The sequence below is a fragment of the Coptis chinensis genome, chromosome 7 (genome assembly GCF_015680905.1).
Source record: "Coptis chinensis isolate HL-2020 chromosome 7, ASM1568090v1, whole genome shotgun sequence".
NCBI lineage: Eukaryota > Viridiplantae > Streptophyta > Magnoliopsida > Ranunculales > Ranunculaceae > Coptis > Coptis chinensis.
The window spans coordinates 36556793-36627079 of NC_141462.1; the positions used below are offsets into that span (position 1 = coordinate 36556793).

Genomic DNA, 70287 nt, shown 5'->3' on the forward strand with positions numbered 1-70287 from the left:
TCTGAAATGCTATCCTCTACATAAAGACTATTCTATAGAAAAAAAAAAAAAGCACCTAAAACTTCAAAATTAATCGTCAAACATGACATCAGTGATTGGCCTCTTCCTTGAGTAAGCAGTTTGGATGGTCACAAAGGTTACTGAGATCATGCATTGCCATCGAAAAGGTCTAAAATAGTTTTTGCAGTGGTTCTAAAGCAATGAAAACAATGTTGAACATATCATTAGACTAAGAGTTCAACCCAAAAACAATCATTAGAATTAGAAGGCAATAAAGGCACTGAAAATACCCAAATCCTTACCAATTATCAAAAGCTTAGTAGACCATTCGTATGATATTCCAAAATTCTTTTAAGCTATTTATGGCTTGAGAAAATGGTTATGAAGTTGCAATCTAAGAGATTTGTGCATTGTGATACCCAAACAAATCAGTGAGACATGAAAAAAATTCAGCTCAATAGTTCTGTATTTCTGTGATACCCAAATGTTCGTAGGATCCATAAACATTTGTGCAAAAGATAAGTGTCATCTGATAACCATTCGATTTGACACATTGAGGCCACAATAGATTAGTAGGTTGCAGACTTCATATAAGCTGTATTTCCTAGTACCTAAACTCTAAAGCATCTTGCAACTTGCATAAGGAATAAAAAATGTGTCCTTACACATATGCATTGACACTTCAAAAGGAAAATTAAAGAAGAAAGAAAATAAATTCCCATGAGACATATAATGGAAAAGGCGAAAATCCATGTGACTTCCAAAGCTGATATTCTTTTATATATCATTCTCAAATCTCAATCACTTTAATGAGGTGGAAGCTTTAATGGAAAAGGGAATCCATCAAAGTGTCAACACTTTTTAAGAGTATAGATGTAAAGGTGAACCTCCAGGAACATAAGGCCTCATTTTCTTATGAATAAGTTTATTTTTCAAGATAGAATAACATTTCCAATAAATGAGACTAAAAATGAATCAACTTTGAGTTATAAAACAAATTACCATTAGATTCAAGGGCCACGGTATTGGCACCCCCATAAATGGGACTAGCACCCCTTTGACCAATTCAACGGTACTAGCACCCCTCTATTAAATACACAAAAAATACTAACGGAAAGTACCTGCCGCGAGATCGCACAATCCACGGCATCGGGTTGTCGCGAGATCCCATATCCCATGGAAGGTGGTTGCCGTGAGTCTTTTTAATTTTTTTTTTTTTTAATAGCCATCATAAAAAAAAAAGTTAGTTGCCGTGAGATGATTTTGTTGACTAAAATGGAGTCTTTGCTTGTGTTAATTATCAAAACTCTTCTTCATTAATTTGATCACAAAATTTTCTTATAGCATATGAAAATATTTGCCGGCGAGATAGCAAAATTATGGCTCGATTGTATATTTTTTTTGTCATGGTTTTGGTGTTGTTCTTGGAGTGTATAAAGAAACTTTAAAGAAGAAAATGAGGTATTCATATGTCGTGTGTGTTCAATACGCAAAATTTGAAGTGAAAAAAAAAAAAATACAAAAAAAATGCATGCGGCAGCTACCGCCGGGGATATCGCGATCTCGCGACAACCCGATGCAGTAGATTGTCTTGATCTCATTGCGATCGCCCTACCGTGGGATATGAGATCTCGCGGCAACTGCCTGCCGTAGAACTATGGGCATGTGGGGTGTAAAAGGACATATAAGGAATAACCATTATTGTTTTACTTTTTGTCAAAGGGGTGCTAGTCCCATTTATCGGGGTGCCAATACTGCGCCCCTAGATTCAAAGCCAACTTCACCTTCCTTGTTGTAATTCAAGCCTGACTTCCCAGTAATGAACTTCTCACTACACCCACCAATTTCTGCCACAAGAAAAACACATAACTGGGACTGAAATTTCAACTAAAGTTAAGAAACTGTTACTGATAACACTATGGGTATTGCTGAATGTGTTAAAGTAGTACATTCTCACTTTCATCATCAGAATTGGAGTCACTTTCACCTTCATCTGAGTCAGCCAAGAAATTAGAATCCTTAGTGCTAATATTAAGCAACTTCTTCATAACAATTTTTGGCCAGAGGATCTGATAGTTAAAAAATAGAACACATCAACCAAGTGAGAATACCCATTAACACAATAAACAGAGTACACCAATTACATACCTCAGCTTGTTTCCTTGAGTTTGACTTCATTGATGGGAAAAAGTACACTCAAGCAAGGACCAAAATATCGATATCGGTGAATATATCGGTGTACCCAAAAACCGATATATATCGAATATATCGGATATATCCATTTTTTTTGTGACCAGTCCAAACTATTTAAAATATTGGAAATATCGGAAATATATTGGAAATATCGGATTTATATTAAAAAATGCTCAAAAAGTCAAACGATATATATCGTATATATTGATTATATCGGCGATATAAAGTTTTATATCAGAAATTCCGATATATATTGGGAAAAAAAGGATTCAATATTCGGTGGATATATGTCAAAAATATCGATATCGGTGTACCAAAAAAATGATATATATCGGCGATATTTTGGTCCTTGCACTCAAGTAGAACACAACTTATTGCTACTATTGGCTCTTTTTTTTTTTTACTATTCAGTAGACGATCTATAGCCCAGCCCAGAGAAGAAAATTGTAGTTCAAATTTGAGAGCATGTGATTGGCATGTCACTAACCTTCATACTGTATAGCATATATGAACCATCCTTTTTAAAGGAAATTAGGCATGAAACTCCAAAGTCACTGCGGTGGATACTGTATAGCTAAATAAAACAAATCAGTAGTTTTATTGAATCAAAACATAAACCATTTAAAAATTGGGAAAAAATAACAACGGAGGCAAAATAAGAAAGTCTGGTATAAGCTTTACCCAATATGCATGTGTTGGGTTTGAATAATGGTGTGATAGATATCAAAAGTGCAATTGAGCAGAATTGGAGTTGGAATTGAACAGAATTGGAGTGGACATAGAGAAGGAAGATGAAAATAGATGGGAAGTTGGAGAGAGGGCGTTGGAGAAACCGAAACGACGGTATTATTATTATTTTTTTTTTTTGTTAATTGGAGAGAGGACGTATAGAGATAGAAAGTTACTTGGAGAACCGAAGGGTTGATTGGAATAAACGCAGGTTATTGGAACCGAATTGATTGTGCTAATTAATTACTCATTAATTCTTTTCTAATTTTACACGTGTCTTCGGTTTTTACCCTCGATTTATATCCCCTCAAATTGAATCCCAGCCCCGAGTCAGAAAACTCACCTGTTTTGTTAAGTTGACTAGTTAGTGCCCGTGCCTTCGGCACGGATTTTATAAAATTATAATGACATTTTATTATAATTTGCATGAACATATGTGAAATAATTGTTGTAGTTTTTTTTGTTTCTATATATACTTGTAAATATACATTTTTAGTAAAATTAGCATACGTATAGTAATAAGCTATATTGCATGGGTAGTTCATATTTTTGCCATGTCTCGTGTTGCCGTGTTTGACACCATGTCAGCGTGTCCGACGTGGACAAACGATCCAGATATGACACCTACAATTTTACAATAAGAGGTGTAGGATAATGTATCTTTTATAAGGTATGACCCACAACAATATAAAATATTATAATTGAGATTGTGTAACTGTAGAATTTAACTTATATTTTCAATGATTTTATTGCCAAATAGTTTTTCTAATAAAAAAAATAAAAATAAAAATAAATATTAGCTGTGTCCACATATCTACTTTTTAGACCATACTGTGTTCAAATCTCCGTACCAGCTTCCAAATTGGACACTCGTACCCGTACCCATGCAATAGCTTAATGACTTGATATTGGACACAATAAGAATAGGATTATATTTTAGTAAATATTTTTGTCGTTATATTCTAGCACACATCCCCTAATGTTAATATTGAGTAGATGTGTATGTTCGATAGTGTGTAATGTAAAATTACACATGCATTCTTTGTAATGGAATTTTTTTTTGAAATGTAAGCTACTCGAAAAGGGTAATGCACTAAGCAACAATTTATTCAATGATGCAGATTAGTTTACTTTTATAAATTTTGTCACTAATTTATCGAAAGCATTTGGAAGTAGGTAAACAACGTATAACATTTCGGAATAGAGGAAACATTGGTAATTAGAATCCTAACAATTACAAAATTATTCCTGAAGGTAAGATGGTGGCAAGCAGGAGCGGACCTACATCAGGGCTAACAGGGGTTGTAGCCCCCCTAAGTTTCTGTGAAAAAAAAAACAAAAAAATCTACATATAGTTAGATACAGTGATATACAAAACAAAATTATATGAGACAAACCTATACTATGATCTTAAAGACCACGCCAAAGCTATAACAAACTGAGCACTATGTCAATTTGAGGCATACTCTGCGGTGGCATCAACTGTAAAATTGATTCCATCCATGTCCATGTGAGTCTCCATTTTGTAACTTGAGTTGAAGCTCTTCCCATCTTGCTCTAAACTTCCAAGGCATTGGCCTCTTGCTAGAGGCAAGTACAACTGCATGATAGAGTTACTGACCTCTTGTTAGAATTCGGATGGATTATTGAAGAGTATGCGGTTACATGTGTTGACATAGTGAGTGACTGATGGGGGTTCTAAAGGAGTGCAAACCACACCAATGACTCACACATTTTTTAAAACGGAAGAAAAAATATGGGGATGTTGACCTGCTTTCACCAATCAAACTCATCTTATTCATAAATTGAACAAACACAATCCTATAATATTTGAAGTACATAAGCAAACATATGTCAGTATGTCATGAACACAAACAGACCTTTAAAAAATGGCAAATTTCCTTCCACGTTGCAAGAGTATGAGAATAAGTTACCATAAGTTAGATTTATAGCTTATGCTTCAAATGCATTACACACATTTCGTATCAAATTCTGGGTACATAATTAATCTTCAAAAGGAGCAAACAAGAGGGAACTACCCACCAACTTGCACATAATTTTTTTTCATTTAAGTTAACAGTTGTGCCTCCCTCATCTGGTGGTGTAAAAAAAAATTCATTCCAAAAAAAATCATTACTGTCAACACTATACTAATTAAGCAAATATGAGCAAATCACAAAAACGTATAGTACTTCTAAAGACGGTTTGCATTTGAAATGAAATTACATTTTTGCATTATGAAATCAAATTATTGCAAGCGTCAAGCCAAATAAACAATTGTGAAAGAAAATTATATTATACTTGTAGTAGGAATCGGGACACAGAAAAACGCACAAAATAAAAAAGGGGTGTCAATTTCCAGTCCTATTAATAACTTGTGAGTTGAACCTTGTATTCATTTTCACTCCTAGAGTGTAGTAGCATATGCACAAAATGAACTAAGAAGCAACACTGTAGCAAAATCCCATGACCACCGGATGACACAAAATGACCAAAAGTAATACTGGTTCAGGGTTTTTTTTAAGCAAATATTTAGCTCTAGTAGTTGCCCTTATTAGTAGTTAAAGTTTTCCAAAAAGTTTTTTAATATAAAACATATAGATGCTCCTATCATGTTCACCTAACATGCAAATTTCAAATCATTCATGTTCATATGACACTGAGTACAGTAAGAAACACACCCACACATTCCAATGACCAAATTTGGAAGCACGTTGCAATCTCACAATTAAAAAAAAATAAAAAAGAAATACAACAAATAGAAGGATTAAACAGGTAAGCTTCACGTAGGGTAGGCAAGTCTTATTACCTTAATATGGATTATTCCTTAATTGTGTTACATATGTATATTGCAAGATGCCTTCCCCATCCTTGGTCATGAGCACGCGACTACTTGGCTGTTTAAATTTCCTATGCAGACTCCAACATTAAGCATGGAAATTTTCTGGATATAAAGAGAACAAGTATCTAAAGAAATTTTTATGGCGCAGTCTTCATTTCAGTATGTCCCCAATAATTAGCACTGGACACCAAATTGACAATAGAAGCTTTGTTTACATAGAATTGTAAAATATTTAATTTAAAAGATTTCATTTAGTAGAATCTGAAATGCTAGAAAGAAACAGAGAGCAATATATAGAGCCAATCCCTTCAAATTGAATGGATATCTAATCTATTTCTTTATGAAAACCTACATATAGAAAGCTCAATTTGTAGTGCATTATAATAATTTAAACCGGAATAATTTAGGCTCTAAAACAACAATGAAAACCATAGAAAGATAAAAACCACTATACTTCAATTGTGCAATAATGGAAAATGCACCATGTTTCGTAACTTTACATGCAATGCTATATAAAGAAGATTTCCTTCTAGATATGGATTTTGGAAGAGTTAAATCTTTTTTTTTGGTGGCATCAAGATGCAGAGCAATATACTCACCTAGTTATTGACAGTGGCTCTCACCTTAGTAAGTCAGTAGCGTTCAAATAAAAGATATAGCTAACGGTTGTGTACATGTTGATCTAAACTTAAAGATGGAATTACAGTGAAAATTGTATATAATCGGTAGCCCATCATAAAAAATTGAAAATGAAATAAGAAACAGGGTCCTCAGTCACTTACCCCAGCAGTAGGATGAAATTTTCTCTTCTAGTTTTGTTCTCTGCAAACCAAAAGCATTGTTACCAATTTGCTATTTCATTTTTTGCCGTACATGCAACCAATTTCATAAACCGGAAGAAACAAAATAAGGAAAAATTGAAAAAAATAAATAAATGAAAACATAAGATAAAAATCGTAACACTTAATAAATAAATAAAAAAAAAAAAAAAAAAAAAAAAAAAAAAAAAAAAAAAAAAGAAAAGAAAAGGACAAAAGCAAGGGGGAGAAGGAAAAAGGAACCCAGGATCTTCTCTTTATAAGAATTGCAATAAATAGTTAATGGGTATCAGTGTGAATGGGTGTGAGAAAAGCCAAATCCAAACCCTCCACACCAACTATCTAAGAAATTTTAATGTTAAACCAAAATAAGGAATTGAACATATGCAATCACAATGAAAAGGAAATAAATTGTATCATACCATGGTTCAGTTATGTTTCAATTCCGAGTAATTTTATTTGGGTCACAAACCTCACCAAGAGAATCATATCATAGTAATTAAATAAATGAAAAGACTAACGTGAACCCAATTATTACTTTAATCACAAAAAAAATACAATATGTTGCAGAAAACAAAAATTACAGCAAAATGACAATCATTAGAAAAGTTGTTTGCACTCTTTGAGTTTTGAAAATCATAAGTGATTTATAAAAGGTTAATCACATAGCGTTCATTCCCACTTCCTCACAACTTTCCATGTATATTGAATCTCATAATTGTGGCACAACATGGGTACATACCCATTTCTGATAACCCAGAGAGAGAGAGAGTACATACCGTTTCATTCCTTTGAGAGAAAGCTATGAATGATTTTCGATTCTGAACAAATAACCATCAACAACCACTCTATGGATGATTTTCGAAAACCAAAGTTTCACACATAAGAAAAAAATAGCACACACACACACGTACCAGATAGATCATAAATTTTAACACTAATTCCTTTTTTCTTTGTCATTGAGAATGTGAAGTCCAACACTGGGAGCATTAAGCTAAACTGCAGTCTCCTAACCCCATTTTTGTAACTACATGGCTAAAGTCATTGACACATCCTACATGTACTTTGCGTGTAGTCCACCTCACAATATTGCTCATTTGAGTGTGCAGACAATGTCTAAAACCTAGAGTGTACATACTAACCTAAAACTCAAGAGAAGACAATGAAACATAGAGTGCACAGGGAAGACAATGAAACATTTTTTTTATAAAAAAAAAAAAAAAAAAAAAAACTTATATATATAAATAAATAAAATTTTAAGAACAGAACCTAAGAGATACATGGGGACTTCTTGGATATTGGAGACATTGCAATGCTCAAATTCAACCACTAACATACAAAGCAACCAAATATTCTGAAATGATGTCCTCTACATAAAGGCTATTCTATAGAGAGAAAAAAACACCACCTGAAACTTCAATATTAATCGTCAAACATGACATCAGTGATTGGCCTCTTCCTTTAGTAAGCAGTTTGGATGGTCACAAAGGTTACTGAGATCATGCATTGCCATTGAAAAGGTCTAAAATAGTTTATGCAGTGGTTCTAAAGCAATGAAAACAATGTTGAACATATTAATTTTGGGGCCAAGAGTTCAACCCAAAAACAATCATTAGAATTAGAAGGCAATAAAGGTACTGAAAATACCTAAATCATCCTTACCAATTATCAAAAGCTTTGTAGACCGTTCGTATGATAAGGGGGTAGAGTATGGCTCGCCAACAGTGGTTGTAGGCAAAAAATCCAACCCCATAAGCCTGGCTACAACCCCAGGAGCCTTTACTCCATTTCCTTCATCGTTGGTCACTGAAGAAGAACAACTGTAATCACTGCTTCCTTTTATACTTGATCTCTTCCAATATCATCTTCATCAATCTAAAACAGTAAACAGTAAACAGTAACAAACTTAAGCATAATATGAAAATATTATCAAGTGTAGAAACTCAATGATGCAAAATGTCCACTGATGGAACCCATCACACCGCAAATTAACACCTTTGCTTCTCTTTCCTTGGTTTGATCCTTCTACATGAGAGTAACAAAAATCCATTAAAGTCAAGATATTTTCAATAGTTTCATGGGGTTAAAAATCTTAAAGTAAACGAAGTACCCTGAAATAGTTTTTACACACAGAATATCTCTTTTAATTTAGTCCGAGTTCTAAGACATGCATATTATTTCTTTTGATTCTTGAAGGATCTGAGTGAAGTACTTCATGGAGTTCAGAGAGCAATAATGTAAGGGGTTTTGGAGATCTTTTTCAGACACCCATTATAAAAACATTTAATTCAATACTGTGTTCTATGTTAATAATTGTCAAAATTGTTTGCATGCTGATGAACACATGACAATTACATCACATTAGGTAAACAATGATGATATGAGAAGATATACTATGCATTAACTCGGAACTTCATACAACAAAGTTACCTGGAAAATCAAACTTATTGGAGAGCAACTTCTTCCACAACTTTCTATTCCAATCAAATTACTTAAGGAAACCTCCACTTCCACTTTTTGTACCTTGTTTCTCCATCCAAATTTATCATGCAACGAAAACATATAACTTAACACATAAATACTCTACACATATTCAACCTGCATTCGGGTCAAAAGAAGATTACTTCATATATTCAGACATCAGCCAACACAATATTTATGTACGTTCATCTCTTTCTTCCCAAATCTAACAATGTGTTATATAAACTTTAAATTCAATTAGCTTGAACCACAAAAAAAAAAAAAAACTTGTAAACACTGTCTACATTTTCCCAAATGCTTTTAAGCTATTTATGGCTTGAGAAAAAGCTTATGAAGTTGCAATCTAAGAGATTTGTGAATTGTGATACCCAAACAAATCAATGAGACATGAAAAAATTTCAACTCAACAGTTCTGTATTTCTGTGATACCCAAATGTTAGCTAAACAAAACAAATCAATAGTTTTATTGAATCAAAACATAAACCATTTAAAATTTGGGAAAAAATAACGGAGGCAAAAGAAGAAAGTCTGGTAGAAGCTTTACCCGATATGCATGCATTGGGCTTGAATCATGGTGTGATAGATATCAGAAGTGGAATTGAGCAGAACTGGAGTGGACAGAGAGAAAGAAAATGAAAATAGATGGGAAGTTGGAGAGAGGGTGTTGGAGAAACCCAAATGACGGTATTAATTTTTTTTTTTTTTTTAATTGGAGAAAGGATGTATAGAGATAGAAAGTTACTTGGAGAACCGAAGGGTTTATTGGAATAAAGAAAGGGCAGGTTTATTGGAACCGAATTGATTGTGCTAATAAATTGCTCATTAATTCTTTTCTAATCTGAACTCGATGAAAAGTCTAATTAATGTGTTAAGATTTTGTGAAAGCTAAGTACAGAAGATAAAGTCACTTGACTCGTGCCTTTCTGTTAAGAATGCTCACTTTGTACTAAGCCTTAAACTTTACCCAGATTATCCAGATAGGAAGATGAAGCAGCCCATGTCTATACTGTTACTTTATAAGGTTGTAAAGGTATAAGGTCCAACTACTTCCCCACCATACAACCCATGTCTGTACAGTTAATGTATATGATTTTGTTTTCTAGTATAGTGAACAACTTGCTATGTAAGAGAAAATATTGGAACATTGCAAATCATTAAACTACTGTTGTAATGAAAGTATGAAACTCACTCATACATAAATTTCTATATCTGATTAGAAAAAATCTTATTGCTAAAGTCAGCAGAATTTTGAACCAAAACAAAAAAAAAAAACTTAGAATTACAAAGGAGTACATGGACTTCCTTACAGATTAGTTTCCTACGTTCTTTACTTCCCCACAGTGTATACCTAAAACACCGAATATCGCTAATATAATAGCACACGTTATAAACATGAGATTTCCCTCAATTCATCACATACGATATTTGCAAAACATATCCTCAACAATTAACTGGTCAGACTTTAGAAGTGGATTGGCCTGAAGATTTGGTTGTTAAGGTAAGACCTAAGCAAGTCCAAGTAAAGCCAAATAAAACTTAGTCAGGCAACAACATTGAAACAAAATACGAATCAAGTAAGCCCAAAACGTCACAGAGTAGCTTGCTAACAGCAAAGTGTCACACCATCATTAACGCCATTTTCAAGGTACACATGTGATCAGCTTCAACCTTAACCTAATTCACAACAACCATGTTCTAATAAACCTTAGCCATATCTAGCTTAAGAATCCAATGGCAGTGATAACTCTTTCCATTATGACACTCATTATTGTCTAGGTAGCTTCCCTTCTCCCTTAACATCATTTTCCATTCAATTCAAAGCACTTAACCATGACTCCAAACCTAGCTCCAATACCAAATTTTAAAAATCAACCAACAACAGAAATAGGTACAACCTTCAAACCCTCAAGAATTTGCATTCAAACCCATCATCAAGAATATATAAGGAAGCCAAAGATCCAGAGCTCCCATGTTTGAGTTACACATATAAGAAACAAATTAACAAATCAACGCTTGAGGGGATTGTTGCAAACAATCATTTATGTATAGAAATCCAAGTAGTCAAAAGCCAAAAAAATGGGTGTAAAATATAGACTGGAAAAATTAATATATTGTTAAATCTTGGCAAATTTTAGCGCTTTACTAGGAGCAATCACAATATGATATACTGCAACCTTTTCATCAAGGGCAGTTCACTCTTATGTAGTTTGATATAATATTTTACTGTGTAATGTGAGAATAATAAAGTACCATGGTAAGGGAAACACTTCAAATCAAAACCCAAATAGCAAAGACATAACGCACCATAAATTCAGGGGACAGAGAACTTAAAATGCTTTTAACATTTAGCGCGAATTATTAATGTCGGGTTCGCTAATGGGCTAAAGAATTTACATGATCTGATACAACTAATTGAAGAAAACAAAACTTAAAGCGTAAAACTTTAATTGTTTGAAATTCCAGTTTCCAAAAGAAATGCAAATATAAAAATAGAGACGTTGAAAGAAAGTGCAAAGATTTAAAACATGCAATACTGATGGCATGTAGTAAACTATTCCCATGCAAAGAAAGAGCCTAGCACGAAAAGATTGCTTACCTCGTAAACATGATTGTTGGGAGCGAAAGACACGTTGGGGAGAGATGGTGATTGAGGGTACGCAACCTATCGTCACTGACTCATTGTAGTCCCCAACCTCAAACAGAGAGGAAGATCAAAGAGATGCGAGGATTTCAAAATTCTGCACGTGGACAATGAAATTACGCATAAAATCTATTGTAACTCACCTAAATGGGTTACCAAGATGATAAAAACCTTATAGATAGGGGATTGTACCTCAAGTATAAGTGTCCTTGCATAGTTGGATGTACTTGTTTCCTAAAGAGTCTTAGTTAAACTTCGTTTAAACGCACACCTAGACATAATGCAGCTACATAGCAATTTTAGGTGAGAAGAAATTTGGAATTATTTTTAATCGAGTTTAACAAAAAAAAAAGCCCAAACTGATGTATTAGGAGTATTCTCTGTAAATATTAGTCGCTCAAGCGTTCCCTTTGTTGAACCCGTGTTGAAGTATTATAAGTAATGGAACACTTCATGAAGGCTACGTCGCTGCTATAACTCTGTCAAATGGCAACACAATATTACCACATAACGCTTCTTAATAATGGTTTGTCCCAAATTGGACAATGTAATTGAAAAGCACATTATAACATGAAGTTAGGAATAACAATGCCATCTTTTCAAGTAATAGCCTAAATAAAGTTGCTACCATCAACTTACCACAGAATGGGAAGTACCACTTCCAGTGACAGAAGCAAAGCTAACTCCAGTGGCAAAGTCTTCTATACCATAAGTTGATCCAAATAAGTAGGTATAAATGGTTTGATGCCAGATGTGTATACGCAGGTATACGAAATCAGTACCTAGCCTTCTATAACAAAACCTTCCAGTTGCCTTCCCGCTAAAGGATCTACCCAAATGAAAATCAAAATAAAAAATTGCAACTTATTTAAACAAAAATATAGAAAAAAGGGAAAAATATGGAATCGAGTAGATACCTAAAGATACCCAGTTTTTAATATTATTTACCCATAAGATTAAATACACAAACAAAGAAAGAAGAAGATGCAGGAGTTAATACCTGTTGAGAATGTTAAGTCCACTGTTGATGTTAATGTTAAGTCCACAGGTGGGAATTGCTTTTTAATTTGTAGACAGTGACAATGAGCAAATGAGTGATGAAACAAAGGAAAGAGATGAGTGAAATAGAAGGTATAACGAATTAAATAAGAAACTCTAAGGTTGGCCAACGACTCTGGATTAGACAAAAACACAGGCTTTGATGCATTGTTACAACCCAAAATATTCAAAAAAAAAATAATCTCAAATTACACAGTTACACACTTACGTCATTGCAAATCTAAGTGTTCTTGCGACATCGCACTTACACAGTTACGCCCAAATAACAAAAATTGAAACCATTATTCCTATTTCTGGAAAAACAAAAGATTCATACCCGCCTTACTTGATATTCCAGCTTTGCATTTTTCTTGAGCAAATTGTGCAAGAGTTAACCTGTAAAACCGTAATCGTAAAAAGTAACAGCCCAAGTGAGAGGGAGAGTGAGTAGGTGGAGGGGTAGTAAGAGGGAGATGGAGAACGAAGAGTTTAGTCTGAATTGGTGGGAAGTCCGGTGGGATTCACTTGGGTTTATTTTTTGTCAGCGAAATTAAATTCTAACTCATTGTACTCAAGGGAAAACAAACCGTTTTGACGTTTCCGTTTTTTTATTCTCATTTAATTTTAGTTTAAAACGGCTAATTAATTAATTTCTAATAATCTGCATTTAAGACTACTAATTAATTAATTTCTAATAATCTCTCTCATATTGCGGCGCATTGGGGACCCTCGATTTATACCCCTGAAATTGAATCCCAGCCGCGAGTAAGAAAACAGAGTTGTTTTGTTAAGTTTGCAGTTTAGAGCTCTTGAGGGTAAAAGTTGCCACTAATATCCATAGGATTTCAGCCTATAAATAAGTGTGCAAATTGTATTCCCACAAATCGAAGTATCAACACGGCCTATATTATGATACAGAATCATGCACTCATGCTCACTATGTATGATGGTTCTCATCAGTTCTCACTCACCATTGACCACCCCAGGCTTTAAGTGCGGATGGTGGGAAGCTATAAAGACTCCTCATAAGCAATCATGCTACCTACTATTCATGAACAACTAAAAAAATATTGGTGTGATACCGTTGTCATACTCATGGTAGCACTTGTTAGGTGAATTTCGCAGTTCAGCATGCACAGAGCAATAATATACTACATTTTGCTTTGTGCGCCTTGGTACTTGGTAGCAATTGGAGATGTTACGTACTGTGCAACAACCTTGGCTTTCATTCTGAATGTTGTTAATCCAAATATGAACAGTGTGAACCGCACATCTTTTATTTACCTAAGGGGCAGGTCATCTTTGTCCATTTTTTAGCTGCACCTGATACTCAATTATATCTAATATTCGCAAACGTTTATAGACATTGGGCCCAATTGATGCCTTTCCTATATTAGAACTACACCTGCCAATAATGGCTTATGAGTCATGTGGGTGCCTAGTTGATTATTGGCTTGAGCACTTCAAAGACAATTGCCAACTGAGCCTCCCACCTCACCAGGTACAAGATTTTCCCTACAACCAATCATGTTGGTCAAGTGCCTAACCCCCTTAACTCATAAAGTCATGGCCCAACAACAGTCTTTCCATGCATTTCCAAAGCCTATATAATGTGGCCCATCAGCTCCATTGGCAGTATGGAAGTACTATGGACTGTCAAACTCTCGAGTCTTGAGTATGCCTACAACAATTCAGCTCTTATTCATTCTTCATGAGTCCACTGTTCTACCCTACAGTTTAATCAAAGAGTCATTTGAAATAGTATACACTCAGATATTTAGATTTATGGATTACTTTTACAATGATTAAAGCATATATTGTTGGATCGAAAGGGCGTCACAGTGGTAGCATTTTATGTCCACAAACAGATGAAGTTCAAGACTGGGCTCCTTTAGTAAAACTAAACAATTCTAAAATCAAACACTTGAATATAATTTATGTGTAAACTTTAAAGAAGAAAGAGAAAGGAGTAAGTTAAGTGATTACCGTTGGTGATGAAGAATAAGTGAATCTGTAGACCCGGAGATTAACATAGCCAGTAAGTTGCAAATTTCTCTCACCCTTCTTTTTTTTTTCTCGCTCCACAATGGACTGAGTCTCAAATATGTGTATTCTCTCTCACCCTGTGACTCGAAGAGAGAAATGAGGCAGAGGTTGCATGGTTTGGTTTTTTAGTGGAAAAGGTTAAGTTCTAAATATAATCTGGGTATCACATTCTATCTTCTATGAGGTACCTACCACCCTTCGGAGACAAAAGGGATAGCGAAAGATTATAGTTCAAATTATTAACAATATAACCCATACAGGTGCATACATGGTTAACTCTCACCCACTTCAAATTTAAGTGTTGTATCTGTATTTGTCTGGGTTAAGTGGCAGAGAAGAAGATAATTAAACAAGGTAATGAGGTAAGTAGTAGGAGAACAACATCTTAAATATGTAATTAGAAAGAGATAGTTTAAAAGAAAATATGAACATAAAAACAAATATCATAATTAAGACAATAATAGCAAATCAAACGGGAAAAATCTATATATTGGTTATTAGTCCATAGAGAATAGCTAGAAACTCAACCAAGGTGACTAACTTGACCTTTAAAACCGTTCCTAGACTTAAATCAGAAACTACATACAGAGCTATAGTTCCTATATTGATTGGTGTGTTGATAGTACTGCACTTCGGCACGGATTTCATAAAGTTATTATGTCTTTTTATTGTAATTGGCATTAACACTTGCAAAATAGTTGTTGTAACTTTGGCATGGATAGCTCTTATCAAATATCTTCCTCTAACGGAAAAAGTTTGTTGTATAGATAAGCTCTTATCAAATGTTTATTATCAGGGGGAAAAAAAAAGCCTCTTATCAAATGTCTTTATGCATATAATGGCAATGTAAATATAATTCCAAAAAACTAATCATATTTAAAACCTCCAAGAAACTGAATTTTGCTTATGTCAATAATTTTTCTGTTTCTGTTTTGAATACATGAAAAAAGAGCAAAACTTAAACAAAGAAATATGAGGTGGAGGATTGGCATGATCTTTTTCATTGACTAACTGTATATAAAAGCAGAGATCCAAATGATAGATTACGCAGACTTTTTGTCATAAAAGTGACTTTGAAACCCCTAGTCACTCCTGACCTGAAAACAACAAAGCAAGGATGCATGTTTAAGTACCCTAAACAAACTATGAAAATGGAGCATGAGGAAGGTGTGCAAATCCAATATTAACTATCAACTTAAATGCCTTGAGTATGTGTTTACATGAAAATAATTGTCCATCTACATTTTTTATTTCATTCCCTAAAAAAGCACCAAAATATATTTCCATAAATAAATAAAACCATGAGCCATATAGCCATTTTTCTTTATGAGAAATCTTTTGAAGTAAACCCACCAAGTATAGTAGTTATCGATGCCATTTCATATTGAGGCCACCAAATAAATAAGACGGAACACCAATTATAACCTAGGTGCTTGTTTTATGTACTGGTGGTGACATTAAGTTTTTTTATGGTGCCGCCAACGTATTGGCTGGTGTCCACATAATTAGGTTATCACTATTCTATTGTACTTTCTAGGCTTCTAGCTAGTGTAAACACATTGCTACAAATCCACACATACGGAAAATCACTAATCACCAAAAATTCCACATAGATGTAGAGGAGTTTCCGGCCAAAACAGAATATACAACACATGAGAAGCAGTATTAAGGAAATAACGCCAATATTAAAGAAAAAATACGCATATTATCTAATTGGAATATTAGAATGAACATATGGTTGAAGATTCGACCTGTCATATCATCATGTTCGTGTAATCATGTCATCTCATTGCCTTTTCCAATTGAATCCATCTAGGAAAGAAGAACATGTCACAAAAGGGCCAATAAAAACCATTCACAAAGGATGACAAATATGACAGAAGTGTAAATCAAAGTATATCGATTGCGCAAAATGGAAGCTATTGCAATTAGTCCAAGATTCAATTTTGTTCGCATTTAATTTAATAGACGCTATTGCAATAGATAAGTATGAGCCCTCACAATTCAACTAAAGAAAAACCAAACTGTGGTCAAGGCAGAGCACACCATAAAATCAATCTGTTCGCATAATCATGCCATCTCATTGCCTTTTCCAATTGAATCCATCTAGGAAAGAAGAACCTGTCACAAAAGGGCCAATGAAAACCATTCACGAAGGATGACAAATATGAAAGAAGTAAAAATCAAAGTATATCAATTGCGCAAAAACATAAGCTATTGCAATTAGTCCAAGATTCCATTTTTTCGCATTTAATTTAATAGACGCTATTTCAATAGATGAGTATGAGTGCTCACAATTAAACCAAACAAAAACCAAATTGTGGTCAGGGCAGAGCACACAATAAAATCAATTACCTACAATGAATTCAAATATTCAACCCCAAGAACATTGAAATAGAACTGAAATTCAATGAGAAAATACCACAAAGCAGGATACCACAGAGCAGAGCCTCGAAAATCCATACCATTTATTAGAAATTTTGTAGCCCATTTGAAATGGGTAATGCCCATTTGTTGATTCCTTGATAAATCCTTAATTCCGCAGCCCATTTGATATGGATTACACATTACCTAGGAAGTGTTCTCAATGAGATTGTAAACATGAACAAAGGAAGTGTTCTCAATTAACCCATATTTGAAATTTAACATGAGATTGTAAACAGTGAATAGGAAGCATGAACAAACCTTTTTCTTTTTCTTCATAGCAAGAACTTTGCCTACGGTATAAGATTGAAGACTATTTTGCCTCTTTTTTCTCCTGAAAATGTAAAAAAGCAAAACAGACAAATGAAAGTAGGCATCCATACTCTAGTCCATACCAATGACTTTTTATGTTTGATGTTAATGTTTTTAAACTACATTCAATGGATGAGAAAACAGTGTGGACAGAGTGTAACATAATCACTCCTACATTAAATGTTTCCTTCATGTGTGAGCAGGTTACAGATTAATTCTTTATGTGTTTTGCGAAACAGAATGGAGGAAATGGCAACAAAAAACCATATCAAAAACATCAAACAACTTATGAATACTACAACCATACATAGATTATTGCCTAGATCTTACAAACATCCTACGCTTTGACTTGAACAAGCACAACCTTTTTCCGTAAACTATGTACAGATGATTATACATACTTGTTTAAAATGCATCACATGACTATGTGGAGATATACCTATAATTCCTTGTGTTGATGTTGCCGTAGAATCTTGCCCTCAAGATTTAAGTTCCTCTGTTCTGAAATTTCAGGGATAGTGTAGGCTTGTGTACCACTTGTATACGTCGCATCTACTTCAAGCTTGGCCCAGGTGTCCACAGACAACACAACAAAATCTGCCAACTTCCCCAGAGAAAGAGATCCTAATTGTTGGTCTAGGAAGCTTGCATAAGCAGCTGAAATGGTGTGTCTGCAATAGGTATCTCCATATCAATAACAATTGTAACAATGACTTTTGCATGAGAATAGTGAGAGTACCGAGCAATGAGTGTGTTTTGTTCCAACTTCTCCAAGAAATTTCTATTCATCAGCAAAATAGGTAAGAAAAAAGAAGAAGTTGTTGAGTTTCTACAAAAATGTTATTCCACTGAACTCAGAGAGATAATCGGCTTGACCTTAATGAACGTAATTCTAAGCAGTCAAATTTATTTCTCTAATTTTAATCTTTCTTACACTGCATTAGGTAGGCGTGGAGCACATTGTGACTCTTGATTTATCCACCGCAGGAGAAAATCCCAGGCAAATGTGCACAATTTAACATCAGTCAACAATTGTGCTTCAACATCTGAGTAGTTATAAAATAAGAATGAAGTGAAAGTAACCAAAATGTGATCAGAGAACAATAAGAATGAAGGAAGAAACAAACTGAAGCTGGAAATCCTCACCAATTGATCAAAATGGTCATTATTCATACGAACTACCAAGCATCAACACACAAATGTTGGGTACTTTAAAGAGAGATATATGATTTTCGAGAATCAAAGTTTTACCCATAAGAAAAAAAAAACACACACACGTACCAGATAGATCATAAATTTTCACGCTAATTTCTTTCTTTTTCGTCGTTGAGAATGTGAAGTCTAACACTGGGAGAATTAAGCTAAACGGTAGTCTCCTAACCCTATTTTTCGTAGTTTTAATAATAATAATAAAATGCGATTCGAGGAAGAAGAAGAAGTAACATATTGCCTGAGAACTGATCGGTGGGGAGAGAGAACGAAAGGTTTCCTTTTTCACGAATTAATACCCCATCTAATTTCTAATCGAAAGAAAACTGGTGTAAGTTTGGAGAAACGAAGGGTTTTTTAGTTTAATTTCCCAATTAATTATCTAATTAATATCTAATCCAACTCAGCTGTCATCGTGGCACTAGTCCCGACCGTAGATTTATACCCCTTCAAAACAAATCCCAGCCGCGAGTCAGGAAACAGCTCTGTTTTGTTAGATTGACTAGTTAATGCCCGTGCCTTCGGCACGGATTCCATAAAGAATCACAATTGATAATGTGATTTAAAATTCCACATGCATTGACTATTTCCCTAATCGTAAGGGAAACAAAAAATTGATAAGCAAGCCAAGTCGATGAAGAAGTCTAAATAATGCGTGCCAAAAAAAGGAAAATATAATAGAATAATGTAGAGTAGGTAACTCGGATCATTTTTTGTTCCAAATTAATTGAAAGCATTTTGAAGTAGGATAGTAATGTGTATGTAACATTATGAAGAGGGAAATGTACAATACAAAATGATTCGAAAACGTAATAATAACTAAATTATTCATGGAGGAATTGTGGTAAGCGACATAACTCCGTGATGTGCAACAACTTGATCTATATTGGCCATCCAGTTCGAATATAATTCAGTATCCATTTTTTTTAGGGTTTTCTCTAAAGTTGAGTTTTGGTTTAAGGTGTGACTTGTAGATGTAGTCATAAAGATATAGAAAAACTTTATGTTTTGAGGTGCTTTAAGTAGCATAAATTGGGAATCTGTCTTCAAAAGATGTTGTGGTTGTCTTGTTTATATCTCTAGAGGTGTTTGACAGACTATCCATTTTCTCCATAAAGAATAAATAATATATAAAAGAAGTGAATAAAAAAATAAATAAGCAATATTAACTATAGCCAGTGGGAGCAACATAGTAACATAGTGAAATGATGGACATAAAAATTAACGTGATAAAAAAGTTGCATATCACACACATATCAAGCAACACAACAGGCAGCATTAGCATCAAGAGGTAGCATGCATGAGGCAGCAGCAGCAACAAGTACTGATCCACACACACCAATCACTACACCACTAAACCAGCTGCTACCTACACCACTACGTAGTAGACACATCACCACTCACTAGCACCACCTAAACCAAGTAGTAGACACCAGCACCACTACACCACCTACCACAGCACATCACCACCACACACACACACACCAACCAACACACACTGACCACGCTATTACCACCTGCCAGTACCACCACACTACCACCACCCGCCACCTTCACCACACATGCAACACCACAATTACACACCAGCCAGCACAAACCACACAACACCACCAGCACACTCACACACACCTAACAATAAAACATCATCCTCGCGAGGCCTTCAATTTCACTTCAATGGCATTTCAGTATGTCACAAACACAACCCAAATCTATAATTATCAAACCAAAAGTTATCAAATTCGGCTCAAATTAACACTATTTTACTATAAAAGGAAACAAATTAACTTATAGTGAAGATCTCCACCACCTCAAAATCCACTTCAATTCAAGCCATAGTATTCCACCTTTAAAACCCACAGTCCAAAGATCACACAAACAAAAGAAAAGACCAAAAAAACTTAAAACTTCAAGAAGAAGAAAAAGACTTCACTATGCTCATCAAGAAGCAATCGCACCAACTTAAACGCGAAAGAACCACACGAAAAATCAGAAGTTGTCTGTTAATTAGAACATGATTCATGCATACAAAGGAAGGATTTGTCAGGATGAGGGCGAACAACGGAAGAGGGCTAACGTAAAAACACTATTCCAATTACACACACCTCGTTATAAAAAATAGTATATATAAGAAAGACTAAAAGAAGCAAACATAGAATATATCAATATGACAATACAAATAACTAACAAATAACACGCGTGGCATTATTTTTTTTAAAGATGTATAGAGATTCTAGGAAATGATGTTTTATCGGCAGATTATTCGTTGTTCCAATTCAAATATCGGTTTCCATGTCTTCATCAGAACTTATTGATTCATTTAAGATCCCCACTCCTTCATATGCATTTTCGTTGGAAGTTCTATCGCTTCCAGAACATCTTTCAGACCTGGGACTACATTAACATTTGAAGCAATAATATATTATATATAAGCATTGGATGGAACTGACATTTCTTTGACGGATCAAATACTTGATATAGAGAAACACACCTGTAGATTATTCGTAAAGGTGTTGTTTTATGACTATCACCGAGTTGCGGATAACAACTTCCAAGATTCATAACCTTTTCTTTGTATAAAACATCGTTTTCTCGAGTGGAGTCCCCGGTGTAGACGATGACCCAACCAAAAACGTGACTATGGTATACAGTGGCGTTGGCGTCAAATCATGAACAATGATCTTTCCTGTGTCCTTTCGAACAGAGGTTTGCAACAGAGAGTGAGAATCCTCTTCTGCTTTCGATGCTTGATGACCCCTATTCAATATTAGGTAGCATAGTTGGAGTGGAATGTTGGTTCAAATTACATGAAGACTGGCCTCCCTGAGCCTTGGTCGAAGATATGACTCTCTTCAAGCACGACATGAGATGGTGCTAGAGGAACAGTACTCATATTTGCAATAAACAAACCTGGTCGTTACGAATCACACATGCCAAATATCATAAATTTAACATTAAAATTTGTCTTTGTAGGTTCAGTTATAAGGATCTGCTAGTTCTAGCTCCAAGTTTAAGTAAATAAGAAAAATTTAGATTTGAGGTAGCAATTATGAAGTGTTCTTTTTCATTTTGACCAAGTAAAACTATTAAAAATATTATCATCCTTTATTTTATTCTATATACTATTAATTTCTCCTCTTTTGTCATTCATGTTTTCTTGCTGCAAAGGGTGGTTAAGGGACTTGAGGGGATTATGAGCAAGTTAATACAGTGATACCTTTCCCAGTTCCCACTCTCAACTAAAAGGCCAGTGGTGCGTAAAGATGACTACCTCAAGTTGCTTCAGCATGTCAAAGGAGGCTTCCAGATCACCTGTGTTTACAAAGTAGACATTAACAATGGACTGATATGATACCCCAGGATAGTTGCTCAAAAGAATTGCCAGATCCATCTCGGATTCTTCATTCAGGTTCTCGTATATCCACCGCTTGTGGATTGCAGGATGTTTGGTCAAGGAAGGCTTATCATCACCAACAGAGTTTCCAGGATACACATAAGTTGGTCTGTTTTCACTCCCTTTTCCTCGTTTGGAGAGTGGTATATAAGATGATGCATACGAATTCAAAGAAGACTTTTTTGGATCCATTGTTTTAGTTCATTCAAGATATCTGTCCGTTACAACAAAGAAAAAAATTGTGTTTAAATGACATCAGAAATTGCAAGAGAACAAAGATAACACAATAACATCCAAACTATATGACTTTGTATACATAATTACATGAGAAATTTAGAACATGGTGATAAGTTTATGCCAATTTAAAAATGGGGAGAAAAACGGATTTCATAAAAAAATAAAGTGAAGGAAATAACAAAAGCAATAAAGAACCATACTGCAACATCACCATGCTTATCCAATAACTTGCTTTTTCAATGAGTGATTTTTTTTTTTTTTTTCTCTCTTTCCTCTCGATCATGGCTTACTCTCTTGCAATGTTTTTTCAAGAATTTGCATCACCAACACAACCTAAGGATGCAACTACTAAAGAAAGGAACCAGAAACTCCTACTACAACTCCGTAACACATAATTATACCCCTCAATTTTACGTAAGAAAGGTTTGTTCATTATTAAGGGGCAAAAGGTAATATACCATTTACCCCGACCAACATATCGGATGCATGTTCTTAAAAGCGGTGGTCTGGATAATAATGCAACTCGTGTAAAGCCTTTTATGTGTTCCAGTTGTGGCTCTCTTTGGACCTTCTATCATATGTTCTAAGGGACCATTCACACAAACGGGACCACCCACTACCATCAGTGGACATCAGACATTTGTCACCCAAACTGTCTCATGGAAAGGCATTCCATGGTCCACAATAAAAAATTTTATCTCCTAAATCTCGTATGGACGTGTGAAGTGTTTTGCTTACCTAAATCTTTCTCCTGCCCTAATAGGAAAACCATGTTTTAACTTAAAAAAGTAAAATGTCACAACTTAATTGCCTAAATTGATTATTTCACTCTTCTTAATCATGTAGAAGAAAGGGTATTGCAACTCGTAAAGCCTCCTACGACGCGGTTCTAGCTCTCTTCGAAACTTCTATCATATAACCTGTCACGTGAGGGATCCTTCTCACAATCGGGCCAACCTGCTACCAACAATCAGACATAAGACCTTAGTCACCCAAACTGTCTCATGGAACCACATTCTACAGGTCACAATAAAAACTTCAATTTCCTAAATATCATATGGATGTGTAAACTGTTTTTGTACCTACATCTGTCTTCTGCTCTGATTGTTTGTTAAAAGATTCATACAAAATCCATTGTGCAACTTAAAAAAGAAAAACATAAACTTAATAGCTTTAGTCAATTATATCACTCTTGTGAATCGAGTAGACAAAAAGGTAATGCAACTCACCTAGAGCCTTCTAAACATTGTAGTTCTGGCTCTGTTTGGACCTTCGAAAGTCCCATTTCTGCTGTAGTACGTCCGTGCACATCTTTTTAATTTTTCAACATTATGCTCTATAAAATCATTGATGCTCATAGTGCTATTTGCAAAAACTTATCTCCCCTTTTTATCCATATATCTTGGTCCCAAATCAATCCCCAATAGACCTCCACTTCAAAAATGCAGCTTAAATTCTTTGAGCCACACCATCAGATACTAATGAATAACAGGTGCTAGAGGAAGCTGGCACTGATGTTGGACTTGAGTTGTCTGAGTGTTGTTGACTAAAGCCCTCGAAAACTATTTGCAATAATTTAACACAATTAATTATAAGTAGGTGATAGAACACAACCTATTATATCGCCATCATGACTCTACAGCAACAGCAAATTGATCAACTCTCTAACCAAAGCAGAAAAAAGGATGATAAAAAACAAAAAGGCCTACCTGAATTGTCTTGACTGGAGGCTTGTTAATCTTCCTTAGATGGGCTCTTACTCTCTTTAGCTTGGTTGAGACGTTTGATTATTTGCCTTGGTTTCTGAAGTAATGGACCATGAGAAAACAGGACTAATAGCAAAAGAAATAAAAAGAATAAAACAACCAAAATAAATAGGAATGATTGGTAAGATCTTGCAATAGGTAGAAGCCATGCTTGAAGAATTTTTGTTTAAAAAACCAAAAAGTACAGTGAAATAGATAGAGAGAGAGAGAGAGTACCTGAGTGCAATGTGAGAAAGGCAGAGAGTGCGTCAATGACCTGTTTAATAACAATATGCAGTAAAACTTGTAGAAAACAATAGAAAATATACAAACTACTGAAAAAATTCCTAATGGAAAACAATAGAAAATATGGAAACTAACAATAGAAAATATACAAAACACTGAAAAAATTCCTATTGGAAAACATCATTTGCATTGAAACGCTGAATGAAAATATATTAATTTAAACAGTTATACAATCAATAAAAAGAATTTATACAAACAAACATTGTATACAAAATTATTACTCATGAAATTGTCGGATTCCCAAATTCAGAGGAAAGGAATGGGCAATAAAATCACCTTGAGATGTTTATTACCCAAAATCATGAAATGTTTGTTCAATTACTTTAATGATATTTGAAAATCACCTTGAGAGAAATAAAATGAAGATGTCAATAATTTCTAACAACTACTACTACTTGGCAATATGCTAGTTACCTTATTTTCCTCCAGAAGTCCCTTCTTTTTCCCAATAAAAAAAAAAAAAAAAAAAAAAAAAACATGTTAGAATCAAACAAAACGGTGAGGCCATTACCAATAAAAAGAAAACTGTTATACCTATAATAACACCAATTTACAACAGAATGCAATTAGATCCACTAAAACCAATTGAACGCAGCTAATATAATTAAATCAAAACAAAACAAATCAATGCTAATAACCAAATCGGATCAAAATAAAAATGTAAAAGTTGTTAAAAACTTTATTACCTTGATACCTTAATAGAGGTAGTTGGGTAGTTGAATTTGAAGTGACACTAACGTGGTATACATCAAAGTAACTTTGATACTATACAGTTTTTAAGTACCTTGGTGGAGCTCACAATGTTCATGAAGTGAATGGCACTGGATTTCAAAGCTGCATTTTTCCAGTAGGAAGCGAGGCTAGCTCTAAGCCTCTAACTACTGAAAATGACGTAATTACGCTTGCCACTCCTGGAACAAAGTGGTACATTTGTAGTGTAGGCAAGCATTGTGAGATTGGAGGTCAAAAGCTGGCCATCACAGTACTATCTGAGCAATGGGGAGCTCCAGCACCAGCACCGTCACCTTTCAATTCTGCCAAAGTAATTACTACACCTCTGTTTGAAGTGCTAATGACAGCAGCTATCACAATGGGCCGGGATCCTGCTGATTGCCTGATTTTTGTAGTGTATTATATATATGTTCATCGAGTGTATTATATTCTAACGAACACTAAACTTTAAAAGGATGATTAATTAAAAATGGTAATATTAAAGAAAATGGTAATAGATTTAAGAACTTAAAATGGTAATAGACAAAGAAAATGGTAATATCGTGTATTGATTTATTAAAACTGCTCTAGCTTGAGAAGCTTCAGCTAACCTCAACAGTGCTTCAGACATCCCAGATCCAGCAGTGTCTCTACTTGTACTATTAATTGGACTCCGCGAGCGACTTGGTTGTTGGTCTTGCTCATAAACCCTTGGTGCATTATCAGTGGACATCCTTCTCATTTGTGCAGTGTGAGAAGGCCCCGATGAAATATTATTAGAAGTGTCCTCCCTATCCGTAGAAGTGATATCCTCCATATCTTGGTTGCTTACACCTTGGAGATGTTCATCAATAGCCACTGTTTCTCCAAATATCAAACAAACTTTTCGTACTCAAGACAACCTTCATTGTGAAACTTCTTTGCTTTCGGATTTTTTTTATTCATAAATAAAAAACAGTTACATTCTAGGCTAAATATTTATAGGGGGAGTAAGGAATGTAGTAAATGTAGTAGGGTGGAGATCTCTCTCTTGAAGCAGGCAACTCCTCATCTCCTGAACTGATCTAAACTCTCTTCCCATCTGTTCATGCTCTCTCAACTCTCAACCCAAGTGCAAGTGCAGTCTCCCTCTCATCTCTCATGCTCTCTAAACTCTCCAGCAGTCTTTCATCATCAAATCCAAAATCGTGTTTTAGTTTCTAACTGTAAGTGTTGAAAGTTCTTCTCTCTGACATGAATTTATCGATGTCATCTGAAAACAGGCAATTAATGCTTTAGAGTCGGAAAAATTGATCATTGAATTATTGATTCCGATATTTGTTTGTTGTTGTTTATGCTTTCGGGTAAAAGCCTGGATTAGGTACCATTACATTCTATACAACTTTGGGTAAAAGTCTAGATTAAGTACTTAAAAATGACATGTATGACTATATATAGCCAATCAATCACCACGCTGAAATCTATCATGTTTGTAAAAGAACTACCAAGACAACATTTGTGAAAGAGCCATCAAGATAGCTACTGATTGAAATCTCTACCATTACATAACTCCTGTATTCACAATGATGACACCCAGCGGACTAAGCTACGGTAGAAGAGAAGGGTATGTGCTCCTCTTCCCCAACAACATAATTTAAGGTGCTAATGAGTTAGCGCAAGGCACTACAAATCAATAACAATTTCCAATACATTCTAAATGTAAATGGCAGTAACAACAAAACAACGCATACCCAAAAAAAAAGTTACATAGAGCAAAAAAAAAATGCATTAGTACCACAACATAAAAAAAAAAAAACAAATAATCGAAATTAGATTAAAACTTAAAATAATAAAAAAAAAACAATATACCTTGAAGAAATTGGAATCGAATTCTTCGACGATGAGATGAAAATGAGAACTGAAGGTGGGCGTTGAGATTAGGTCGATGCCATAACTGAACATCTTTGAATGTGAAACGAAGTTGAAGAGAAAGAAGAGACACCCAATTCTTTATGAACATTAAGAGAGAAAAAATGATTCTAAGAAAATGATATGATTAATTTCTTCAAAAAAGATGTATAAATTCATTGTACCTTTTTGATGAATGGTGTGGAACCTGAAGCTACGATTGTATCAAGCGCGGCAAGGAGAAAAGAGTTTTTATTTTGTTAGACGAAGTTGTAGAGGGAGAGAGAACGAAGAGAACAAAAGGTTTTCAATGGTTTTCTAATCCCACAAAACACGGTCTCCAAGTCTCCCAATTGTGGTTTAAGTCTGGATACGAAGGGTTTTTTTGTTTAATTTCAGAATTAATGATCTAATTAATTTACACTGCCCATTGTGGCACTCGTCCCGACCTAGATTTATCCACCCTTAGATTGAATCCCAACCGCGAGTGAGGAAAGCGAGCTGTTTTGTTAAGTTGATAAATGGGGTGTTATATGACCAATACCGTGAAAACCGTATGCGACAAGCACGTAATGGAGCCAGAAGATAGAAGACGGCAGTGCTCTGCTGTATTAGCAAGATATATTAGTGTGAACAAAACGAGAAAGAAATACCTAGAAAGAAAAGATATCCGGCCTGCATCTTTCATCCAGCTAACACCATGACAACACTTGGTTTGACAGGAAAACATGTTGGTTTCTTTCTCCCTCTCTATCTTCTTGTCTCAACTAAAACCATTTCTTAGGATATTCCAATACCTTAATCTAAACGACCTCCTAGGCTCCAACAAGGCAATTGCTACCAAGTACAAATATAGCACCATGACCGAATACATGTCTCTTTATCATTCCTCTGGGACTCGAAGACCAGCAATTCCCTCCCTATCCAGCCTAGCTATCTATCCCATGGACTCCGTGGGATATCTTCGACGGCTAACTCTGTTGGCCACAATAATCACATTATTTGTTTCGGAAGCTAGAGGAATTGACATCTTCCTCGAGTGGAATGTATCCAGTGATTCAAATATAAGACCTGTTTACATGGATCAGCCGGTAGGATCGGAGATCAACTTATATGAATGTTTATTTGATTCATGCTATAACCGCATAGCGATGCTATTTTCTGATGAGAACGAGAAACGTTAGTGTTTGCTTACATAAATTTATTCTTTTGACCAGGTTATTACCATCAATGGAATGTTTCCAGGACCTCTTATTAACACAACAACCAATGACTTTGTTCACGTAAACATCTTCAACAATTTGGACGAGCCATTTCTCATGACATGGTAATGGTACTGGCTGATCGATAACTGTTGTGTGATTTGTACATATATGTAGCGGCCAGTGATATTAACTATTAAGTGAGTGTTGTTGGTCATTGGTGCATGCAGGAACGGGATCCAACAGAGGCTGAACTCATGGCAAGATGGAGTGTCTGGGACTAATTGTCCTATTCAACCAGGTACAAATTGGACGTACGTGTTCCAGATCAAGGACCAGATTGGCAGCTTCTTTTACTTCCCAACAATCAACTTCCACAAGGCGGCTGGAGGTTTCGGCCCAATCCGAGTGAACAACCGAAATGTCATTCTTGTTCCTTTCCCCAAACCAGAAGCTGAGTTTGATCTTCTCATTGGTGATTGGTATTCCTACAGTTTCAAGGTATGGAAACCTCAACTTGTTACTGTTTCAAATTGTTAATCTCAAATCATAATATAGCATATACTTCTATGGTGGTTTATTCGGCTGCATTGTGTGGGAGTTACGACTGCAACCTGTGCTGGTTCAGCGTATGTATCAACCTCATACATACAATATACCCTCACCAATACAATGGACCTAGTTGGCTAAGCTAGAAGTCTGAATCCAAGTTTCAGGCCGGCAACACCCCAAACGAACTCCATATTGGGCATTGTATCATTTGTATGCTTTGCCCAAGGCCTAGATATACGGAAATGAAAAATGTTTGCGAGACTTGGGTCACGGCCATTCCAAGATGATGTTGCCTTGTCCTTTTTTATGTTTCTCTATTCTATTTATGGAAAAGGAAGAAGGACGCTAGAAAGAAGATCCACACGTACATACATATCCAACTTCTGCAAATTCACTTAATTGTGAGTGTAACGTACAGGATGTTAGGGACTTGACCGATGGGAGGATCCTATCAAATGGTGCTGCTGTGCCTGATTTCATCCTCATGAATGGGAAGCCCCCATACAACAACCCATTGGGCCCAACCTACGAATCCTTCAATGTTACTAAAGGTAAGAACACAATAGATACTCATGGGTTATTTGAGAATTGAGACTAGGCCTTATAACATTGTTCTTGATTTTTTGTTGGTTGCAGGCAAGACATACAGGCTCAGGATCTCTAATGTAGGCAGTGCATTAAGCTTAAACTTCAGAATCAAGAACCATAAAATGGTGTTAGTGGAAACTGAAGGATCATATACTAGTCAAATCACATTGGATTCATTAGATGTGCATGTGGGTCAGTCTTATTCAGTTCTTGTCACAGCTGATCAGGATGATGCAGATTATTACATGGTAGCTACTCCTACACTAGACAACAGTTCTGCAGTTCCAAGCCTTATGGGGGTGGGACTACTTCATTATGAAAACTCCAATGGTCTTGCTGCTGGATCCTTGCCAAGTGGACCTGACCCATGGGATCGAGATTTTTCAGTCAATCAAGCGAAATCCATCACGTAAGTACAGATTACATGCTCACATGCGTTGTCATCATAACATTTCTACCGTTAGTGTACACTGTATATAGTAAGAAAACCTCTGATATGCAGCACGTACTTCCAATGCTTCTAACTGGTCCAACCGTACAAAAGTCACTCTGCGTGCATAGGCATTAGTTTGCTTTGTTAAACTTGAACTCTGAGGGTGGAAATTGCTAAGGGCCGGGGTGTGTAATTAAGATTTGTTCAGTATGTAGAGGCGTATTGGCATATTGCTGAGTTTATGCTCTTGGGTATATTTTCTATGTAGGTGGAACATGACCGCAGGAGCTGCCAGGCCTAATCCACAGGGTACATTCAATGTAACAAATGTGACAATATCTCAGACATTCGTCCTTCATGCTTCGACAGCAGAGATCAACGGCCAAAAGCGCTATGCCGTAAACAATGTGTCTTACCTTACTCCAGATACCCCATTGAAGCTTGCTGATCAATTCCTTAATGGGACAGGCGTTTACCAACTAGACGCCTTCCCTACCAATTCTATCAATTCAGATGCTGCATATGGAACATCTGTTGTTACTGGTAATCATAAAGGATGGATTGAGATCGTCTTCAAGAACGACCTAAATGTCATGGATGCTTGGCATCTTGATGGGTTCGGTTTCTATGTTGTCGGGTAAATAATCATAACGTCACTGTGATTATGTTTTAAGCCATATACTGGTTTTGCTATAGGCTTACAAAATAGTTGTACTATATATTGTGTTTAGATTTGGCGACGGAGATTGGAGCCCAGATTCACGAACTAGTTACAATCTTTTCGACCCAGTGGTGCGATCAACAGTTCAGGTCAATTTCAATATCGATCTCTCACTAAATTTGAAATTGCATATCTTTTGCTTTTCCAATATGCATTTTGAAGTAGTGTGTCTCTGTACGAAGTGAAATTGATGGTATAAAAACACATGCATGCTAAAACTCCTAATCAGCAGGCGTTCTTTCCTTCATTTCTTCTTTGCGCCTATAAACACGTTAACTAATTCAAACGGTATTTTCATTTGATCAGGTGTACCCTGGGGGATGGAGTGCAGTTTATGCTTTCTTAGATAACCCCGGGATGTGGAACTTGCGATCACAGCGCTTGCCTAACTGGTACATGGGGCAAGAGCTGTACATCAGAGTTTTTGATCCTGATCCCAACCCTGCCAAAGAGCGTGCTCCTCCAAGCAACATTCTCTACTGTGGTTAGTCGCATCCTTCTCTTTTCTTTCAGCCCTACCTCTCTGTTTATTGAATTGTCAGTCTTAATGAGTTCGTTGGTGCTTCAGATCGAGATATCTTAACTATTTGATTCAAATGTTTCGATCACAGGTATAATTCATCCTCTAACCCCCATTGTGATACCTCTAGTCCCCGCTGCTGCACCAGAAGTTGGTCGATGATTTGGACCGCGCACCAAAAACAAACTACTCATGCCGGCTAAACAATTCATACGTCCATGAACTAGAACATCCTAGCTTCGTGGTGTTTTATTTTTAGCAGCCCCCTCTCTTGCTGCACATTGTCCTTTTTCGGTTCAGACCACATACAATTGATCTTATTTTTAATGAAGTCACACTTGTCTTAATCTCACAAGTGAGTTGCAATACGATGGGTTATAGCAATGCTTGTAATACATGTCGAACATAACAAGTTTGTACTTTGAAGTTTGAACCACGATTTTACAAACACATATGGGAAGAGTGAGACAAAAGTATAATCAAGCACATGTAAAACTCCAGCGCAAAAGTTTTGGTGTCAGCCAATCGAAACGTGTTGATTCAACAAGATCTCTCACACCTCAATCAACTTTGCTGTATTTCGCCTCTTTTGATCTCTCCAAAAAAAAAGTACGCAATCCTCTAGCAATCTTAATTAACTTTACAACACCTCCCATCAATGAAGAACTTCTCCTTCCATGTTCCATTCTTAATATATATATATATATTCCATGTTCCATTCTTAATATATATATATATATATTCTCTAAAAAATAGCTACTTAAGTTAACTTAAAATAAGTACGTACGTAAAATTTCACCTACAAAATGAATTCAAATTGAATTTTTTGTGGTTATGAAGCACTCACCATAATGATTATCTTCCCAAAAGTTTAGCTCATTTGGAAACTTCTAACATAAATAAAAATTGTTGTCATCTTTAAAAAGAAATCTAACTGTCTAAAAACTGTTGAATTTTTGTAATTGTTTTTTCCCAATATTAGAGGTTTCCAAATGAACTGAAATTTTGTAGAGATGATTTTAATATTGAGTGTATCATATCCACAAAAAAATAGGTTTAAGTTCATTTTGTAGGTGAAATTTTACTTACATACTTATTTTAAAATTAACTTAAGTATCTACTTTTAAAATATATATATATATATATATTTTCAAACCCCCACATGTTATTATTGCAAAAAGTTAAACCTTACAAACCTCCCTAAGAGATAGATCATTAAAATGAGGTACACAACCACACTATACCGACAGGCTTCAAGACTAACATACATAAGATAACATCTGTTGTGAATATATGAGTGCAGAAACAATGTTACCCACAACAAACGGATCAATCATACACAAAGATCGATCATTCACACTAGACAAGACTTCAACACCCTCCAAATATTATCCCAACGCTTCTCATTAATCTTACAATTTAACAAGCATATAAAGTAAAGATAATAATGTAAAAGAGAACCAACCACAAGACAAGGATATATCGTGGTTCGGCAATTTGCCTACTTCCACACTGACGAGATCCAAGCTTTACTAGATGTCCAGAGTAACAGATTACAAGAGCTCTTAATTCACTCACAAAGAATGAACACTCAACTCACTAAGAATTTCTCTCTTACAATCTCTCCATTTCTCTCTTTTTGGTTAAGTTAGGTTTCTACAGAAAAAACCTATATTTATACTATTTCAGAAAAGCTTCCGAAACAGTGAATTTCGGGCTGAAATTAGTGGAGCGCAGGTCGCGCCCATCGGAGGCGTAGGTGCGCTCAAAACATAAAAGAGAAAAAAAAAATCCCTTTTTCTCTACATTCTCCACCTCGGTGAGGTTTTAACACATAAAACCGAGCCGAACACATCCATCCAGAACTTACTCACGAAAAGCCACCCACAGAGAGTGTCATGCTCACAAAGAGCCACCCACAAAGAGTGTCATGCTCACAAAGAGCCACCCACAAAGAGTCATGCCCACGAAGAGCACGTCATGCCCACAAAGAGCCACCCATAAAGAGTGTCTTGCTGACAAAGAGCTATCTTCACAGAGAGTCATGCTCACAAAGAGCAATCACGCCCACAAAGGGCCATGCCTACAAAAGGCATCAATCAACAATGCATGAGCCTCCACCATTTGTGGAGTACCTCCAACCAATGTTGGAACTCAACTCCATAGAGAACCTTCTACAACCCAAAACCCTTTTGCCCTTAGGCAATGAAACAAATTCCCAAGTACAAAACTTGTCACGAGCCTCCACCATTTTCTGCATATCCACCGACCAATCTCTGTAATGAGCATCTCTAACAGCTTCCTTGAAGCTATCTGGCTCATCATCTTCAATATTCAGTGCGTAGGCAATCGAATCCGGTTGACCATAATGCTTCACTGGCTTATCATGCCCGTACTTCATAACTTGTTTCACACTTCTCTTTGGCTTTGATCTAGCCAAAGCTTGCTGCTCAGGTTGTTGTAACTCTACTTCTTGTTGAATAGTTCTTTCACTAAGAACCTCACTCTCTTTAGCATCCTCAGACGCTTCTATCTCAATCACTTGAGATTGTATAGAATCACCACTATTTCCGCCTTCTCCGCCCAAGCTAAAAGTAGCACCGTCTCATCAAAGGTAACCTCATCTGGCGACCCGGGGAACTTGTGGTTCTCTAGACACCACAACCGTGATCCCTTTCCTCCCTCCTTTGCATAACCCAAGAATATTGCTTTCTTAGCTTTAGAATCAAGTTTACTATCATTCATGTGGTAGTAAGCACTAGATCCAAACACTCGCAAAGTACCATAATCACCGGTTTCCCCGTCCACACCTCATAAGGTGTTTTGCGCCTATCACGAATCGGTGATCTATTATACAAGTAACACGCCATGGCCAATTTGCATTCCGCCTTAACTCTTTGCCAAGATTGGCATTGGAAAGCAAACACCTAGCTTTCTCAAGCAACGTCCGATTCATTCTCTCGCTAACTCATTCTCATTGTGGCGTGGCGTGCCCCGGGCCCGGTCGATTAATGCGGCAATTCCCTGTTGCACACAAAACTCTTGGAAAGGCCTATAAGTATACTCAGTACCATTGTTAGACCGTAGAGTCTTCACCTTCCTATCTGTGCGATTCTCAACCCTTGCCTTCCACTTCTTAAATGTCTCGAAAACTTCATCCTTAGACTTCAAGATATATACCCACACATACGTGTATAATCATCGATGAAAGAGACATAATACCGGGTTACCTCCCTTAGAAGCCACTCTAGAAGGTCCCCAAACATCCGTATGCACATAATCTAGGATGCCTCTCGCCTTGTGCTTGCTTGTACCGAACTTGACTCTGACCGCTTGCTTGCCATAGACACAATGCTTTCATGAGAATTCCATACTTGGTTTATCCAAGTCTTTCAAGATGCTCTCGCTTGCACAAACTCGGACAATCCGCTTTTGGCTCATATGCCCAAGGCGTATGCCACAATTTTGTGCACTCGGAATCATCACTACATGTACCCACTGCTACATCACCTATCACTGTACTACCCAACAAAGTATACAAGTCTCCATGTCTTTGACCCTTCATAATGACTAAAGAGCCACTAAGGATCTTTAGGACTCCACCATTTCCCACAAAATTGTGGCCTTTGGAATCCAAGGTACCAAGAGAAATAAGGTTCTTCTTTAACTCAGGAACATGCCTCACATCGGTTAAAGTCCTCACTACACCATCATGCATCTTGACCCGTATAGTTCCAATCCCAACCGTCTTACAAGCAACGTCATTGCCCATCAAAACGAAACCTCCACTCAAGTTCTCATAGGTAGCAAACCACTTCCTATTTGGACACATGTGGTAGGAACACCCGAATCAAGAATCCACGTGATCGGTCATGTGGTCGCCTTGTGTAGACACCGAAAGACTTACATCATCCCCATTGAAGCCGGAAGCAAGACTTGCTTCACTAACATCCTCATTCTCAAACTTACCACTCATCTTGTTACTCTTTTTCGGGCTAGAGCAATCACATAGATTATGCCCCTTTTCTTTGCAATTGTAGCACCGTACATGTTTTAAAGGCTTCTTCGAACTACCCTTCCACTTGCTTGTGGAAGTCATCTCATTCGACATCACCCTCGCCATCTTTTCTTTTGCTTCTTTATCAAACTTCTCTACTTTAAATCTAGCATTTGACATCTTGGGAGCCCCTTTTTCAAGTCACACACAATAACCCAAAAAAAATCTCACTCAGGAATTTTATCGAACACCTTGTCTACATAAATTTCGAGCACTATGGTTCTTTACCAAAACTCAAAATCCTAGGTCGTATACCTACACTCTGATACCAATTGTTGTGAATATATGAGTGCGGAAATAATGTTACCCACAACAAACGGATCAATCCTACACAAAGATCGATCCTTCACACTAGACAAGACTTCAACACCCTCCAAATATTATCCCAACGCTTCTCATTAATCTTACAATTTAACAAGCATATAAAGTAAAGATAATAATGCAAAAGAGAACCAACCACAAGACAAGGATATATCGTGGTTCGGCAATTTGCCTACTTCCACACTGGCGAGATCCAAGCTTTACTAGATGTCCAGAGTAACAAATTACAAGAGCTCTCAATTCACTCACAAAGAATGAACACTCAACTCACTAAGAATTTCTCTCTTACAATCTCTCTCTTTCTCTCTTTTTGGTTAAGTTAGGTTTCTACAGAAAAAACTTATATTTATACTATTTCAGAAAAGCTTCCAAAACAGTGAATTTCGGGCTGAAATTGGTGGAGCATGTGTCGCCCATCGGCAAGCAGTCCAAAACACACTGGAGGGTCGCGCCCATCGGAGGCGCAGGTGCGCTCAAAACATAAAAGAGAAAAAAAAATCCCTTTTTCTCTACAACATCCTAGTCATCCTACAGTTGAGCCTAAGAAAGTAGAGATAGTAGTTCTACTTCCTAGTTATGATTTCTTTAACAATCTTAGAATGATCTTCCTAAGATGATTCTGTGCTTTCTCATAGTTGCAAAAGAAACTTTCGCAAGCACAACACACATAAGTAAGTCAGTCTCAAATAAAGTATCATCCGATCCCAAAACTCTTTGGTGTAGTCCTCAAATTTTCTCATCTTTTTGTTTTTCGTTAACGACTTTATCTTCTTCATTATTACAAGCGTAGGCTCTATTTCTCTTGAAGAACGCTTTTGTATTCTTTTGTTTCTTTTTGGTTTCACAATAATCTATTAATGTTGATCCTTAGAAGGGGTAACATACATTGATGAGCTCTTATGCAAAACAATAGTTGGGACTACTGTAGTAGCATCCGTAACGAACTCAATCTTATTCTCGGAGAGATCATCATCTTCATCCTCATATCCAACAACTAGCCCTTCATACATGTTTCGTTCTCTACCACTTGGCAGTTGGTGAATCGGAATAACTCTAGGCTGATGACTTTGGATTGGTGTAACCATACTATCTCTGGTTACTTGAAGTTCCTCTTTGCGATTGAGGAGTATCCATAGTTTCACCAATCCTATTTACTATAGGAGTTGTTATCTCAGCAGGCACATAAAGTGCTAGTTGAAGTCCAATGGAAAGATCAGTTCCAGTATTATGTCCACCAGTGTTGAGCTCTTCAACCTCTGTTCCATTCTCCTGATCACGACTACTCTGGCATACTTCTTCCATTCTAACAGTAGAAGGACCCGTACAAACTACTGGTATTGACTCCGCAAGGAGTGTTTGACACCGCATCAACTCTTGTTACTTGTACTATTGGACAATCATTTGGTGTACAATTTGTTACACCTCTCTCAGTTGCAGGCCTTCTCACTGCCCAAACTCGAGCGCCTTGATTCACACATTTAGCAGTGGAGTGGCCAAATTTCTTGCACTTCTCACATGAAGATGGCTCCCATGTATACTCCACTCCTACTACTACTTCCCTTTCCTCAACCTTAAGCTTCACCGTTTTTTCGTATTTATGGTTATAAGGTATTTGAACACATACTCGTGCAAAGGTTAAACGCTTCCTCTGTGCAGTAGCATTGTCCATAAACATTGGTCCTCCCACTAGACTAGCAACATATGATAATCCATCTCGAGTCCACATCTCTTTGGACAAATCAGTTAGTTTTACCCAAATTGGAATAGTGTCTATCTTGTTCCTTTGGGACTCCACCTCCACTGATCAAGGTTTGAGTACAAATACCCTGCCTACTATGAACACAAGCGCAGCTTCCATCACTGTTTTCTTGTCCTCATCATTCATGGACTTGATATATAACAAGTCCTATCTGTGGTAATCTCAAAAGAGGCTTTCAATTTCCATAGTTTAGTTAAAGAATCTCTAACATATGGAAAGGATAATCTTTTATCAAGAAAGTATCCTACCAAATACTCCTCCCACTGACTTTTACCTTGTTCAACAATGTGGTCCGGTACTTGTGCAAACCTTAAGTTACTCTCGATCGCTCTCTTGTTGTCCCATGACTGGGCACAGTCCAATATAAGCAAATTCTCTGTGAGTTTTTCTTAATATATTTTGTTCTCCTAAAAAAAAACTCTCCGTCAATCCTGAAGCTCACTTCCATCTCACACTAGCCAACCCGAAAATTACGGAAACTATTGTTACCTCGGAAATAAACTTATAGAAAATTATCACTTATAATTGATAATTGTTCAAATCAAAGACCAAAATATCGCCGATATATATCTTTTTTTGGTACACCGATATTGATATTTTTGACATATATCCACCGAATATTGAATTCTTTTTTTCGATATATATCAAAATTTTCGATATAAAACTTTATATCGCCGATATAATCGATATTTACAATATTTATGATATATATCATTTGACTTTTTGATTATTTTTTAATATAAATCCGATATTTCTTATATATTTCCGATATTTTAATTAGTTTGGACTAGTCACAAAAAAATAGATATATTCGATTTGTCCGATATATATCGGTTTTTGGGTACATCGATACATTTACCGATATCAATATTTTGGTTCTTGGTTCATATTGATTTCCCACAAACGACGTGGCCCTTGAATCTCGAACACGCTTTTGTCTCCAAGAAATGAGGCTCAGCCCCTTGGTTCTAACTCAGTTGAGTATAAACTCCCTCCCATCGCCCCATATCATATAACCTCCCTATTATTTAGGTCTTGTTAAATAAACTCCCTGCTTTTCAAAAAAGAGATAAAATCTAGTTTGTACATTTACTATGTAAATGTATTTTTACATAGTCATATATATATGTAAAACTATATTTGCATAGTCATTGGAGTTATAAAAACTTAAATTTACATAGTAACTTTTGGGTTTGAAAATTATCTTCACATAATATATATAAATTTAAATTTAAATAGGTTAAGAAGACTCTATAATTTTATATTGTCATATGAAAACTTAAATTTACATATGTAAATTTAAATTTTAATATGTAAAAATACTATGCATGTAAATTTAAATTTTCCTATGAAAAAAAAATTCATATGAAAATTTAAATTTAAATAGATTAAGAAGACTGTGTAATTTTATATTGTCATATGTAAATACAAATTTACATAGGATGATGTCAGCCCGTTTTGTCCTTAAACCGAAATTATAAATAAAGATTGGTAGTGTCAGCCCAGTTTTCACAGGAGTATTTTGGTCTGTTTTGGCTTTGATGTTATATTTTAAATAATAGAGAGGTTTTATGCATTTGTTTGCTCCTGGGGAGGTTTTGTGTAACAATTTTTTGGTGAAGGAGATTAAACCCGAAGTCCACTTTTGTCTCACTCATTAAGAATCGTCAAGAGTCTAAAACAAGAGTCCGAAGTTCTAATAAAATATTATAGCTTTGCACCAACCACAAACTTTGTATTGCAAGAAAATGAAGAAATACCATCCCACATTTTCTGAAGTGCTCTTCAATGAATCCTTGCAATCTCATCAATTAATAATACTACTGCACAGAGCACAACCATAGTTAGTAAATTCGTGGACGGCAAAAGTTCGGTACGTCAATTATTCGCCTAAGATTCGAAATTTTCAACAATAATACTTTTAAATATTCGGTCCAATAAAACACTAACGGTAAAAATATGATATACGTGTTTTAAACGGGTATAATACGAATATATTTCTTTAAAATTCGGCTATATATTTTACATTTAAAATTTTGATATATAAGTATATAACGTTTTTATTTTTATTTTTACAATTTTATTCATGAAAAAATAATACAAATATCATTTTATTCGCCAAACCTTATAATTCGTAAATAATTCGTTATTTGTTTTATTCCTCAAACCTTATAATTCGCGAATAATTCGTGAATAATTCGGCGAATTACTAGCTATGAGCACAACCCTACACTGCTGCTTTCTTGGATGCCAATAACCTTAATTTTTATCAAACATCCCATGTTCACCAGAATTCAATGTTTCTCATATATGTGCAAAACATCTCATCTCATGTCGGCCTGTCCCAAATTTTTTAAAATTGGTCACAGGTCCAACAGCATAAACAGTTGGTATGCTTTTGAACCAACCAAACAGTCTGTCATGGTAAGATGAGAAAGGAACCAGCTCATTTTTTGAATAAATAAATGTAAAGATAAATAGGCAGCTGATGAAACGAAGCATTATAGTTGTACAGCCCAGCTATTTCTGTTCGTTGCATATTTGGGGCAACTTTAAAAGCTATACGGGGTTAAACGGATAAGCTGATAAGCATCCAGTAAAAGACAAGACACAATAAATCACCAAACACACAACGTTAGAAAATCTTATAGTGAGCTGCATAACTTGTATCCCCACACCTAAAAGTATACCAAGGACTCACTCTACATATTTGAGGATAAATTACAACATCAAAGGTTTAACAAACGCAAATAGAGCAAAAGGAGCCACCTGAAACATATTGGCATCCACAGATGACTTTCTCAAGAGTTAGATTATAGTATGCACTCTCAAATTTCCAGAACAATCATTATTGACTGAACAATTTTAGGAACCGCAGCAAGCTGATCTCTCAATAGCTGTACTCGAACCTTTGCCGGGATCAGGTTTACTAATCTTAATGGTCTGGGGCTGCAAAAACAGAAATAAATGAGTCAGAACACACCGTTCAAGGTATTAATCCCCATTCCACGAATTGGTTCAAAGAGTAGAGTGTACCTCAGCTTTAGAATCACTTTCTGCAAGTCTTTGTTTTATGTCCCTTGCAATAGAAAAGAAAACCTGCTCGACATTCAGGTTGGTTTTGGCACTCTGCAGAAAACAGGTTTCATGTGGGTCAATATGTTGACAATGGGTTAGTGGGATGAAATGTGATACTGGTATGAACTTACCGTCTCGAAGAACTTGATGCCATATTCATCGGCAAGCGCTTGACCCCTAGAAGTTGGCACAGCCTATCAACAAAAAAACACAAACAAAAATCAATCAAGCCCAATTCAGAAAACTCTATAGAGGAATATGATATTTTGATCCAAGTTTGGTGTTACCCTCTTGCTCTCATCCATGTCAGCCTTGTTTCCGACTAATATTTTGTTCACATTATCAGATGCGTGTTGCTCAATGTTCCGGATCCAATTCCTAATGTCTACAAATTCACAAATATGGGATAGTCATGCTTTTTATATTTGAGACAGCTCGTAGGGATTAAGGACAGGTAAAAGGAAGCTAAGTGATTGATATATGAAAATAGAAATTTGATTTTGCATACTGTTAAAAGAAGATTCATCTGTGACGTCGTACACCAGCAAAATACCCATAGCTCCCCTGTAATAAGCTACAAGATAATAGACAATGAGAATGTGTCACATTGAGGAACCATGAAATGCATTTGACCAACCCCAAGCTTTTTTCTATATAAAAAATAGCTAATATTGAAGCGTACCAGACATCAGTATATACGATATAAGAAGGCTGCATTAGCTATTGTGGAAAAAAATTCGCTGCTTTTTCATAGAGTTTACTTCAAAAGTATGAATTGCAGTGGTAATAATGTAGAAGCTTAAATTAGTCTACAATTTAAGTAAAAGCAAGTATAATATCGGCAGAGTTAAAATGAAGTAATTGTAACAGAAATGAAGCAATGAAGCAAACCTGTGGTGATTGTTCTAAAACGTTCCTGACCAGCCGTATCCCAAATTTGTAATTTGATACGCTTTCCATCAAGTTCAATGGTTCGAATTTTAAAATCAATCCTGCAATAGGCATAATTAAAAATATTAAAATAAATCCTGGTTCGAAATAAATGATTAATGATTACTGACCCTATTGTGGTGATGAAACTAGTGGTGAATGAGTCATCAGAGAAACGAAGCAACAAACAACTCTTTCCAACCCCTGTCAATTGATCAATACAAAAAAAGTCAACAGATCGATTTGAAACCCTAATAAGAAATCAAGATGAAAAAAACTTGCCGCTATCACCAATGAGAAGAAGTTTGATCAAATAATCGTAATCAGCACGTGCACGTGCTGCCATTTCTTTTACTAACAAGATCAACACAAGCAGCAGACTCCAATTTTCTCACTTAATTGCCCTTTGCCTCCTCCGCGTTATTTTTTAACTTAACTCGGGTTTTATATATATATAGAACTAACTATAGTTAATATAGAGTTCTCAGTCCTGTCTTCTATTGACACGTGGATTGCTCTTCTGTCTTTCGACCGACCATGTGCGGCTGGTTATACTGTCAAATTTACTAGTTGTCCAGCCTTGGGTCTTTTAAGCAGCGTTGACGTGTGCTTTACTTTTGCCCTCATCACTCATTTACATTGATGGCCCTGGTGTATGCTACCCCTTATCTAAATACTGAATCCCCTCGCAGTACACGGGGTCACATACCAACGGCAATTCCAGTTTGACCCTCAAAATGAAATTGCACGTAGGATCAGGGTACTCCTTAATGCAGAGCAAGACTTTTCATATAAAACATTGATAGATTCGATTTCCCAAAATAAAGGGAAGTTATTTTTTTTTTTAATAGAGCAGCAGTAACAGACATAACTTTTGTCTACAACACAATCGCTGCTACGTGTCGTGCTGAGGGGCATATTGTTATTATGGTAGCTTCATCTGGAATATCTTCATTACTATTGGCAGGCGGTCGTACTGCTCACTCAACTTTTCACATCCCAATAGATATTCTTGATACTTTTGTTTGTCGGTTCAATAAGAATTCAATACATACCAAATTATTCAGGGAAGCCAAACTTATTATTTGTGATGAAGTCCCAATGCAAAACAAGTTTTGTGTTGAGGCAATTGATCAGACACTCCGGGATACTCGCAATAATAATAAACCTTTCGGTGGAATAACAGTGGTGCTTGGTGGTGATTTCCGTCAATGCCTTCCAGTTATACATAAAGGGGTCAGATTATGCGTGCTTCCTTGCGGTCTTCCTTCCTTTAGAATCACATTCATGTTCTAACTCTTGTCCAAAACATGTGATTGGAAAATGAAAACTCTGCAAATATTGCGTTTGCAAATTTCTTAATGGAGGTACTAGACTTTGCATTTTCCCTTCTACTATTTTCCTTCATTCTAATATTCATTTGCATCCTTCTTTGTACAATTTTTTTATTTGTACTAATATCATTACTATTTCCTCTTTGCCACGCTTAGATAGGAAGTGACCCAAGTGAGACGATTGAACTACCATTAACAATTCGACGGTGTGCAAATCTTCAGGATCTTATTTCTACAACATATCCTCAGCTGAATCAAGCTACCACTGTTACACCCGAATATTTAACTGAGCGCACAATTCTATCAGCACGCAATGATGATGTCAATGACATTAATGCAGCAACTTTAAATATGTTCCCAGGGAAAAGTACTCTCTTTCTAGCTGCAGACAAGATGACAGACGAGGATGCAACCAATCCAACAAATATTAATCAATACCCAAATGAGTACCTAAACTCACTTGATCCAGCCGGCCTGCCATCGTTTCGTCTCAACCTAAACGTTGGATGCCCTATAATGTTGTTGCGAAATATTGCTCCCAAAGATGGATTATGCAATGGAACCCGCTTGACGGTGGTCCAATGTCAGCCACACGTTCTTTTTGTAAGAATTTTAACTGGTGAAAAGGCAGGTAATCTTGTATTTATTCCAAGGATATCTTTGTCGCCACCGTCTTCTGATTTTCCTTTTCATATGATGAGAAGACAATTTTCTGTACGTGTTGCTTATTTAATGACTATAAATAAGTCACAAGGACAATCAGTGAAATATGTGGGAATTGACCTTTGCACTGAAGTTTTCAGTCATGGTCAGTTATATGTAGCCCTATCAAGGTGCACTTCTTCGATTTAATCGATATTCTCCTCCCTCCAAATTCGGGAAATCATACCCCAAACTTTGTATACCCAGAAGTCTTACTATAATTCGTAAGTTCTTTTCCCATTTACTTTGAATAGTTTCTCATTGACTTTATGGTCATCAAATTTATACATGTGTATTGGTTCTGACTTGGTTAATGTGCTTCATTCTATTTATGTAGTTCTGCGACTTGGAGTGTATTTCCATTTTGTCCGTTTTTGCGCTGGAGACTTCATTACGCACCTTGGTTAGTGACTTTTTCTCTAATTGGTTGCGGAGAGTATTCGATTGATTTGAGCTTTGATTTGGTAATGGTGCTTTTACAGGATTGGCTGGACAGGCTTTGAAGGTATGATTTGTAGATGTTAGATGTTGAATAAATTGGCTTGTTAGAAAATGGAATGAGACTATATATTCTTGTGAAATGCAGGTTGTGTATGTATTGTACTTAGATGATCATGCCTTAAAGCTCCCGTATTTCATTGTGATAAAAGTAAAAATGATAGTTTTACCTACGAATAAGTGATTAAACTCAAACGCAAGCAAAACTATAACTAATTTCACGCTTAATGTTATCAAAGTTTTCTACTCTCGATGCTATTGCAATAGAGTTGGAATAGAAGCTTCGTTCCACTCCTAATTCTTTAGAATTCTAAGTTAACTACGATTATTAGTCTATCAAAATCAATAAGAGTAACAATGGAAATTATACTACGATGGAAATTGTATTAAACAAGATACGATAATTCAAACTACGGAATTACTAATATTATGATATGAGGAGGAATTAAGGGGATTTGATTCCACCTTAACTCAACTTAATTTACTAACGAAGAATTGTCGTAATCCGAATTGAGATGCTTTCGCATAGCAATTTGGTCTTCCTAATCCCTAATTGTTCATGGTAATCTCTACCAACTAACAACTAGCATGTGAAATAATCAAACTCATTCTCATGGTGAACTAATTGTTTTCTAAAATGGAATGGAATATCACGAATTGAACTATTCTACGCTAACAAAAATCAAGCTTCATCAAGGCTTCTTCAAACCCCTCTAATGAAGGTTTTAGCCTTGAATCATTATGCTATCATTAATATATAAATCATAATAAGACATGATAAAAAAAGATTATAAATTTACCTATTTGAATTAAAATGGAAATCTAATAATGCAAGATTGAATTGAAACTAGTAATGATTATTAACTAAATCTATGAATTGAAGCTAAAATGATTTAATGGAACGAAACTAGATTTATAAATAACTAACTAGCTGTAAGACCCCTATTTTTATATTTACATTATTTGCGTAGCTATATTTAATATTTTCTATTTTGATCAGTATTTTTTGGTCAATGTGCTAGCATGTGAAATACCAAATAGTTAGGGAGGAAATACTAAATAGAATTTCGATGTTAATATAGGAAACTAGCATTTGAATTTTGAATATGGATAGGGTATCTTTCATTTTTTGGAAAGCTTTAATTAAAAAGGAAACAAGGTATTAACCTAAGTAACATATATATAATCCTTTTTAATAGAAATAATATTTCCATAGTTAGGATATAAGAATAATCAGTAATTTGGAAGTTAAGGAGAATATAGGGTGTCTCCGGAGAAACTTGTTTTTCTGGAGAAACCTCACACAACACACACAAGCCAACAAATTAAAGAACACGGATTTCAAGAGCTAGGGGATTGGATCTTTCATTATTTTCGTCGATATTTTACATTGCTTTGTTAACACATACTGTGAGTAGTTTATCTTTTTCGGTTTTCTGTATATAGACACCGTAACTGGGACTTTAAAACCATGTTTTGTTCATCCTTCATTGTCTGCTCTTTTCTCTTCAAAGATTATTCTTCTTTTGTGAGTGGTTAGTCTTGGTTGTTGCTGCGACTTAGACGGAACCACGCACCACTTTTAGTTTCTTGAAGAACCACCGCTCTATTTCTTTTCATGCCGCTTTTGGTTCTCGAACAACCATGGATTTTTTTGCACAGCACATGTTTATACTCAAGAAGTTGTTAGTTTAGGTGGTGGGGAAGGGAGACGCGAGCCCCTAACCTCCTCCTCTATTAAAAACGCCATTTCGGCCATTACTGAGTTACTGTGAAATTTTGATTGTTTTGTTTTTATTTCGTGTTTGAACTGTTTTGGTGTAGTGAGGGTTGTTGGTTTGAGGTATGGTGGTGGTAGAGAGTTTGTGGGGGTTCAAAACTCCCAAGAACAGTGATGGTGGTCGGATCTAACAAATTTTTGAAGTGTTTTCTAACTGAAAATCGGGGGTGCTTGGTGAAGCAAAGTGGTGGGGTTTTTCACCCACACCATTTTCGCTTAGATAGATTTGGGTGGTGTGTGAAGGTTTTTGGGGGTGGCTGGAAGGAAAAACACCGTTGCTCGCGAAGGGATGACCGAAAGTGAAGCGATCCAAAGTGTGTCATTTTACCTGTTTTTGGACTTAGGACTAATTAGTTGGGCGGTTTACAAGATTTAGGTGGGCTGGTCCTAAAATTTGAATTGGGTTGCATGGGATCTAGTTAGAATTGAGATTTCTAGTTGGGCGGATCGGTTATGGGCGGGTTAAACCGGTCAGTTTAGTTAGTTGCTTAGGACCAAGGTTTGAACTCTTTTAAATATGGGTTTGGGTGAGGATCGGGAAAATGACCACCGGTTAGGACCGTTATTTATTGACCCGTTGACTTTTTTCCAAAATGTTATAGATGGTATTTATGGACCCATCCGATGATAGGATGTGGGTGACTCTTGTATAAACTTGTTTGTCGATTATCTAATATAGATTTGACGTTGATCTTGTGTAAATATTGACACGTGAAGATAGAGAAATTTTAAGATGCATAGATATATACAATGGAATAAATTACGAATCTAAAATCCTAGAACCCGACTACCACAACTCATGTGATTTTATTTGTGTGGCGTTTTGTGATATGATTGACCCATGTGTTGGGTGTATATATAAGATGTGATTGACCCATGTGTTGGGCAATCGTGAGCCGAATAGTGGCTTGATTATTCCGTTCGATCCAAATAGAACGATGATCTAATATTTTATGCCGAATAGGGGCATTACTTACATAATTGCTTCCGTGTGAGGATTTACGGTGTCTGGCATCCCGCTCAGGGTAGTTACGCACTCGAGTGGTTCATTATGTAAGGGAGGCATGTGGATGTACATGTTCGGGCGCTAGTATTGTTGTGGTAGCCAGAAAACTAGGTAAAACATAGAGACGACGGTTACTAGGGACACTTGATAAATGTTACTGATATGTTATTTTTCCCTTCGGTGTGGATAGCAAGTTAAGCTTTTAATTTATGCTATGATTATCACAGATTGCCTTGCAGGAGAGTGGGTTAAACTAATTATTCTTGCAGAGAGGACCCACTCTGCGATAGAGCATGCATTACGGTAAGTATTAGGATGTCATAAGTTATTTACTCATAGTTAGAAGCTAAGGTGCCTTTATGAAGGAACTAACTACCTTAAGCTAAGGCGCCTCGATGGAGGAACTACCTGCCATGTAAAGAGTGAAATATTATGTATGTCTAAATGGTTTTCTAAGGCTACTCATACCAACATTATTTATAATGTTGACCCGATTTGCATGTTTGCTAATCGGGTGTGTTCTTATATGAACATAGTCGATCGGCTGGACGGGGTTAGTTCATGGTGTTCGAGAAGGTGGAAGGTGGCTTTCGGGATTGATGTTAGCATTTATTTTTTCAATAAGATGTTGTTTCATTTTTCCTCGAGATGTAGTGGAAATTTGTTGGGGACATATGTTTAATTTATTTTTCCGTATTATTATTAAGTGAAGAAGTTGTAACTTAATTCTGATCACAAGTATTCATAATGATAAGTGGATTGTTTTGAGTATTTTATTATATTTGTTTTCCGCATGTGTTATTATTCATTAAGGGTTATGATATAGTTTGGGTTTTGAGGTTGTTGTCACATCTCGGATATCGAGGAGTCGGATATCATTTATATTATCTGATTTATCGAAATTCGGGGTGTGACACTAACTTTATTAATGTAATGAATAATAACAATACTGATTCCAAACTGAAAAAACAATGTAATAAAGCTAATTAATGGAGTCTAAACTAATTTATTTTCTAATCTAGGTCTAGCTTATGAGTCTACCTCTTTTCTTCTTTTCAACAAGAGAAAGAGATCCCCAATTTCGTGCATGGGCTTGGAGCCATGTTTTGGGCCGGAAAAACGAGCCCAAAACCCAATTTCTTCAGTCCACAGAGGCCTTTTCAGCTGGATTTGACTTCAACAGACTTTTCGTCCACTTTGCTACTCTGATTGGGTCAAGGTTTGAACCATTGGAAAGCTCTTTCCAAGACGGCCGTTTTGACATAAGGCAGGCCCAATTCCAAGGTATGAGTTCAAAACTACAGTCTTCGGAAGTTCTGCTAACTTTTGTGGCTGTTTCTGCCCGCATTGACTATTCAGCTTTTACCCGGCTTTAAAAAGACTTTTTCTCCTTGAGACTTGGCCTTTAATCACAGAACTTCTTAGCAACCAACTCTTGCTCCTTTATCTCGCAAAAGTGACACATTTTGCACGTAATTGACTCCAATGTCTGAAATACATAAAAACATATAATCAATATTAACTCTTATTTATTACTTACATAATTGGTCTAAAAGTATTATTGTTAAGGGGTTAAAACTACAGTTTTGGGCTCTTATCAAACCACCCCCAAACAGCATTTTGTTTGTCCTCAAGCAAATATGAGAAATTAGAATAAATGACCAAAAATGGAGTTCTAACTAATCTCGTTTCGCCGAGTGTGATTGCATTGACCATATGCAACAAGGCCTTAAACCACTAGAAATTCCCTAGTGGACAAGTTATAGCCTCGTGAGAGTTTTCCAGTGAAGATACTCACAAACTTCATCTATACTACAACGACTAAGAAATAAAACTATTATTTCCTTATTTATGTCTCAATTATCTATACATCTCACTAGCAATGAATACAGAATAATCAAGTCGCAACCTAAGCTAGTATATGCATAATAATCAATCATCTACAAATAAACATATATACAATGAGTAATACTATGAAATGCACTAACAGATTCGTTTATGAAACTTTGGAATAGCGTTATTAAGTAGGTCCTCACATAAATGTCAAGACAAAAACACTCTGATTTGTCTGTTCAAGTTTCGCTACTCCAATGTGCAGTGGGCACACTTTACCTTACAATCTCAATGACACACAAGGAAGCTGAAGTCGATCAAACACATCTGCCACTTACTATCACACTAACTTGTTCCTAATTGAGCTAGAGGTCTTATTTAGGTGTTGCGGGGATTAGGAGATGGTTTGAAAAGGAAGGAAATGGATATTCAAAAAGAACAAGTATGAGATAATAGAGTCTTCATATTATGTAACTAGAGAAAACCTTGTTCTTTACTTTTGCTTCTACACTTTGTTTCTATCCTTAGCCATATTTTCTTTTTCTTTGGCTTTTGACTCCTTTGATTTTGTTTTTGGAGTTCTATCTCTTTATTTATTTGTTTATATATATATATATTATTTGGATGAAAACTTTCTTTTCTTATTTGAAACGACTAACAAATTCTTGATTTCAAAGGTCTTTCTCTTTTCTATTCTTCATCTCTATTCTCAAACTCATTCAAAGAATGGGTAGGCTGATTTTTATTTTTATTTTGTTTTGTAAAAGGTTAAAAGATTTGCGGTTCATGAAAGGCTAAAGAAAAGGCTCAGAGGGGCGACTAGTGGAAAATAATTCATAGGTTTGAATTTCTTGCTATATCGATCCAAAGAGGGCCTAAATTCTCGCTTAGGATATGGTATAGTGATCAAGCAAGTGGACGTGTCATTTCTCTATCCGTATTTTACTTCTTCCTTGTGTTATTTCTCAATTTTTTCACTCATATAAGGCTTTAGGCTATATTCTCATAGGATTTGTAGAATAAGTACTCTAGCCTAGATTTCAGAAACTTACTGCCAAACAATCATAGATACTCATATAATATATTTATAGAAAGATGCAATGATTATTATCTACGAATAAGCGATTAAACTCAAATGCAAGTAAAACTAGAACTAATTTCACTCTTAATGTTATCAAAATTTTCTACTCTCGATGCTATTGCAATAGAGTTGGAATAGAAGATTTGTTCCACTCCTAGTTCTTTAGAATTCTAAGTTAATTACGATTATCAGTCTATCAAAATCAATGAGAGTAACGATGGAAATTATATTACGATGGAAATTGTACTAAACAAGATACGATAATTTAAACTACGGAATTACTAATATTATGATATGAAGAGGAATTAGGGGGATTTGATTCCACTTTAACTCGACTTAATTTACTAACGAAGAATTGTCGTAATCCGAATTGAGATGCTTTCGCATAGCAATTTGGTCTTCCTAATCCCTAATTGTTCATGGTAATCTCTACCAACTAACAACTAATATGTGAAACAATCAAACCAATTCTCATTGTGAACTAATTATTTTCTAGAATGGAATGGAATATCACGAACTATTCTATGCTAACAAAAATCAAGCTTCATCAAGGCTTCTTCAAACCCCTCTAATGGAGGTTTTAGCCTTGAATCATTATGCTATCATTAATATAAAAATTATAATAAGACATGATAAAAAAGATTATAAATTTACTTATTTGAATTAAAATGGAAATCTAATCATGCAAGATTGAATTGAAACTAGTATTGATTATTAACTAAATCTATGAATTGAAGCTAAAATAGTTTAATGGAATGAAACTAGATTTATGAATAACTAACTAACTTTATTGATCTAATGGATAATAACAATACTGATTCCAAACTGAAAAAACAAGGTAATAAAGCTAATTAATGGAGTCTAAACTAATTTATTTTCTAATCTAGGTCTAGCTTATGAGTCTACCTCTTTTCTTCTTTTCAACAAGAGAAAGAGATCCCCAATTTCGTGCATGGGCCTGGAGCCATGTTTTGGGCCGGAAACGCGAGCCCAAAACCCAATTTCTTCAGTCCACAGAGGCCTTTTCAGCTGGATTTGACTTCAACAGACTTTTCGTCCACTTCTGCTCCTATGATTGGGTCAAGATTTGAACCATTGGAAATCTCTTTCCAAGACGGTCGTTTTGACATAAGGTAGGTCCAATTCCGAGGTCTTAGTCCAAAGATACAGTCTTCAGAAGTTCTGCTGACTTTTGTGCGTTGTTTCTGCCCGCGTTGACTTTTCAGCTTTTACCGGGCTTTAAAAAGACTTTTTCTCCTTGAGTCTTGGCCTTTAATCACATAACTTCTTAGCAACCAACTCTTGTTTCTTAGCAACCAACCCTTGCTCTTTTATCTCGCAAAAGTGACACATTTCTGCGCGTAATTGACTCCAATGTCAGAAATACATAAAAGCACGTAATCAGCATTAACTCTTATTTATTACTCGCATAATTGGTCTAAAAGTATTATTGTTAAGGGATTAAAACTACAGTTTTGGCTCTTATCACATTGTGATGGCTGGATTTGTTTGCGCCCTTTTTCCATTTGGGATTCCTCATTTGTCAGCTTTGAGAATTTGGCTTAGAGTTTCAACAGTCTTGAGTTTAATATATATCGTCATAGCATGTGTGCTATCGTTTCAAGATGGTCTGTGTCATCTTTCCCAAATTCTGCCCCGATCATATTTTGTACTATTTTGTTACAACTTTTGTTGTCTCACACAGTTTATGAAAGTTGACCTACAACATTAGAATAATATTCCCTTCTTGATGCAAATGTGTAGCTGTTGATTTAATAAGTGGTGTCTGTTTACCCTTTATGAATGTGTAGACAAAACTGGTTATGACTGGGAGTTCCTCAACAAAGGAAGTGAAGACGGAAACTAGTGCTCTCAACTTAAGAATTATGGTGTATTGAGTGGGAAGTAAAATATGATTGTTCTGAACCTATCATCAAGATATCTTCTTGTGATCGATCTTAGTCCATTCCAGCAAAGATTTGAAATGTAACCAAATCGTGAGCGCAGTAGAATACATTATCATGTATCTTTCTCAAATATATAATATAATGAACTTTGTTGTTCGTCATTGTTATTACTTCATTATCTATATGTTTCGGCAGTAAACTGCTTCAACACAACGAGAGCAATGGTAAAGAACGCACTAAGAAACAGAGGAATTTGATGTTGGGGGAGATGAAACTGAACCAAATAATGGCTGCCTACGTACCCAAGATATATTCTCTAGGGATCAAGTTTCAACGTAGTTCCTTATGAAAAATAATGTGCTATTTATATAGGTAGAGTAGAGAGTCTTTGTAGCTCAAGTAATCTTGTTGCTTGAGTAATTGTGATATAATATAACTGTCAACTGATAATTATCTTTTTGATAAGAAATGAATCTGGACATAAATCAATGTATATTAGTGGCAAGCCATGTGGCTAAGGTTCAGCCTTAGACACATGAGTTAATGGGCCTGTACATTGATCCATGATATTGCGAATTGGGCTTTAGCCCTGTTGATTAAATGAATAAAATAGAGACCCCTACTAATAGACGTTTGCCACGTAGGTGGGGGTCGAAACACCGCCCCCTCTTTGTCATGCGAACAAAGTTCACATGGCAAAGAAGAGAAGAAAAACCAAAGAAAACTGAAATAATAAAAGAGTAAGCGAAGTGTATAACAAAGTGTCGTGTGAACGTAAACGATAAGAAAATGGACAATCGGAAAAAATTCGTGAATTAGCGGAAACGAAATAATGTCAAATAAATGTAGACGGGTCGCAATGACGTAATTAAAGAAAAGATGGCCGAAAATGTACAGAAAAAATAAAAGATGCACATAAATAAAATTGCAAAAGAAATTGATTGGCGAAAATGTACCGAACGCGTCACGTAATAACGCGCAATTTGAATTCGATGAAGCGTGCCAACGGAATAACGATACTTGGATTATACCGTTGAAAATTAAACGTAGGGGCAGTTTAGTAAGAATATGAAGAAAAAAGAATAAAAATACGAGTTGGAGTCGAAAGTGAATACTTGGGCAACTAAAACTGTATTTCACCCCGAACTAGATAAGAATCCAGGTTAGATAAGAATCCACCCCGTAAAACTTATCGACGAAATAGTATAAAACCGTATCCGTAGACCAAATTAGATCTAGGAGTAAAACAGTACTAGCAGACGAAACAAAGGTTGCTTGTTTTCCGCGAGGGAAAACCAAATGAGAAACAAGGTGTGGGTTACGAAGTCTTGAGAGGGCTTCAAGCTCGCTAGTAAAAAAAGTCAGGTGCGTTATCTTTCCGGAATATATGTTGTATCTTCTTCTTTCATGATGTTTGCTGTCTTGAGTACGTGTGGCAAGCAAGAACCCAGCACCATGTCTTCATATTTCTTAAGGAACTTGAACGCAAACCGTCGTTTACCTTATCGCTCTTCAACTGAATCCGCTTCGTCGGCATGTAGTGATCCAACAAACTTAACATGGTCATCGTCCATCACTTTTTCGGTGGAAGACCATGTCATCTCTGCCCATGGAAGACCTATGATGGGATTTGTAAGGCGCCCGCAGAATAGTCACCCGTCAGCGCAGCTTGGATTCCAAGGATATTGCGGTAAGCATCCTTTGTGCGTTATGCTGTTTTTTTTTTTTTTTTTTATGCATGGGCGCTAAACTGTGGAACTCCTTCCTTAGGATGTCTGCTGTATGGAACATGTGGTGGCGACACAAAAAGGAAGACGGTTTGGTGTTGTGCGCGACTTCGGCATGAGCTGCTAAAGAGGGAAGACGATGATGGCACTATAACCAAACCAATATGAATCAAACATGCTATGGTGCAACGCCTTCTAAGGAAGGGCATCGTAACCGCTCTTAATAAACTGGCCCGGTGCATTCGGAAGAGTTAATAACAAATAAGATACGGTGAAATGCCCTCCAAGGAAGGGCACCGTACCTGTGTCCCATTGAGTTGGCCTGGTTCGTCCTTGTGGACTCAGTGAACCCGGTTTTCGAGCAATCTGACCCGATTATTCTTTTCTTTTTGCGCAAGTAGAACTACCGTACCAGACGGGCGAAAAATACTCGAGAAGGAAACTCGATGACAATCGCAGACTTGGTGAGGTGGAAAGAAGGTGATAGATACAGCGACTACCTGGAACCGCATCGATGGTCGCTTAAGGAAATACAGAAAATACTAGGACTCGAGAAATTTGAGATGGATGAAGTGTACGAATTTGAAACGAAAGTCAAAGAAGATGAAGTAGTAATGGCTTACACACAATTAAATTGCAGAAATGCAATTCCGTTAAGCAAAGAAATTGCGCAATTATTTAGTTATTTTGGGCTGCCGAAGAAGACGGAGAAAAGTTCGGAGAATATGACAAAGCGGTGGCAAAAAAATTCGACAACATGAAACAGGCATGTCAGTATTTCATTTTTTTCCAGTTAGCTTCAAATTTTGGTTAAGTCTGAAAGACTTACGAAAAAATTTGTATTTGCGTCGCAGGTTGAAACGGCAGAATTACGAGCAAAAGATATTGACGAAAAGTTTCGAACGGAAAGATCACAATGCCGTAGAAAAAATAATAATAAAGAAGCTGAATAAAGTTTTCGCTAGAAAAAGTTAACGTAATCACGAATTTTGCCGCGACGGAGAAACAACAGTTTTGTAATGAGCCTCGGAAAGTTTAAAGCTCGAAAAGTTCGGCTTAATGCCTTAGAAAAAATAATGAAGGCTGTCAAAAAATCCGGTCGGTAAATTTTTCAGAGAAAGATCGGCGAATGCCTTAGAAAAATAATGATAATGACGAAAAATTTTTAAATTTCGGACAATGTTTAGGAGAAAGATCGGCACAATGCCATAGAAAAAAAAAAAATGACATTGACGAAAATTTTCACTCGGAAAATTTTTCGTAGAAAGATCGGCACAGTGCCTTAGAAAAAATAATGAAGTTGACGAAAAAATTTTTCGTAGAAAGATCGGCACAATGCCTTAGAAAAAATAATGAAGCTGACGAAAATTTTCGCTCGGAAAATTTTTCAGATAAAGATCGGCACAATGCCATAGAAAAAAAATAATAATAATAATGACATTGACGAAAATTTTCGCTCGGAAAATTTTTCGTAGAAAGATCGGCACAGTGCCTTAGAAAAATAAAATAAAATAAAAAAATAATGACATTGACGAAAAAATTTAAACCGAAAATTTTTCAGTAGAAAAAGATCGCACAATGCCATAGAAAAAAATAATGATGACCGAAAAAATTTTTAAACCGGAAAATTTTAATTAGAAAAGATCGGCCACGCTGTTTTAGAAAAATTAATGAAGCTGACGAAAATTTTCGCTCGGAAAATTTTTCGTAAAAAGATCGGCACAATGCCTTAGAAAAATTAATGAATGCGGAAGATAAATTAACCGAAAGTGCTAAGCGAAGCGAATGCAGATTTCGAAGAAGAAAACGAAGATTTATTCGAGCGACCGTAAGATAATTGACAGAGACAATGGATTAGGTAATTGTGTGAATGTAATACTATAGAGCTAAAACTTCTTTTTGATGAAAAATAAATAAAAATAAAGTATGTGTTTGCTATTGAATGTTGTTTTTGTGACAGATAACATACCTGTGGAAAACTGACAATGTTGTTGATTTATATAGTTGAAATGAAATAGAACGAGCAGCCCCATGTAGAGAAAAACGCCCAATCGTGCTTAACTTTGCAAAATTAGGCTAAGCGAGCATAAAAGCGTTCAAACTTAAGGTACCGACGGGCTAAACGTGGTAACCTCGTCAGATTTTGTCGGAACGATAGTAATGGACTAAGCGAGCGTAAAAGCGTTCAAACTTAGACTGACAAAGTTAAATGAGATAACTTCGTCAGATTTTGTCGTAGCGATATTAACGAACTAAGCAAGCGTAAAAACGTTCAAACTTAGACTAGCGAAGTTAAACGTAGTAACTTCGTCAGATTTTGTCGTAGCGGTAGTAATGAGTAAGCGAGCGTAAAAAGTGTTCAAACTTAGACTGACAAAGCTAAATGTAGTAACTTCGTCAGATTTTGTCGTAGCGATAGTAATGGCTAAGCGAGCGTAAAAAGCGTTCAAACTTAGACTGATAAAGCTAAATGTTGTAACTTCGTCAGATTTTTTCATAATGATAGTAATGAACTAAGCGAGCATAAAAACGTTCAAACTTAAACTGAAACGAAATTAAACGTGGTAACTTCGTCAGATTTTTTCGTAATGATAGTAACGAACTAAGCGAGCGTTAAAACGTTCAAACTTAGACTGACGAAAAGATGACTGCAAAAGTGATGTGTCAAACCCTTGGCTTCTAACGGCGGGGGAGAGATAAGCCAATGAATCGGCATGACGTAAGTCATTTCGAGGTCTTTGAGTGATAGAGATGCTATCAAATTGTCGAGCAAAACTATGTATCAAACTAAGATAAGTCACCATACGCTCATCTCTTGCTTCAAAAGACCCACCAAACTGATTGGTAACAAGGCGAGAATCCGTGTATAACTGGAGCTTTCCGCCCCCAGTGTCAAAGCTGTTCTCAAGGCACAAATGGCAGCATCATACTCGGATTCGTTATTTGAAGCGGCGAAGCCAAGTCGCACAGATTTCCCAATCTTTTCTCCACTGGGTTTAACAAAAACACATCCAATTCCCGACCCAGATTTACTATTGGAGCCATATGAGTAAACAATACATAGGTCAATGGGTTTAGGAATTGCGTTTTCAAGTTGGTCTTCGTCGCCCCCAGTTATTGGCGGCAGAATGTCTTCCATAGATTCTGCCTGGCGCAAAAAATCGTTAATAGTAGAATCATCAATCGGAAAATCAGCTACCAAAGAAACCAGAGCATGTCCTTTTTCAGTAGTACGACTTTCAAAGACAATGTTATATGCATTAAGATAACTTTCCCATTCGGCTAATCTACTTGATTCTGATAAAAAAAGACGGGTCTACCATCATCAATGAAAAGAACAAAGACTAACGGCTTGAGTTGTAGCCGCCGGTATATGCAACTAGGTTTACCCGTTGAAGGACTTGTCAATATAGGAGGACTGGCCAAGTATTTCTTCAGTTGTTGCAATGCCATCTCACAATCAATGTTTCAAGTTGCCGCCCTCTTTAAAGTCTCAAGATCCTTCGATTTAACGACTATATCATTGATATAAGCCTCCATTATTTTTCCCAAGCCAGATCGAAAAATTGTATTGAAGAGTGAAATCAATTTCACCCAAAAGATTTAAACAGACGAGGCATTCCCCGGTCGAGCCTATGTGGAAGATGACACTGCCATTACCTCTTACAAGAGTTAGAGATTTTAGGCGTACACACTTTCGGTCCGACTAGAGATTGTCTTTTTTCTTTGCGTTTAACCAACCTATCTAGGTCGGTAGTTTGTCCGGGATTGTGGTCTTCCCTCTAGTTGCTTTCACAGGACACCTTCATCCCTGCACCGGTTGGACTCATGCGGATGGCGCTTTTTCTCAAATCTGCGAGGTCGGCCTTCCCTGTCGAGTCGATCCAGTCTAGGATGAAGGTTTTCATTATACTTTCTTCGTGGACGCCTTTTTCCTCGTCTGGATGGACTGCCTAGGATGGCGATTTTCCGCAAATCTGCGAGGGTCGGCCTTCCTTGTCGCGGTCCATCTGGGATGAAGTTTTTCCTTATACTTTCTTCCGTGGCGCCTTCTTTCCCCTCGCCCCGGGTCGAACTGCCTAGGATGGCGATTTATCTCAAATCTGAGGTCGGCCTTCCCCGTCGTCGTCCAAATTGGATGAAGTTTTTCCTTATACTTTCTTCCATGACACCTTTTTCCCCGTCTCGGACAAACTCGGTTAGGATGGCGATTTTCTTCAAATCTGCGAGGTCGGCCTTCCCCGCCGCCGGTCTAGTCCGGGATGAAGTTTTTCCTTATACTTTCTTCCGTGGACGCCTTCTTTTCCCCATCCGGTCGAACCTCGGCCTAGGATGGCGATTTTCCTCAAATCTGCGAGGTCGGCCTTCCCTGTCAGGTCGGTCCAGTCTAGGATGAAGGTTTTCCTTATACTTTCTTCCGTGATGCCTTCTTTCGGAGGCGATTGTATCGCCGTTTGTGGTAGCGGCGGCGGCGGTGCTGCTGCTTTCCGGAACCTAGTAACAAAAGTACGTAACTTTTCGTCATGTTGTTGCTTGATGTTCAAAAGTGAGTCGACATCCTTTGGTGTCTTGCAATTGTGGCTGAAACGATTAACAAACTGATTTTCTAGTTCATTATATTGGTGAATTGATCTTGAAGGCAACTCACTAAACCAGCGTAATGTTTCTCCCTTTAGAGTTGATGGAAAGAGCTTATACATGAGCGGATCATCTCCACCCCATAACACCAACTTAATTTTGAACGATAGAACATGCAAGCCAGGATCTCCTTCCGACTCATCATAAAGTTCAAAATCGGGTTGTTTGAAGTCGGGATGGTGGTAAGCTTCCTGAGCGAAAACTTATCAAGTACGCCATCATTGACTGTCAAGTTTTTCATTCTTACATCCCTTGACTCTCTATCGTTAAGTTCTTTTGCAATCAACTCTTTCAACTGTTATTCTGTTAGAGTTAAAGTATTGGCTCGAACAACTGGACGCCCCCGGTAGTGCCCATGTGGAGAAGAATACCTTCCATTATCTCTTATTGGAGTTAGAGGTCTTTGGCGGTACGCACGATCATTCCAATCGATGATGATTGTCTTTGTCTATCCTCGTAACCCACCGCCTTTGTTTAGGCGGTAGTCACCCTTGGCCGGGTGGTCGGTATAATTATACCACTTCTCCATGTTTTGTTGCTCTTGTTCGGGATGCCCGCCTTCCCTACCATGTCGGACATATCTCGGATGGCGGTCTTCCCTGAAATTGCTTCTCAGAGGTAAATCTTCCATTTGAGATCGGACATGTCTAGGGTAGTAGTTATCCCTGCCAATCCGATTCTCCCCATAAGTACGGGTAATAGGGTCATTACTTTAGAGTGTGCACTGGTTGATTGTGTTTGAGAAATAACACGTTGTTGAGGACGATGAAGTGGATCTTCAAGACGGTCCCATATACTTGAATGGCCTGCGTCCCTTCGTGGTCGCCTGATGTTGTTGAATTTGTAGCCTCGTCCACTGGCCTTTGCCTCTTTGCCAGCTTCCTTCTCAAGTTCCTATTTTAAAATTTTGACTCGTCGTAACTCACGCTCAACCGTATTAGGGAGTGGCGGTAGCGAGGAGGCGGTGGTGGCGGTGGCGCCGCTACGGTTGGATGTTGAGACTTGATCCTACTACTAGGATCAACTTGATTGTTCAACGGTTCTTGCATTGGCGATTTGAATTTCGGGGTTCGCGAGTATTATTAGCGGGAGGAATATGTTGACTATTTGGTCCGCTTCTTGTGGCTTACCATCTTGATTGTTTCACGTGATAATGAATTCTAAATTCCCCACGGGCGGCTAATTATGTTTCGTGATGGCGCTTCAACACAACGAGAGCAATGGTAAAGAACGCACTAAAAACAGAGGAATTTGATGTTGGGGAGATGAAACCGAACCAAATAATGGTCGCCACGTGCCAAGATCTATTATCTAGGGATCAAGTTTCAACGTAGTTCCTTATGAAAAATAATGTGATATTTATATAGGTAGAGTAGAGAGTCATTGTAGCTCAAGTAATTTTGTTGCTTGAGTAATTGTGATAGAATATAACCGTCGGTGATAATTATCTTTTTGATAAGAAATGAATCCTGACATAAATCAATGTATATTAGTGGCAAGCCCGTAGTGTACGCTAAGGTTCAAATTTAGGCACACAATGTTAATTAAATCCGCGTTGATCCACGATATTGCGAATTGGAACTTTAAATTGCCGATTAAATGAATAAAATAGAGACCCCTACTAATAGACGTTTGCCACGTAGGTGGGGTCGAAACACTATACATGAGGATAGTTGACTTGGTTTACTCTGACTTGTTGGAGACGGCCTTGTCATCTTATGGGCAGAATTAAAAAGTCAAAGGAAGCAATGTTAGAAGTTTGAAGAAAAAGTCACTTTGGTACAAGATTTTGGAAGAGGTAAATTACCATATATTTTCATATCAATTCGCAGAAAATTATTGGTCAAGGATTCAGTTTCTTTGGGATGGTTTTATCTGTTGCTATTTTGGGCGTTTCAGAAAGTTCAATTGTGCAGTTTTCGTAGTTCTTTCTCCATCTTTATCTTGTATCGTATTATGCTGACTTAGAGCACATAATGAATGCTTTTATGTCTATTTGACCCTGTAAATAATAATTGTAATATCACATATACTGCAGGTCATGGAGAAGCTTGTTGACGTTGTTTACTTCTTACATCTAGAGATTCATGATGCATTTGGCAGTGCTGGTATTTATTCAAAACTTTTAGTTGAAGTGTGGGACTCCAATTTATGTGGCTCTGGAGTCAATTTTCTTATTGATTAAATCTCATGATGCTTTCTCCTTGCCGTCCTTGCAGACACTAAGAAACCATTAAAAGGATCTTAAAGCAATCATAAAAGGTTTTGATGTCGATAGTTCTCACTATTTTTCTTTTTGTGTAATGAAGGTTGTTGCCTATGATTTTGGGATCAAGCATAACATTCTACGGCGTTTAGCATCATGTGGCTATAAAATCACTGTTGTACCTTGTACATGGCCAGTCAAAATGAAACCTGATGGAGTTTTTTAGCAATGGACCTGGGGATCCTTCAGCAGTGTATTATGCTATTGAAATATTGAAGGAAATGCTTGGAAAGGTTCCTGTTTTTGGCATTTGCATGGGACATCAATTGCTTGGCCAGGCATTGGGTGGTAAAACCTTTAAAATGAAGTTTGGTCATCATGGAGGAAACCATCCAGTCCGTAACGTCTGGAATAGTCGTGTCAAGATCAGTGCTCAGGTATGCTAAACAAACTAACAAAATACTCAGTTGCTCACTTTGGATTCATTTTATCAAATTTGTAAACTTGAGGTTCTTTTGATTAGTAATGAGGCATTTGTTATTCATTGTATTATAAACTTAACACTTTTTTAGTCATATTTGTATCCATAAAAACTCCATTGATACTTAAAGTGTGTGTGTCTGGTAGGGCATGTTTGTGTTTTTATTAGATAGATCGTCCCAATTGTTAGTAAACAGCTTCTAACTTATTAGTTTCGTTGAACTGGTGTATGTCCTGTTTTCACTAAACAATACCATGTCGTGAACACAGAGCGAACTATTCTATTGACTTTTACTAAAGAATATCGTGTGTTTACCACTTATTGTGGGATGCACCTGTTTTCGGTAGGATACCACCCTGCAAGGAAATAAAGGAAGTCCCCCAAAGAAAGAACTATATACTGATGTTTTTTCTTTTTCTGTTACTCATTCAGGTTCTTTCGTAAGTGCAAAATTCAATTATGCAGTAGATCCTGCATCTCTTCCAGAGGGTGTTGAAGTACCTCATGTTAATTTAAATGATAGGAGCTGTGCTGGCCTTGCATTCCTTGTGTTAAACATCTGCACATTTGGACCGGATTTATTGAATGACAGTTAGCCTTTTAACAGTATCCAAAACATTGGAAAGTTGTTAAATAATGGGGAGGTTCTGTCCAAATTACCCCTTAGATGGTTCAAGTTAGTGTCATGTCGAGTTTCTTAACCTAATAATCATTCTTGACCATGAATGGAACAATAGCCAGTATAATACAATCAAAGGGGGGGTTGGTTTCAAGTTTAGGCTGCTTCTACAAAATTAGTGCCGCAAGCGACTATATCAGTGTCGTACGGCACAGGCATAAGATAGATGTTGAGTCAAAAACAGTTATCATCCAATGCAATTGACCATTGTAATTGTGGATGGGTCAATTTACACAAAATGTAATTATGAGGGACTAATATACATAACTAATGTATATTATACACATATCTACCACAGTTTATCACATAATTATATCTAGACCTCAGTCAAATCGCTCATATCAAGACCTCAGCCAAGTCGCTTATATCAAGACCTCAGCTAGGTCTCGTAATGCTCAGAGAAGGAAAGACAGTCGTTATAGCAATTCTGTAACAGCAGCCATGCACTCATTTATCATCCATTTAAGCTCATTCAAGTCCCACATTAAAAGGGATTGACCAAAGGTCATGTGATATAAATCACAATGGAAAGACAAAATGAGAGAGAGAGAGAGAGAGAGAGAGAGAGAGAGAGAGACATGCTGTAAGGCTCTTCATCTCCAATTCAATCACTCAATCCCAATATAAACTACGACTGACTTGATTCTAATTCACCATAATATGCAGGTAGTTCAATCATTTGAACCCAGTCATAACATTACCAATCTCATTTATCCCCTATCCTCATAGGTTGATTAGGTTAAACACAAAACTCACATTTACAGTAATAATGGATGTAGCTATATTGCTACATCGAGAGTTACATTGTTGTGATGAAAGTAGTGGTGAAATCCAGCATTATGTCTCGCTTCAAGGACGTAACACCCACCCATCTCGCTTCCAAATTTTGGGAACCCATCAAGTAAGAAAAGTGTTTGTTATTTAAACTGTGAGACAAGATGTCAGATTCCGTCTTGTAAAAAACTCATACGAAATGAATGATTCCGTATTAGTTTGTTTTATGCTCCAGGTAGGATCTTTGATTCCATCCTGTTTTCGATCCTACGAGTTTGTTTGACGCCAAAAATAATATCAATCGGTCACTTGATATTTTTGATATGCTGACACTTATGATGTACTGGATTATTCATCCATGAACGCAACTGTGTCATTCTCCACACTATACACAATGCATACACTATAATACACTGTAGACTATAAAAAGGAACAGTGACTCAACATAACAAACTTCTCAAAAATCCTGCCATATTAGGTAGATGGAGAAAGATTGTAGCCAAAAAACATAACCAATAATAATTAATATTAGTGGGATTTGATTTGAATTAAATTTGGGACATCAAGAAACAAGACTTGGTTATAGACAACTCATCAATTCTATAACTAATAATGACATCATAGAAGCTTCTTATTTTGTAACTATTTTGTAACACGTGTAATGCTAGTATAGATAACAATTATTTTAATGAAATCATTAAGTTTTCCATAATCTCTTCTTCAATATGGTATCAGAGCAAAACAAAATCTAAATGCAGTTTTGATATCCAACATCAAAACCACTCATTCAGCCATTGAAAATTAAACAAAAATTTCAGTAGTTCTAAATAAGCTTTAGTAAAGAAATCACTTTGTTCTTTTATTCCTTATCTAGTTCAATTGTAAATTAGGTTAAAAGTTCAATTTCACATTTGTTTCAATGTATGTTTCTTTTACTTCAACGACATTTTTTTGTTTGTTTGAGACAACTTAAAAAATATATATTTATTTTTTAAAGGTATTGTGGCACAATTTGTAGCACGTTTGACCTCCAAATCATTTGTATAATTTATTTTGGATATCATACAAAATAAAATACATTCTTTTGGTAAAAAAAAACAAACAAACAAACAAACAAAAAAAAAAAAAAAAAAAAAAAAACCAACAACAACAACAAAAAACAAAAACAAAAACAAAATTTATAAATAAAATTAAAATGGGTAAACAATGTTGTCCTTCATAAATAGATTAGTTTCTTCTCCTCTTCTTCCCCTCTCAACTATTTTCTATTAAGAGCCATATAGTCAATCCGATAATGATTCCAACTCACACACATAAAGTTGTTTCTGACTTGGAAGATGAATTTGGAACGAATTTCTATAATATTAGTGACAGTAATCATCTCGTTTTAGCTTAGGTCAAATTTTTTGAATTCTAAGAAGCCGCCATGCACACTGTGTGTAAAGAAAAATGTTTTTCGACACCTTTATAATAAAAACATATATTCTATCAACGCCTGAGATTAACTTTCAATCTCGTATCTAAGATCCTTTATTTTTGGTGTTTCAAAACCTTACATATTTTGACACATTTGTCGTAATCTTTAGATGGAATAGCTTTGAGCACGTAGCAATGGCAAACAAATTTTTTTATTTGTTTAATTGGTGGGGGCCACATAAGATAAATAAAAATAATAATAAAATAATAAATTCCCGACAAAATCGTGCAGACACCGTGACAACTACACGGATAGTGATCAGCTCCTAATTGTACGTTTTATTACCCTTATATTACTGCATTACAACACTTCTTACGTTTAATGAAAAGACAACTTATAGTTTTTATTGTATTTTTCAGGTTACAGAGAAATTCAGACCACTTATCATAAAAACTGCATTTTAGCACCAAAATGAGCTTTAATCACGTTTATTATAAAGACCAGAAGCTGCTATGAAAAAATCGAAAGTCAAAGCCCTCAACTTAGAAGACCAGAGATGGAGGTCCTTATCACAAAATATGACATTCTCCAAAACCTATTTTGATCAATTTTGATCAAGAAGAAATAAAAAAGCAAAAGGAAAAAACAAAAACATAAAGTAAAAGATGAGGTGTTTCAATTGTAATGGAGAAGGGCAAATCAGTAAAAAGCATAAAATAGGAGTATAAGAACTAAAAGTTAGGGAGAGAGAATGCACATAGACTTAATCTAGTGTCATGTAGGATTTAATTTATAGTTTTTTACATTTTCAAGTCATTTTATTTTATTGTTCTTTATTTCAATCTTGTTATTTTGCTTTATTTCAATCAATCAATCAATTTTCTTTTGTTGTTCTTTATTTCAATCTATCATTTCAATCATTTCTTTCAATGTTTTGTGTTATTTCAATCTTCAAACAATTCAAGCTTTTAATGTTCTTCATTCAAATAAAAACTAAACAAGTCCTAAACTAAGAGTCTACATTCCTTTTTTCAACTCCCAACATTTAATATCTAAATAATCTATAGTGAATCACATAAACTACACTCTATAGTGAGATATTCTAAACTACACTACTTCGAATGGCGTATGTCCAGAACTAGCTCAATAGTCTTAGTGGACAATATTTAAAATCTAAGTTATTGCAAAACATGAGTGTGCTGTCCTAAAATTGGCCCCTGGGCTTTCCTGTCTATAGTCGAACATGCTCATGGGCTTTTATTTTTAATCATAACAATTAACATGTTGTTGTTTGTTTTGATTTCTTGATTAGTTTTAAGGAAAAGACTCAAAAACAGTGAAGAAGGAAAAAAAAAAAATGGCGGTTCCAAGTAGAAGAAATGGAATGATTGATGGCGAAGAAGAAGAAGAAGAAGGTCTGTTTGAAGAAGAAGTACTCGAAGAATTTGATACTGAAACACCTCCACACCTTCGACCTTTAGCTGAAGCTGCTCATTTAGGCAATCTCACCGCCCTTACCAACGCTCTCGGTAATCTTTCACATCTCTCTTTTTTTTTTTTTTTTTTTTTTTTTTTAATTTTCAGTTATATTATTTATTTATTATTGGTGTGGCTCGTAAATAAAAGGAAGACATTGTCGACACATCATCTTCATTTTCTTATGTAACCTACTTTAACCTGCCAATCTGTTCCCATATGTGTTAGATTTCCTTTCATACTGCGCAGTAGTTTTGATCTGTCATTTTATACATACTGCGCTGAGTGCTTTTTGTGCCAATAGAAAATGCAATTATTTGATAATAGTAATGTGTAGTTTGAGGTGGAAAAATACTTTTCAATATCCTATTGGAGCTAATAGGTATCGTCACTGTGTATTTCCTAACGCTGACCTATTTCATTGTAAGATTCTTTTTTAATCTTATACTTCTGTTACCACCCATGTTTTATACTTTTTGAAGTTCAAGAAGTTAAAGGTAAACTAACAGTGTAATGTACTTGGTTCATTTAATTTGTCTTTGTTCTAAACTCGGAAGAAGTATCCAAGGACTGTAACGGTGACCCTACAGTACGTTGTAGAGGGGTAGAGCAAGCAATTAGGATTTTATTCCACTAACGTAATACTGGCTAAGGTTTTTGCCCGCTGGTCAAGTCTTGTGATTTTTTCTTTGGGGACATTGACCAGCCAGTTGAAAGTCAAGCGAGGGCAAGCTCCAGTACAAGGGTGAGGATCTAGGGATAAGATCTAAATATCCATGTACTTGTTTTTCCAAGTATATAGGATTAAGGTTGAAGAAAATGTATTTCATGAGATTGTTTGTTATTTTGATCTATTTAGTCTGATTATCCTGCTTGGCGTTTGTACTTTTGAGTCTTATGTTCTACCCGTCGCTGGATGGCTGATCTGTTTCCCTTCATTCAATTTCAGATAACTTGAGCGGAAGCATTGACGAACCCTTGGAAGATGGAGATACTGCCCTTCATTTGACTTGTCTCTATGGTTATTTGTCCTGTGTCCAGGTTAGCCACATTCGGTTTTTACTATTTAGGATTTGCAAGTCACATACTGATGATTTATCCCTTTAGTTACTCGTGCAAAGGGGAGCTAGCTTGGAGACCAAGGATGAGGATGGGGCAATTCCTCTTCATGATGCTTGTGCAGGGGGTAGGCAACACTTCATCCCAGACTTCTGTCCTAGTCAAGATTGTGCAGTACACACTGTCATCAGGGATTGAGTTTTGTGGCTTCATTGCTTCATTGCTTCATTGCTTTGTTGATTTACTTTGTAATTGTGTAGGTTTTGCTGAAATTACCCAGTTTCTGATCAATGCTGCTAGCAGCTCAGATTGTTTGAAGCAGATGCTAGACACAGTTGATGTGGAAGGCGATACGGTGAGTGGATATTAAACCTTGATAAACCCTTTCATATTACTAGCATGACCAGGATGAACAAAGATACACCTTTCTGTTTATTGGGACTTCAGTGATCATGACAGTCTCAATTCAAAGGTCTCATTAAGAATTATTGGGAAAACATAAATTTGTTGAAAACAACTTGTCTATCAAAATTTGTGGCATTTTAATGCGTGTCAACTAAAAATGCTCTGATGTGTATGTACCATATCTCTCTTCCATAGGGACGCTTCTGCTTTTTGCCTCCATTTTATGGTCCTTTTCACATGCAACTTATTCATACACCATGCCGTTGCATCCTTATCCAACGTGAATGACATGTTTTATTGATTTCTTTTGCTTGTAGCCTCTGCATCACGCGGCAAGAGGTGAGCATGTGGATGTTGTGAGGATATTATTGGCTGCTGGAGCTTCACCATTGAAGCCGAACATTTATGGAAAAGTGAGTATATAGTCTTCTTTCTTGTCCCCTTTCACCCCATTTTATTTCGAACTAGAGACATCAGCTTGTCCCTGCTGAGCTTTCCAGTGCCTCTTTTTCGGTTTATTTTCTGAAAGTTTTTAACTAATAACATTAACAGATACCTGCTGAACTCTCTGACCCACATACGGAAGTAAGGAGAACGTTGGAAGCAGCAGCTAATGCTGTACCTTGCCAATAGGCTTTGGTTGGTGCAGAATGAAATTGTTCAATTAGGTTATACTGTTTGCCTGCTGGTGTTTGTTAGGACTATGTGGATATTAAAAAATTGAGAAACTTGTTGTGTGGTGAATGTGAAAAATCCAATTGAATTACAGATGGATTTAGCATAAAAGTGGTAGAAAATGGAATGCGAAACAGGTTGCTTTTATGTCTTTTCGTATCGTAGTTGGTAATTTAATTGACATCTTGTAAGTCAACGTTCTTCATGAAGCTGTTTTTGAACTTTGAGGAATGCTATCAGGCAACTCTAGTCAGTTGTATATTTGCCATCAAACTAAAAGGCAATATAGCCAACTCTTTTTTTTGGAAACGTTGATGAGGTTAGGCAGACCTCTACATGTATTACAATATAACCAACTTAATGACAATTGCACCTGGTTTCTATTCATCATCTCTTTATTGCTTATTCCGTCCTTGCGTTCAAATTTAAATGATTTCTTTATGATGGTATGATAAGAATTTTGTTTTATTTGCTTTTCCAAAAACAGTGGGCTGCTGATTGATGTCTCGCTAGCATTTTCCTTAAATTATGGATGCTGTTTAGATATATCATTTTGCAATCAATCTTGATTTCTTGAGAACAAAATTGAGAATGATTAAGCAAGCAATATTGGTACTTGGTAGAAGCAACAAATCTTCTTGAAGTACTGCATTGCATAAGAAGCTATGGTAAAAAACAAAGCCCATTTCTTGTGGTTTCAACTCATACAGTCATACTTCAGTTATGTTTCTTTACTTTTCACCTTCTTCAAGCTTACCTTTACAAAGAAAAAAGGGCCATTGGAGGAAGCTCTGCAGTCGCCATTGGGCTGGAAACTGAGTATATATAAACTTTGTAGCGAACACTGGCACCTTGAAGTATGAATAGAGTTAGGCCTGTCTGTCAATCAGGCTGGATTCGGGTTGCTTGGCCTGCTAGAGTTCAGAGCTCATCCAAATTCGAATAGGTCTAGTTTTTTCTCAACCTGTGGGCTTCCAAATCTAAACTACTTTAAAATCCGCAACCCTAATCTACAGTCTGACAACTGACAACAGTGATAAATTTTTTTTCTTTATGTATCTCTAAATCTTTTGGTCAAATTTTGTCTATTTTACCCCTGTTTTGTTAGTAGATTAATGATATTATCTTCTATGTTGTAAGTAAAACGCACTAAGTGTGTGCATCAATCTAGTTAATTTAACCACCTTGCCAGGATAAAAGGTTAGAAATTCTAACAGAAATGGTTCCAGTGCTACTTTGAGGTCCAGTATCAACTTCACCTTCTCAAGGTGGCACTGAAGTTTTGGTGAACACACCTGAAAACCCTCTACCGCGGAGCTATACAGAGTCCAAACCAATGGACAATCCAAGTTATACCAAAATAGTTGTCTAACATTAGTTGCTGAATAGCACGAGGTGAACTCATCTGGAGGATATGCACAGCCAAACGTTGAGCACCGCACTGAGTGGTGTAATTCAGGACTACACCTTCAGCTCCACCCCAATAGCCATGAATCTGACTTGAGGGGTAACAGGTGTTCAGGCCGGCCTTCAGGGCACTTCACGCTCTTCCTTACTCAAGGCGGGATAATGTGTTTTGGGCGTCTAAGACTTTACCCTGGGCACCTATTTGGATTGCAATCCATCACCACTCCACCAAGATCGAATGACTCTTCAACTGCATGTGCTTGATAGACTGGAGATGGCTTCCTGAAAAGTTTGAAGTACTTGTGAAATAGTGGATCTATTTTCGAATGCGCAAACTCCCTCTCTCCTGTGGTCTTTACTGGGTTTTCATGGAATCTTGATTTCAAACACATTCTTCAAATGCAGCCATCAGTGATGGACTATGGTCGATAGTCGCTTAATTGGCATGTGGGCTCTTTTTAGGTGTACATGGACATCTCATAGATTGTTGTTGGGAGCTAGGTTTGTGGATTTAAGCGAAAACATGCCAGTTGAGGTCCAAGAGTTCACTTAGGCGTATATTCGATCTTGGTCTATTTCGCCTTTACCTATCCAGTCATCATATTTTATTTCTTTAGCCTGATTCCTGAACCACCCCGTACAGATATGCGTGAATTTGAGAACCATAAGCGCAAAAATAATTGAAAAAAGAGTGACGGGCAGACTGCAATCCCGCCAGGTGAGAATACTCTCGTCCCAATTTCGCCTCACTCACTCACTCATTCTTCGCCACCTATTATACCATCCACGTGCAACCCTTTTTATTAACTAATCCACACTACTCAGCCTCGCCGATGTGGGACAATTAAGAAAATATAAAAAGTCCAAAAAACACCCGAAATTTGGTTATAAGGAGTTCGTTGGTTTACTCTGAAGTCGTACGGCACTCCATTCGGATGGGTGACAAGCTGCTCGGAAATAATCAACCTAGTGCTAATTTAATTTGTACATTGCCATGGACCGAAAGGTGCATATTGGGTTGCACCATTTGTACACTCTGGATTACAGTGAAATACTTGAGAAATAGCCAGAGTTCTGAGTCAATTTACATGTATGATCAATTGGTAAGAGTTTACCATACTTTGAGTAAGGTTTTCGAGTATTTATTCTTGCAAAATTTTTTGTGATACTCAATTGTAGAATGATAAAGACAGTGGTGGCTGTAACTCTTTAGCGAAATTAAAGTACATATGTATACTTCTGAAAGTATATATTCGAAGCTAAAAAGAGGGGGAAAGAGCTTAACTGCCCTAAAGATGCATGATGTTATCCTCAATTGCTGAAAGTAGTGGCTCTAATTTTTCCATTGAGAGACAGAGAGTATTATTGAAAGTTAAAAAGTAAATGAGTAAAAGAACAGATAAAACATGCATTCACTAGAAAGAGTAGTCCACCATGAACAGGTAATTTAAAACAGGAATTATGCTGACCAATTTTAGAACAACAAATCTTCTCCAATGGATTGAGGGCAACTATTAAAAGAAATGTATATACAGTTAAACAATACAATAAATGAAAGGGTGCAACACGTCTTTCTTAATAAATGAGAGTGATATATGTGCTTGGCAAGTAACTTGAACACTTAGTGTACCAACTTTCATGTGCCAATGTCAATATGATCCCTTTCTCCTCCACATCTTCTATCCTTACTCCTTCCCCATTCCATGTATTTGGATACCTCACGCAAAGCGTGCACATGCGTGGTTTACTAACTCACCACCAAAACGTGCACATAACAAACACTAGAACTTAAGTTAGATAGATAACCCTTCAGTTCTCTTTATTGTGATGATATTTAACTGACTTGCTTAGTTGCTTACTAAGTCACTCACTCTTCTTTTATTTTTGCCAAAAGTACAGCTAAACATTGCAAGAAAGTGCAACAAGAATGTAACGATTTAATTCTTCACACAAAATGGAAAGCATCTTGTGCACAAAATGACACACGTTTTGTGAGCATTGAGTAGGTCCTCTAATTAGTTATCTAACTTG

General features: G+C 36.3%; 7 protein-coding genes, 1 long non-coding RNA gene and 1 other non-coding gene across 33 annotated transcripts; 4 read left to right on the plus strand and 5 right to left on the minus strand.

Moving 5' to 3' along the window:
- Nucleotides 1–4120: 4120 nt before the first annotated feature.
- LOC147487341 (uncharacterized) lies at nt 4121–8453 on the minus strand. Of its 6 annotated transcripts, none has more exons than XR_015200942.1 (6): nt 8245–8453; nt 7991–8127; nt 6547–6586; nt 5732–5832; nt 4389–4522; nt 4121–4243 (listed from the first exon to the last, which is right to left on the minus strand). It is a non-coding gene; the product is annotated as an uncharacterized LOC147487341 (long non-coding RNA). The 6 variants fall into 6 exon arrangements; XR_015200946.1 differs by having other exon boundaries at nt 5732–5944; XR_015200944.1 differs by lacking the exon at nt 7991–8127.
- A 93-nt stretch (nt 8454–8546) lies between these two features.
- Nucleotides 8547–21611, minus strand: LOC147487342 (uncharacterized). 10 transcript variants are annotated; one of them, XM_086570324.1, is made up of 14 exons: nt 21222–21611; nt 17964–18195; nt 17474–17546; nt 17254–17359; nt 16790–16909; nt 16540–16600; nt 14729–15885; nt 13080–13138; nt 12705–12762; nt 12344–12533; nt 11897–12183; nt 11660–11801; nt 9013–9180; nt 8547–8607 (listed from the first exon to the last, which is right to left on the minus strand). In XM_086570324.1, exons 7-11 carry the CDS (start codon nt 14773–14775, stop codon nt 12094–12096), a joined length of 444 nt encoding a protein of 147 aa, XP_086426450.1. In that variant the 5' UTR covers nt 14776–15885; nt 16540–16600; nt 16790–16909; nt 17254–17359; nt 17474–17546; nt 17964–18195; nt 21222–21611; the 3' UTR covers nt 8547–8607; nt 9013–9180; nt 11660–11801; nt 11897–12093. The 10 variants fall into 10 exon arrangements, with proteins under 10 accessions (XP_086426450.1, XP_086426451.1, XP_086426458.1 ...); XM_086570325.1 differs by lacking the exon at nt 21222–21611 and adding an exon at nt 18264–18460; XM_086570332.1 differs by lacking the exon at nt 21222–21611 and having other exon boundaries at nt 11897–11990; nt 12344–12402; nt 12487–12533; nt 17964–18460.
- Nucleotides 21612–22350: 739 nt separating this feature from the next.
- Nucleotides 22351–27540, minus strand: LOC147487343 (uncharacterized). 5 transcript variants are annotated; one of them, XR_015200948.1, is made up of 9 exons: nt 27196–27540; nt 26972–27064; nt 25735–26375; nt 25197–25526; nt 24827–24850; nt 24344–24383; nt 24071–24164; nt 23591–23923; nt 22351–23318 (listed from the first exon to the last, which is right to left on the minus strand). XR_015200948.1 is itself a non-coding variant. In XM_086570322.1 (8 exons), the coding sequence occupies exons 1-3, from the start codon at nt 27120–27122 to the stop codon at nt 25376–25378; spliced, it is 549 nt and encodes a 182-aa protein (XP_086426448.1). In that variant the 5' UTR covers nt 27123–27188; the 3' UTR covers nt 22351–23318; nt 23591–23923; nt 24071–24164; nt 24344–24383; nt 24827–24850; nt 25197–25375. The 5 variants fall into 5 exon arrangements, 1 of the variants encoding a protein (XP_086426448.1); XR_015200949.1 differs by lacking the exon at nt 25735–26375; XR_015200947.1 differs by lacking the exon at nt 25735–26375 and having other exon boundaries at nt 26972–27110.
- A 148-nt stretch (nt 27541–27688) lies between these two features.
- LOC147487344 (monocopper oxidase-like protein SKU5) lies at nt 27689–31459 on the plus strand. Its single transcript, XM_086570321.1, has 9 exons — nt 27689–28101; nt 28228–28337; nt 28443–28713; nt 29183–29315; nt 29401–29761; nt 30054–30422; nt 30517–30595; nt 30813–30990; nt 31118–31459. Exons 1-9 carry the CDS (start codon nt 27739–27741, stop codon nt 31186–31188), a joined length of 1935 nt encoding a protein of 644 aa, XP_086426447.1. The 5' UTR covers nt 27689–27738; the 3' UTR covers nt 31189–31459.
- A 5248-nt stretch (nt 31460–36707) lies between these two features.
- On the minus strand, nt 36708–37130 carry LOC147487345 (uncharacterized). The gene has a single exon (XM_086574015.1). It carries the CDS (start codon nt 37128–37130, stop codon nt 36708–36710), a length of 423 nt encoding a protein of 140 aa, XP_086430141.1.
- Nucleotides 37131–39779: 2649 nt separating this feature from the next.
- Nucleotides 39780–41708, minus strand: LOC147487346 (ras-related protein RABE1a-like). The gene is made up of 8 exons (XM_086573405.1): nt 41454–41708; nt 41303–41375; nt 41133–41233; nt 40750–40815; nt 40529–40626; nt 40373–40435; nt 40200–40292; nt 39780–40112 (listed from the first exon to the last, which is right to left on the minus strand). Exons 1-8 carry the CDS (start codon nt 41515–41517, stop codon nt 40029–40031), a joined length of 642 nt encoding a protein of 213 aa, XP_086429531.1. The 5' UTR covers nt 41518–41708; the 3' UTR covers nt 39780–40028.
- A 17675-nt stretch (nt 41709–59383) lies between these two features.
- LOC147487347 (carbamoyl phosphate synthase small chain, chloroplastic-like) lies at nt 59384–60980 on the plus strand. Of its 7 annotated transcripts, none has more exons than XM_086570909.1 (4): nt 59384–59475; nt 59716–59785; nt 59987–60320; nt 60797–60980. In XM_086570909.1, exons 3-4 carry the CDS (start codon nt 60096–60098, stop codon nt 60806–60808), a joined length of 237 nt encoding a protein of 78 aa, XP_086427035.1. In that variant the 5' UTR covers nt 59384–59475; nt 59716–59785; nt 59987–60095; the 3' UTR covers nt 60809–60980. The 7 variants fall into 7 exon arrangements, 6 of the variants coding, with proteins under 6 accessions (XP_086427035.1, XP_086427038.1, XP_086427036.1 ...); XM_086570912.1 differs by having other exon boundaries at nt 59469–59623; XM_086570910.1 differs by lacking the exon at nt 59384–59475 and adding an exon at nt 59491–59601.
- LOC147487348 (U5 spliceosomal RNA) lies at nt 60615–60733 on the plus strand. Its single transcript, XR_015203448.1, has one exon. It is a non-coding gene; the product is annotated as a U5 spliceosomal RNA (small nuclear RNA).
- Nucleotides 60981–64546: 3566 nt separating the features above from the next.
- Nucleotides 64547–67234, plus strand: LOC147487349 (Ankyrin repeat family protein). The gene is made up of 6 exons (XM_086570907.1): nt 64547–64763; nt 65660–65751; nt 65818–65896; nt 66030–66124; nt 66492–66587; nt 66727–67234. The coding sequence occupies exons 1-6, from the start codon at nt 64592–64594 to the stop codon at nt 66805–66807; spliced, it is 615 nt and encodes a 204-aa protein (XP_086427033.1). The 5' UTR covers nt 64547–64591; the 3' UTR covers nt 66808–67234.
- Nucleotides 67235–70287: the final 3053 nt, after the last annotated feature.

Coding starts and splice junctions, on each gene's coding strand:
- LOC147487347 (XM_086570909.1), top strand. CDS start 60,096: ATGGAGTTTTTTAGCAATGGACCTGGGGATCCTTCAGCAGTGTATTAT.
- LOC147487345 (XM_086574015.1), bottom strand. CDS start 37,130: ATGTGGACTCGAGATGGATTATCATATGTTGCTAGTCTAGTGGGAGGA.
- LOC147487344 (XM_086570321.1), top strand. CDS start 27,739: ATGTTGGTTTCTTTCTCCCTCTCTATCTTCTTGTCTCAACTAAAACCA. Junction 28,714..29,182: donor GGTATTCCTACAGTTTCAAG/GTATGGAAACCT, acceptor TGTAACGTACAG/GATGTTAGGGACTTGACCGA. Junction 29,316..29,400: donor ATCCTTCAATGTTACTAAAG/GTAAGAACACAA, acceptor TGTTGGTTGCAG/GCAAGACATACAGGCTCAGG.
- LOC147487343 (XM_086570322.1), bottom strand. CDS start 27,122: ATGTTCATAAAGAATTGGGTGTCTCTTCTTTCTCTTCAACTTCGTTTC. Junction 25,982..26,971: donor TCGATTCCAATTTCTTCAAG/GTATATTGTTTT, acceptor TTGGAGAAACAG/TGGCTATTGATGAACATCTC. Junction 25,527..25,734: donor ATGTCTGAAGCACTGTTGAG/GTTAGCTGAAGC, acceptor TACAAAAATCAG/GCAATCAGCAGGATCCCGGC.
- LOC147487349 (XM_086570907.1), top strand. CDS start 64,592: ATGGCGGTTCCAAGTAGAAGAAATGGAATGATTGATGGCGAAGAAGAA. Junction 65,897..66,029: donor TCATGATGCTTGTGCAGGGG/GTAGGCAACACT, acceptor GTAATTGTGTAG/GTTTTGCTGAAATTACCCAG. Junction 66,125..66,491: donor TTGATGTGGAAGGCGATACG/GTGAGTGGATAT, acceptor TTTTGCTTGTAG/CCTCTGCATCACGCGGCAAG.
- LOC147487342 (XM_086570324.1), bottom strand. CDS start 14,775: ATGTTAATCTCCGGGTCTACAGATTCACTTATTCTTCATCACCAACG. Junction 12,534..12,704: donor GGACTTAACATTCTCAACAG/GTATTAACTCCT, acceptor TCATTTGGGTAG/ATCCTTTAGCGGGAAGGCAA. Junction 12,184..12,343: donor GTGGTACTTCCCATTCTGTG/GTAAGTTGATGG, acceptor GCCATTTGACAG/AGTTATAGCAGCGACGTAGC.
- LOC147487346 (XM_086573405.1), bottom strand. CDS start 41,517: ATGGCAGCACGTGCACGTGCTGATTACGATTATTTGATCAAACTTCTT. Junction 40,816..41,132: donor TTTTAGAACAATCACCACAG/GTTTGCTTCATT, acceptor ATTATCTTGTAG/CTTATTACAGGGGAGCTATG. Junction 40,293..40,372: donor GCATCAAGTTCTTCGAGACG/GTAAGTTCATAC, acceptor TGTTTTCTGCAG/AGTGCCAAAACCAACCTGAA.